Source organism: Pristis pectinata, chromosome 16, assembly GCF_009764475.1.
Source record: "Pristis pectinata isolate sPriPec2 chromosome 16, sPriPec2.1.pri, whole genome shotgun sequence".
NCBI lineage: Eukaryota > Metazoa > Chordata > Chondrichthyes > Rhinopristiformes > Pristidae > Pristis > Pristis pectinata.
The window spans coordinates 40,559,704-40,624,845 of NC_067420.1; the positions used below are offsets into that span (position 1 = coordinate 40,559,704).

The 65,142-nt window shown below is 43.9% G+C and overlaps 2 protein-coding genes across 2 annotated transcripts; both read left to right on the forward strand.

Moving 5' to 3' along the window:
- Window positions 1-12,722: 12,722 nt before the first annotated feature.
- pnp4a (purine nucleoside phosphorylase 4a) lies at window positions 12,723-24,928 on the forward strand (the record flags this gene model as incomplete). Its single annotated transcript, XM_052031404.1, has 5 exons — window positions 12,723-12,888; window positions 14,686-14,789; window positions 16,739-16,914; window positions 21,949-22,139; window positions 24,284-24,928. Coding segments are annotated over 5 exons (882 nt in total), but the record flags the coding sequence as incomplete, so codon positions are not given.
- Window positions 24,929-25,745: 817 nt separating this feature from the next.
- Window positions 25,746-49,811, forward strand: c16h20orf96 (chromosome 16 C20orf96 homolog). The gene is made up of 11 exons (XM_052031519.1): window positions 25,746-25,813; window positions 30,532-30,606; window positions 32,309-32,486; window positions 33,422-33,543; window positions 35,532-35,690; window positions 37,299-37,398; window positions 38,170-38,327; window positions 38,936-39,037; window positions 42,810-42,896; window positions 45,035-45,153; window positions 49,606-49,811. The coding sequence occupies exons 2-11, from the start codon at window positions 30,547-30,549 to the stop codon at window positions 49,664-49,666; spliced, it is 1,146 nt and encodes a 381-aa protein (XP_051887479.1). The 5' UTR covers window positions 25,746-25,813; window positions 30,532-30,546; the 3' UTR covers window positions 49,667-49,811.
- The last annotated feature ends 15,331 nt before the right edge of the window (window positions 49,812-65,142 follow it).

Consider the following 65,142-nt stretch of genomic DNA (forward strand, 5'->3'; position numbering starts at 1 on the left):
TGGGTCATAGAGTCACACAGCACTGAAACATTGGCTCACCCGCTCCATGCCAACCATAAAATGAACCTTCAGTTGAACTTTGTGAGAGATTCTGCCTCTTCTTTCTCCTTTCTGGGCAACCTGGGAGTAATGTATAGAATGAGCAGCCGGTGCCTGAGAACAACACCACCTTCAGGTTCCTGTCCAGGTCACGCACCATCCTGACTTGGAAGTTTATTCTTGCTGGAACTAAATCCTGGAACTCCCTCCCCAAAACCACAGTGGGGGCAACACCAGTGCATAGAATTATCACCACCACCTGCTCTAGGCGAATTTGAGATTGGCAATAAATACACTTCGTCACTGATGCTTCCCCTGAATGAATCATTTTCAAAAACTAAAATTGCGATATAAACAAAAATAATGGAACATTTCACAAAGGGTTAACTGTGTGGTTACCAGTGACCAGTTGCAAAGCCAATTATCAAAAACATTCTTCAAAATCTCAAAGATCACGAGTATGAAGCAAGATGCTACTAATTAACAGATCCAAGACTGTCTTGTGACCAAAGCTCCAGTGATGGTTTTATTAAGTTATTTCAGCTCTAGGCATGGGTCATGTGAGTTTAAGTAACTTCAGCTATGCAGCCCGGTCAATTAGATCAAATGTGAAGTGCCTCAGGCAGAAAACTCTTCAGGAAAGATGTGAGGCTTTGGGAGGACGCATCGGATTTACTAGGATGGCCACTGTGCTGTGTTGCACACAGATTGTTCCAGCTTCCAGTGCTTCAGTGTAGCCCAGTGCGTTACTGGGGCTGACTTAGATCAGGCAACTGGCAGCACCCACAGAACGGCTTTGACAGCCGTCGGGGCCGTGATTCCAGTCACACAGACCGCTAAAGCAGCCAATCAGTTCGGGAATATTGTAGGGATTGGGGCTAGTAAAAATTAACAATCTAAATTATAAATTATTGAACATAGTACAGTATAGGAACAAGCCCCTCGATCCACTATGTCTATGCCGAACATGATGCCAAATTAAACTAATCCCTTCTGTCTGCACACGATCCATATCCTTCCATTCCCTGCCTATTCATGGTGTCTATCTAAAGGACTCTTAAACGCCACTGTTATATCTGCTTCCACCACCACCCCTGGCAGCCAGTTCCAGGCACCCACCTCTCTCTGTGTAAAAAAACTTGCCCCGCACATTTCCTTTAAACTTTCCCCCCTCTCTCTTTAAAGTTATGCCCTCTAGTATTTGACATTTCTACCTTGGCAGAAAGGTTCTGACTGTCTGCTCTACCTATGCCTCTCATAATTTTATAAACTTCTGTCAGGTCTCCCCTCAGCCTCTGTTGCTCCAGAGAGAACAATCCAAGTTTGTCCAACCTCTCCTTGTAACTAATACTCTCTAATCCAGGCAGCATCCTGGTAAGTCTCTTCTGTACCCTCTCCAAAACCTCCACAACCTTCGTGTAATGTGGTGACCAGAACTGCACACAATACTCCAAGTGTGGCCTCACTAAAGCTTTATACAGCTGCAATATGACTTCTTGATACTCAGTGCCCTGACTGAGGAAGGCAAGCATGCCATAGGCCTTCTTTATCACTCTTATCTTCTTGTGTTACCACTTTCAGGGTGCTCTGGCCTTCAACCCTAATATCCCTCTGTACATCAATGCTCTTGTCCTGCCATTAAATGTATGCTTTCCCCTTACATTTGACCTCCCAAAGTGCAGCACCTCACACTTGCTAGGATTTGAATTTTAAAAACACATGCCAGACTAAAAATCAATCTAAAAATATGAAACTAATTTAAATTAAAAATAGTGACCTTTCTCCTGGGAGCCAAGGTGAATAAATATTTGAGATATAGAATAAAATGTTTGTTCTTACAGAATTTATGTGAAAAAAATAAACACAAAATATATACTGAGAACTGAGCTAGTTTGCCAAGGATTATGTTCCACAGGCTGCCAGTTCACAGCTGGAGGCCATTTAAAGGATTTGCTTTGGAAACTGACAAGGCTATCTCTTTATTGAGGTTCACAGTGGTTGGTCACTTAAGGAATGTGCAGAGTGCACTGACAAACCTAGGGGTTAGTGTATGTTCACCTCAGGGGTGCTCAGGGCAATTTCTGTGGTCCAGCACCGATCAGGTCACAAGGGTGATAGACTAGAGAGTTTCAGACTATAATAGCCCAGGGGATGGAAGGGAAATTGGAAAGCTGTATCCAAGATTGGCTCAATGACAGGAACCAATGAATAGTGTCTTTACCTCTCGCTGCCTTGGTGAAGCAGCCAGCATAATCAAAGACCCCACCCACCCGGGACATTCTCTCTTCTCCCCTCTCCCATCAGGCAGAAGATACAGGAGCCTGAAAGCACGTAGCACCAGGCTCAAGGACAGCTTCTATCCCACTGTTTTAAGACTACTAAACAGTTCCCTTATATGATGAGATGGACTCTTGACCTCACAATCTACCTTGTTATGACCTTGCACCTTATTGTCTACCTGCATTGCACTTCCTCTGTAGCTGTGACACTTTACTCTGTATTCTGTTATTGTTTTTACCCTGTACTACCTCAATGCACTGTGTAATGAATTGATTTGTATGAATGGTATGCAGGACAAGCTTTTCGGCACAAGTGACAATAATAAACCAATACCAATACTAACCAATACCAATAGGTTGGGAGTTTTTGCGACTGGAAGCCTATTACTAGTGGGCTCGCTGTGGGTTCAATACTCGGTCTCTTGCTTTTTTAACATAGAACATAAATCAGTACAGCACAGAACAAGTCCTTCAGCCCACGATATTGGCTGAACTAATTAAACTAGCAATTAAATACTTAACTAAATTAATCACTTCTGCTTACACAATATCCACCTCCCTCCATTCTCTGCACATTGATGTGCCTGTCTAAGAGCCTCTTAAACACCTCTATCGTATCTGGCTCCACCACCATTCCAGGCACCCACCACTCTCTGTGTAAAGAACATGTCTCCTTTGGACTTTCCCCCCTCACCTTAAATGCATGCCCTCTAGTATTAGACATTTCGACCCTGGGAGAAAGATACTGGCTGCCTACTCCATCTATGCCTCTCATAATCTTATAAACGGATCAGGTGTCCCCTCAGCCTCTGCCGCTCCATTAAGTGTCGCCTTATATTTGATCTCCCAAAGTACAACACTTTACATTTGGCCAGATTAAACTCCATCTGCCATAAGGTAATGATTTGGACTATAATCGGGAGAAGATCAAGGAGTCAATTCAAAATATATCATTGTGCTTGACAGAAGAGGGGGAAACCTTTAGAGCTGAGGAAGGTACAGATGGTCTGACCAGATGGGGAGAAAAGTGGCGAATCAAAGTCGTCCCTGAGAAATGTGAGGTAATGTGTTTGGGGAAGTGCACAAGGGCAAGGCGAAGCACGATAAAATGGGAGGGTACTGGGTGAGGTGGAGGACCAGAGGGTCCCTGAAGTGTACGTCCAAGGGTCTGTAAACAGGGCAAGTGAGTAAGTTGGTAAAAAGTCAAATGTTTTCCTTTATTTGAATGAAAGAACTGTGTGGTAGTGCTAGAACTGTATTTAGATCTCTATGTACAGTTCCGACCACCATGTTACAGGAAAGATGTGACTGTACTGGAAAGGGTGCAGAGGGGACTTATCAGGATATTTACCAGTTCTGGAGAATGTTAGTAATGAGGAAGGATTGGATCATCTTCTTTGGGGCAGTGGAGGCTGAAGAGATACTTAAGTGGTGTAGAAGATTATGAGGGACCAGACAGAGTAGATCGAAAGGGCCTGTTTCCTTTGGCAGGGGAGATAAAAACCTGGAGGCATGGACTTCTTAGTAGAAAGTTTGAAGGAAGATGAGAAAAAAAACTCTGGGATTGGTGGGAGCCTGGAATATGGGGACTAAAAGGGCAGTAAGGCAGAAACCAGTGTTACGTTCAAACACTAGTTGGATGTGTAATTGAAGGGAGGTGAAGGTGAAGTGTCAGGAGATGGGTTTAGGTTTTCTCATCTGGGTTGGACACAATGACAGAATGCCTCCTTCTGATCTGTAAGCTTACTATGTTTCTATGATCAGTTGCTCCCTGATTTCTACTGAGATCAGATTCACTTGTAATTTTCACAAGGGACTGGATAAATACTTGAAGAAGAAAAAGATTGCAGGACCATGGAGGAGGCTGTGGAGGGAGACTGACTGGATGGCTCTTAGGTGCTGGCATTGACTCAATAAACAGAATGGGTCCTTGTCTTCTGCATAGCTCTACTAAATGGTACAACTGAGAGAGACTGAGTCTGGGACCAATACATCCCATATATGTTACTAGACACATTCCAATTCACACCCTCGAGGCTTCTCTTATTTAGTATTTATAAGCTGTTTTTAAGTATTAGTAATTCTTGTGCTGCAGGAAATGTGGCAAGCAATTTGCATGTAGCAATCTCTGAGAACAGTGAGATATTGACTGGGTAATCTATTCTTAGGGTGCATTACATGAATAGATAATGCATCTTTCACATTCTCTGTTTAAAGCCTCATCCAAAGGACAGTGTAAAACTCCCTCAGCTCCTTACAGGAGTGACTGCCAAGATTTTGCACTCATGTCCCTGGAGAGGATGACATTTTTCTCCATTGGCCAGAGAATGTGTCACTGTTTCTAGGGGAGACAGTTTGCTGTGTAGAAATTGACGGGTACAGTTGCATTTTGGCAATATTGGTTACATCTCAGAAATACTTAATTGGCTACAACCCATTCTGGATGCAAAGTGACAAGTTTTATTTAATAATTCTCCAGTGAAGCACCTTGGGGAATTTTACTGTGCTGAAGACATTCAAGAAATATAAGTTGTTTTTGTTTTCCTCGTCCCTCAGTGGCTCAGACTGAGGTTGAATTCAGTAGCACACAATGATCTGGTGCAGGAGCAGTCTGTAATCAAAGATCATTGGCAGTCAATTAGGTTGTTACACACAGACACAATCCTATCCGTCTGAATGGCCTGTTTCATTTGCTGTAAGACACTTTGGCCCCAAGATCTTTTTTTCTTGGTGGTGTTCAATCACATACTGAAAAGTATTGTACAATACAGACCGTGGTAATGACTGTGACTCATCCCGATATTAATAAGTTGTGATACTTCCTCAGAGGACAAATACAGCTGAAGGTACCACAGACAATTGCAGTGTAAGCAGTCTTGAGGTCTGGCATTGAATGTCAGGTAGAATGAAACAACAACTGTTTAATCCCCCGTATTTGCATTTAAAACGGAATTCTCCCACGAAGTTCCTCTCCACTTTCTCTTCCTTTGCACATTGAATTCAATTTTCAATTAGATGCAGGGAAGATTGGAAAATGGCAAATGCAACTGCTTTATTCCCAATTTCCCTTCTTCTGGATTTAATTGTCCCAGTAATAATAAACAATAACATTCTGTTAGTTTTCCTAATTACTTGCTCTACCTGCAGACTAGCAAATCAAGAAGAAGTTGTCCAAATGTCACCTAATCAAAATCAAGTTGGCCTAACATCTGTCATTGGAAAAATGTTAAAAGCTATAATTAAAGACGTTATAGCAGGACTTCAAGAGAAATTCAAGATAATCAAGATAAGTTATTTATTTATTAGTCACATATACATCAAAACACACAGTGAAATGCATCTTTTTACGTTACTGAGAATGTTCTGGGGGCAGCCCGCAAGTGTTGCCACTCTTCCGGCGCCAACATAGCACGCCCACAACTTCCTAACCCGTATGTCTTTTGGAATGTGGGAGGAAACCGGAGCACCCGGAGGAAACCCACGCAGATATATGGGGAGAATGTACAAACTCCTTACAGACAGCGGCGGGAATTGAACCCAGGTCGCTGGCGCTGTAATAGCGTTGCGCTAACCACTACACTACCGTGCCACCCACAAGCAAAATTAACATGGTTTTGACCAATTTATTGGAGTGCTTTGAACAAGTAACATATTTTGTGGATAAAGGGGAACCGGTCAATGTTCTAAGATTTCCAGAAGGGCTCTGGTAAGGTGCTACAATATTGTAGAAAATAAACACTCATGATGTGGGAGGTAATATACTGGCTTGGATCAAAGATTGGGTGGCTAACAGGAAACGGACAGTAGGTATAAATGGATCTTTATCTTGATTTCAAGATGCAATGAGGGTGTGACCCAGGGACTATTTTTCCTGTTTTCCCAGAGAAAGGAAATCAAAAACTAGAGGGCATAGGATTAAAATGAGAGGGGAAAGATGTAAAAGGAACTTGAGGGGAAACTTCATCACACAGAGGGTGGTGCGTAAAAGGAACAAGTTGCCAGAGGAAGTGGTTGAGGCAGGTACAATAACAACATTTAAAAGACACTTGGACAGAGTACATGGATAGGAAAGGTTTAGAGGGACATGGGCCAAATACAGGCAAATGGGACTAGCTTAGATGGGCATCTTGGTCGGCATGGACGAGTTGGGCTGAAGGGCCTGTTTCTATGCCGTATAACTCTATGGCTTGGGATCTCAGCTTTTTCATTTGTATAAATGACTTGGAGGAAGTCACAGCCTTCGTCAGCCTTCAAGTTAGAATGGTATTGGTATTAGTATTGGTTTATTATTGTCACTTGTACCAAGGTACAGTGAAAAACTTGTCTTGCATACCAATCGTACAGGTCAATTCATTACACAGTGCAGTTACATTGAGTTAGTACAGAGTGCATTGAGGTAGTGCAGGTAAAAACAATAACAGTACAGAGTAAAGTGTCACAGCTACAGAGGAAGTGCAGTGCAAGTAGACAATAAGGTGCAAGGTCACAACAAGGTAGCTCATGAGGTCAGAGTCCATCTCATCGTATAAGGGAACCGTTCAATAGTCTTATCACAGTGGGACAGAAGCCGTCCTTGAGCCTGGTGGTATGTGCCCTCAGGCTCCTGTATCTTCTGCCTGATGGGAGAGGAGAGAAGAGAGAATGGCCCAGGTGGGTGAGGTTTTTGTTTATACTGGAAAGAGATGAAACAAATTTATCCAACTTTCTTTTTGAAGGTTATGCCTTGTTCTATATCCCTAACCCTGACCTTCATCTTGAAGGTTGATGAAGGCTCTGCCTTCATGCAAGTCATTTGAGAGAAAACTGATAAGGGAAGTTGTGAAGAGGCTTCAAAAGGAGATAGATAGTTTAAATCAGGAGGCAAAGTTCTGGCAAATGGAGTAGAATGTGTGGAAATGTGGAATTATTCATTTTGACAGGAAGATTAAAGAGAAACATGTTACCCAAATGGTGAGAGATTGCAGAGCTCTGAGATCCAGAGGGATCTGGGTATCCTAGTTCTTGATTTGCTTGTCTGCAGGTAGAGCAAGTAATTAGGAAAACCAACAGAATGTTATTGTTTTTTTTATTGCTTGGAGATTCAAATACAGAAATAGGGAACTTACGCTTCAGTGGTACCTACTTCTTAGGCAGTGCCCTTGGATTGAGGATTACTTACATCCAGCCTAACTTTGTGGTTTCTGAGTGTCAAAGGGACCATTGTGGAAACCAATGGGCAAGTGGTTGTTGATGGGCTGGTGAGCTCAGTGAGCAGCTTACGAAGTGGTTGCTCTTTCTGACACTTACGCAGGGTCCCTCTGTCTGCTCCCGATGCACGGCCTCAACGGTTGTAATGCCATTACGAAGGCTCTTTCTCCACTTTGAGTGGCTATGGGCCAGAGGCTGCCAGGAGTCGGTAGAGATGTTACATTTCTTCAGGGAGGCTTTGAGCACATCTTTGATTCTGTTCCTCTATCTGCCTGGTGATCCAGTCTCAGGACAGAGCTCCAAATGGATCTTCTCTCTTGGGCATCTGGTATCAAGCATACAAATGATGTGGCCTGCCCGATGTAGCCAAATGAGTGTAACTTGGGCCTCGAGACTGGTGGTTGGCCTGGGAGAGGATGCTGTTGTTGGTTCACATATCCTTCCATTGTATTTGGAGGATCTTGTGGAGACAACGTTGGTGGTATCTCTCCAGTGCCTTGAGACGCCCGGGGTAGGTAGTCCAGGTCTCAGAAGCATAAAAGATGGCAGGGATCACTGCTGCCCAAGGGACCATGAGTGTTGAGCCAGGTTTGAGATCTTGTTCTTCAAATACTCTTGTCTTCAATTGAGCTAAAACTGCGCTGTTGCATTGAAGGCAGGGGGTAAATTCCACCATCAAGGTCTACCAGGATATGGGAAGTGGGTCCTTGCTTTCCAGGATCTCACCGTGAATATTTGCCTGGGAGTGGGGGTGGTCCAGGCTCCAGCACCTGCTGCCTTGCTGAGTGAGGGGAGGGGGCGGTCTAGGATGTTCTCATCACCTATGCCATGACCGCTGGACTCTCCATCAACATGGCCCCAAAGTATCACCATCAAGTGTTGCCACAGGAAGATCAATGTTAAAACTCAAAGACCCCACAAAGGTAGCATCTCACAGACGGCCCGTCAACTTCCAGCCTACAGAAACCACATATGTGGACATACCCAAAAATGAGATGCCAACCTGCTAAACATCAAAAACAACACGGAATACACAGAACAACACACTAAGGTGCTGGAGGAACTCAGTGGGTCAGGCAGCATCTGTGGAGGGGAATGGATAGTCCATATTTCAGGTCGAGACCCTTCATCTGGTCTCAGTCCAGGAGTTCCTCCAGCAGCTTCTTTTATTGTGCTCCAGATTCCAGCATCTGCAGTCTCTTACATCTTCAGACGAAGGGTCTTCGATCTAAAACTTTATCTGTTTCTCTTTCACAGATGCTGTCTGACCCACTGGCTTTTGCCAATATTTTCTGTTTTTACTTCAGTTCTCCAGCGCCTTGTACTGAGTTGACACAACAAACATTGTGCTTAGTTAATGAATTGATTGCGGGAAACATTCCTTTAAGGACCTAAAGGAGACTACCTGAGATTTGAAATGATGCATTCTTCAGATGTAATTTGGTGAGATGTCGTGTTAGTTAATACCTTAGGCTACAGGAAGGTGTAGATGGTTTAGACAGCTCTGCAAAGAAGTGGCAAGTGGAATTTAATCCAAAGAATTATGAAATAATCCTTCTAGGGAGGTGTAATGAGACAAAGCACTAGAAAATAAATGAGAGGAAATTGAGAGGTTTGGAAGAACAGAAAGATCTTGTGGTTTATGTCCAAGTTTTATTGGTTTTCGTCTACACTTCAGAGGGTTAATAATCTTTTCTATTGCTCGTGACTTGAGGCCATTTACTCAATCATCACATGCACTTAATTCATGACCTGACTGAAACTCTGTCTTGCAGGAGGAGAAAGAATTATTGCATTTAACCATTAACATATCCAGCCAAACCATGGTTAATCATATTTCTACATCAGTTTGCTTGAGCCAATCACTTGGTGTCATGCTTGAATGCCGATTGGAACTCAGTGCTTCCCTTAAGTATAAATTGCGAGCCTGTATGAGAGGTAAGTGAGATTGTACATAGTGAACTTGTGCTCAGTTAATGAGCTAACTGAGGGAAACATTCCTTTAAGGAACTGAAGGAGACTACTTAAGATTTGACATGATGCATTCTATGGATGTAATTTGGTAAGATGTCTTTTTAGTTTAACACCTTAAGCTACAAGAAAACATAAATGGTCTGAACAGTTGGGCAGACAAGTGGCAAATGGAATTTAATCCAAAGAATTATCTAATAATTATTTTGCCAAGATACAGCAAGGCAAAGGACTAGAAAACAATTGGGAGGAAACTGAGAAGTTTGGAGGAACAGAAATACCTAGGGGTTTATAGCCATAGATTCTAAAAGGTATTAAGGTAGATTGGTAAGGTGGCTGAAAAGGGGATGTGATGTTTTCCTTTATTACTTGAAACATAAACTCTACGATCAGGGAGGTTATGATAGAACTCTGTACAACACCAGTCAGATCACAGTTTAAGTGCTGTGTACAGCACTGGTTGCCATGTTACAGGAAAGGTGTGATTACACAAGGATGTTGCTAGGATGAACATTTTTATCTCGGAGGGGAGATTGGTGAGGATGGGATCATTTTATCTGGGAAAGGAGAAGGCTGAAGGGAGGTTTAATAGAGCTGTGTGAAATTATGAAAGACCTAGATAGAAAAGACCTCCTTCCTTTAGCAGAGGGGTAAAAAACTAAATAAGTGGTAGAAGAATTAGAAGAGAGATGAGATAAATGTTTTCACCCAGGGGGCAGTAGGCTACTTTGTTTTGGATGTTGGAGGTTGCTTCATGAGAATTGTTAAGGTTGTACTCACCCAGATAGATTAGAGTATTCCATTCTGCTACTTCCATTACATTGCCCTTCCTCTTTCCATTGCCTGTTCCTTTGCAGAAGGTGGAAGGATCTGGAGGTGTCAGGAGGTGGGTCACTTGTTGCAGCATACCTGATCAATGGCCAGTTCTTGTATCTGTGTGGTCTTGTTACATTTCTGGTTAACGGTAACGCGCAGGATATTGATGATGGAGGGCTTACCGATGGTAATGCCACTGAACGTCAGAGGTAGGTGGTTAGATTCTCTCCTCCTGAAGATGGTCCATGCCTGGCACTCCTGTGTTACTGGCCACTTCACATCCCATGCCTCAATGTTGTCTAGATCGTGCTACATGTGGATATGGGCTGCTTCATTTGCTGAGGAATTATGATTGGAATTGAACATTATGCCATCATTGTGAAGTTTATTAGTGAAATACTGTTTGGTGTTCATCTGACCACTGTTCATGGTACCTATCTTTTGTACGCACTGGACAAGAACTTTCGAATCAATGTATAACGAGGAAGAAATAGTTCTGGAGTCACAGCAAAGGAGCATGTGGTTGAGATTATGGATGGCTAATAACTGATCAAGTGGATGATGTATTGCACTTAAACTGGAATTAAAAAAGAATCAAAAATTGAAGGACATAGGTTTAAGGTGAGATGGGAGAGATTTAATAGGAACCTGAGGGGCAACTTATTCACCCAGAGGGTGGTGAGTATATGGAACGAGCTGCCAGAGGAAGTGGTTGAGGCAGGTACAATAATAACATTTAAAAGACCAACACAAAGCACTGGAGGAACTCAGCAGGTCAGGCAGGAGCTATGGAGGGAAATGGACAGTCAACATTTTGGGTCGAGACTCTCCAATCGACTCCCTCCACAGATGCTGCCTGACCCGCTGAGTTCCTCCAGCAGATGGTGTGTTGCTCCAGATTCCAGCATCTTCAGTGTCTTGTGTCAACATTTTAAAAGACATTTGGACAGGTACATGGATAGGGAAGGTCTAGAGGGATAGGGGCCACACGCAGGCAAATGAGACTAGCTTAGATGGGCATCTGGGTTGGCATGCGTGAGTTGGGCGTAAGGCCTGTTTCTGTACTGTATTACTCTATAACTCTAAATTGGATAAATCATCTGGTCTGGATGAGATGCTGAGGGAAGCACAAGAGAGAATATCAGAGGTTCTGGCCACAATCTTTCGAACATCCCTCTACTGTGAGCGGTGCCCAAGGACTAGAAAATTACAAATGTCATGCCTTGGTTCAACACAGGATATAGAGCCCAGTTGGTTTAACCTCAGTGGCATGAGAAGCCCCAGTTCACCATATTAGGTCTGACTCTGTTGTTGAACTAATAAATATAGGAAAGGTGAAGAAAAAGATTACATTACAAAACACTCCAACCACAACTTAATGTATAACGAACATCTCCAACTGCTTCACAGGAATATTATTAAAAGAAATTGGTGGCTCCATTGTATATTAGGGGTGGAGGTATTTGGATCAGCGATGGAAAGATCAAAGAGGTGGGAGGAGGGTGAGAGGCAGAGGTTTAAGGAGGGAACTGCAGAACATTAACCCTTGACAACTGCAAGCGTGAGGACCAATGGTGAAACAATTAAAATCGTAAGTGGTTCAAGACTGTAGGAGCAAAGAGATCTTGTCCTGCTAGAGTCACAACGTAATAGAGCAATACAGAACAGATACAGGCCCTTCGACCCAACCAGTCCATGCCGACCACGGTGCCCACCCAGCTAGTCCCAATTTCCTGCATTCAGCCCATATCCCTCCAAGCCTCGCCCCTCCATGTACCTCTCTAAGTGCTTCTTAAATGATACTGTTGTCCCTGCCTCAACCACTTCCTCTGGCAGCTCTTTCCATATACTCACCACCCTCTGCGTGAAAAAGTTGCCCCTCAGGTCCCTTTTAAATCTTTCCCCTCTCACCCTAAATCTATGCCCCTTAGCTTTGGACTCTCCTACCTTGGGGAAAAGACTGTTACCGTCCACCTGGATGAGGAGGACAAGAGATGTAGAGGCACGAGACAGTGGAGTGATTGGAAAACAAAGATGAGAACTTTAAACTTGACGCACTAGACTAGAAAGCCCAACAGCAGTGGGAAACTGGGCAAACAGAATGTAATATTGTTTTCCAGTTTGGGTCAGGACAGCAGAACTTTGGATGACTGAACATCAGGGAGAGCCATACAAGTGAGGATGGTCAGTGGTCTAGTGTAAAGGGAGTGAAGGCTCTGAATAGGGTGTCGGCAGCAGATGAATGGAGCAGAGTCGGGGATCAAGACTTCACAGATAGGTAGACTAAATCACAATTCACTAGCTGCCTACGGACATTATTGGCTCCACACAAATAAAAATGTGATTGCGCACAGATTTCCTGAGGCTGCTCTTTGGAAAACAATATAACATGCTGTTTGCTGTTGATTTTATACTTGTGTGTATTGTTTCAGTTATGAGACATATCTGGAGACAGCAGAATGGTTGTTATCGAGGACTAAACATCGACCAAAGGTTGCAATAATCTGTGGCTCTGGGCTGGGAATGCTTGCTGAGACATTCACCGATCAGGAGACCTTCAAATACACTGATATTCCCAACTTCCCTAAAAGCACAGGTATGGAACATTGAGGACTCATTCAGATATTTGCGAGAAGTATTTGAAATCCTGAAGGATATTGTTAGAGTAAACACAGAATCTGTGGCAACAGAGTGGATATTGAAGAACCCAGATTTCAAAAGAGCCAGTCGTGAGATGAGGCAAAAGCATTTTCACCACCAGTTGTTATTATAAAGAACATGCTTCCTGAAGGGATGATAAAGACATTTTAACTTTCAAAATGGGATTGGATAAATAGTTGAAAAAAGCAAAACATACACAGGAAGTCCAGGAGAAGTGAGATGGACAAAGTGCTAGCAATGGTTTGATGGGCCAAATGGTCTCTGTGCACTATAATCAGTCAATGATTCATTAGAACATAGAATTGTCCAGCTCAGGGACAGGCCCTTTGGCCCACAATGATGTGCTGAACTAATTAAGCTACTGGTGCCTAATTAAACTAATCCCTTCTACCTGAACGTGGTCCATATCCCTCCCTTCTCTGCACATCATGTGCTTATCTAAGACGCCTCTTAAAGACCTCTATCATATCTGCCTCCACCACCACCCCAGCAGCGCATTCCAGGCACCCACCACTCTCTGTGTATAAAAAAAACTTGCCCTGCACAGCTCCTTTAAGTTTACCCCCCACCCCTCACCTTAAATGCATGCCCTCTAGTATTAGACGTTTCGACCCTGGGATTCTGGCTGTCTACCCTATCCATGCCTCTCATAATTTTATAAACTTCTATCAGGTCTCCCCTCAGCCTCCGACACTCCAGAGAAAACAACCCAAGTTTGTCTGACCTCTCCTTATAACACATGCCCTCTAATCCAGGCAACATCCTGGTGAACCTCTTCTGCACCCTCTCCAAAGCCTCCACATCCTTCCTATAGTGGGGTGATAAGAATTCAATACAACACTCCAGATGCAACCTAACCAGAGCTTTATAAAGCTGCAACGTAACTTCCTAACTCTTGAACTGAATGCCTCAACTAATAAAGGCTGGCATGCCATACGCCTTCTTTACCACCCTATCAACTTGCGCGGCCACCTTCAGGGACCTATGGAGTTGGACCCCAAGGTCCCTCTGTACATCAATGCGGTTAAGTCACTAGCTGTGTACTTTGTGAACAATTTCTATCTTTTATTTAAATATGCTGGCCCAGAATGATGCATAACATTATAATTCCAGCTAAACCAGCCAGGGAGAACCAATTAATATATAATTTTGTATAGTTGTTGGACGTTGACTGACTGCTTTTTCAAGAATGGCAGAAATGGGGAACAGGGCTTGTGTGGAGGATTCAAAGTCTAGTTTGTCATGTCCACAAGTACGTGTGCCCAAGTGCAATGAAAAACTTGCTTGCAGCAGCATCAAAGGCACAGAGCATCAGATACACAACATTCACAAGAAAAAAACTAATTATTCACAATTTTTACAAGAAAGAACACAATTAGAACAAAATTTATTTGATAGTTCAAAGTGGTTATAGTGTTGTTAAACTGTAATGATTCAATCCAGTGAATCCCTTCACATTTTCAGCTGGGACACAAGGCTTTAATTCTCCCCTTGGGTTAAAATCAAGAGAGGGGCATGGATTGTTAAAACACTGGAAGAATTGGCAAGCAAGGATGAGAATTGTTAAATTAAGGTGACATTAACAAGGGGGTGATGCATGAACAGGGCCCTGTATGTTGGGGCCTGGGCAGCATAGTTTTAGATGAGCTCAAGTTTGCAAAGAACAAGGGAAGGTGGTTGGAGTGCACTGGAAATTGTCATGGACACTGATGATTGACCCTTGTTTGTTCAGTGCAAGGACATGCTGGCCAACTTGTATTTGGAGAGCTGAAGGGGAAGACTTGCGTCTGCATGCAAGGGCGTTTCCATATGTATGAAGGATACCCACTCTCAAAGGTAAAAGTAACATTCAATTCCTGCTGTGGATAAAGCACTAGAAAATGATAAGATATCTTTAATAGTCACATGTACATGGAAACACATAGTGAAATGCACCTTTTGCGTAGAGTGTGCTGGGGGCAGCCCGCAAGTGTCACCACGCTTCCGGCACCAACACAGCATGCCCACAGCTTCCTAACCCGTACGTCTTTGGAATCTGGGAGGAAACCGGAGCACCCAGTGGGAACCCTTGCAGACACGGGGAGCACATACACACTCCTTACAGACAGTGGCCAGAATTGAACCCAGGTTGCTGGCGCTGTAATAGTGTTACACTGACCTACACCAGCACATCAGTTTAAGTGGCCACTACAGCACCAGGACACAAAGATATAATTAAAAGAAATCTTGCCTGGTGTTGATGGTCATTTAATCCAATGGTTTCTGTAATTCTATAGTGCCTTCACAATACAGGATGTATCAGGACATCCCAAAGGATTTTATAATGGATGAAATATATTGGGAGGTGAGAGTTTCTCCAGTCTGTATGTGTATAGCAAGATCCTACAAACAGCAGTATGATTATGATTAGATGCTTTGCTATCTGGATGTATCGCAGCTTGATATGGCAACTGCTCTGCCCAAGACCGCAAGAGAGTTGTGAACGCAGCCCAGTCCATCACGTAAACCAGTCTCCCCTCCAGCGAATCTGTCTACACTTCCTGCTGCTTTGGGAAAGCAGCCAACATAATCAAAGACCCCTCACACTCCGGTCATTCTCTATTTGCCCCTCTCCTGGAGGGCAGAAGATTCAAAAGCTTGAAAGCACATACCACCAGGCTCAAGGACAGCTTCTATCCCGCTGTTATTAGATTCTTGAATGGACCTCTCATATGCTAAAAGGTGAATTCTTGATCTCCCAATCTACCTCCTTGTGGTCCTTACACTTTACTTGTCTCCCTGCACTGCACTTTCTCTGTAGCTGCAACACTATATTCTCAAGAACTAGAGGGCACAGCTTTAAGGGAAGGATTTAATAGGAACCTGAGGGGCAACTTTTTCACCCATAGAGTGGTCAGTATATGAAATGAGTTGCCAGAGGAAGTGGTTGAGGCAGGTACATTAACAACATTTATAAGGTATTTGGGCAGGTACGCGGATAAGAAAGCTTTAGAGGGATATGGGCCAAACACAGGCAAATAGGACTAACTTAGATGGGAATCTTGGTCAGCATGGACCAGTTGGGCCAAAGGGCCTGTTTCCGTGCTGTATTTCCTCAAAACCTGTCAAAAGGCCTGTTGGATCTGAGATTTCTCACCTGTGCTCAATGTGAGTGAAAGGCTTTGCCTCCCCAGGCATTGAATGTGCCAGCAGTGACCTCCGCAATACCATGGGCAGGCATGGTAGTGTAGCGGTTAGCATAACACTTTACAGCGCCAGCGACCCGGGTTTGATTCCTGCCGTTGACTGTAAGGAGTTTGTACGTTCTCCCCGTGTCTGCGTGGGTTTCCTCCGGGTGCTCCGGTTTCCTCCCACATTCCAAAGACGTACGGGTTAGGAAGTTGTGGGCATGTTATGTTGGTGCCGGAAGCGTGGCGGCACTTGAGGGCTGCCCCCAGAACACTCTACGCAAAAAAGATACATTTCACTGTGTTTCGATGTACGTGTGACTAATAAAGACATCTTATCTTACTTAAAGTGCAGCAAAAAACAAGCTGCTGGAGGAACTCAGCATGTCAAGCAGCATCTGTGGAGGGAAAGAGATATAAAGAAAAATTAAAAAAAAGAAAAATGTTTCGGGTTGAGACCCTGCTTCAGGATTTGACCCAAAACTTCAAACATCCCTTTGCCTCCACAGATGCTGCTCGACCTGCTGAGTTCCTCCAGCAGTTTTTTGCTCCAGGTCCCAGTATCTGCAGCCTTGTGTGTCATCGTTAATGTGTACCTTTGCTCCTGTTTTCCCCAAGGTGACTTTCCCTATCCGGGTGTTCCGACTGCTGGGTGTGGAAGTCCTGATTGTGACCAATGCCGCTGGATCAATAGCAGATGATTACAACACAGGAGACCTCATGATCATCAAGGATCACATCAATATGCCCGGCATGGCAGGGCAGCATGCTCTCCAAGGACCTAACGATGAACGGTATATAGCCACACAGCTCAACACAACTGAAGCCTTTACACTTTCCCTCCCTCCCTCTCAATTTTAATTATATGACATCTAGACCAAGAAATTATTCAGACTAACTGGTATCGTCAAATTTCATCCCAATCTTAAAACAAAGCACTGGAAATATTCAGAGGTTAGGCAGCATGTGTGAAGACAGAAGCAGAATTAATGCTTCAGGTTGGTGACCCATAATGTTAGCTATGTTTCTCTCTCCACAGATGCTGCCTGGCACAAGTATTTGCAGCATTCTGTTTTTATTTCACACTTCTGGCATCTGCGGTATTTTGTCCCAAACAGTCCTTCCAGGTGAGGCAGCGCTTCACCGGCAAATCTATTGATTTCATTTATTGCATCCACTCCCGGTTCCTCCACATCGGTGAGACCCAATGCAGACTGGGGGACGGGTTCATCAATCACCTTCGCTCTGTCTGCCGCAACAGCCAGGACCTCCTGATGGGCAGCCATTTTAATTCCACTTCCCATTCCCCGACTGACGTGTCTGTCTGTGGCATCCTCTGCTGCCACGTTGAGGCCAGGTGGAGGTTGGAAGAGCAACACCTCGTATTCCGTCTTGGTAGTCTCCAACCTGAAGGCATCAACATCAGTTTCTCTAACTTCTGGTAACCCCGCCCCTCTGTTTTCCTTCCCCCCCCCTTTGTTTTCCCTTTTCCTGTGGCCCCCTCACCCCTTCTCTATCTTCTACCCCACCCTCACAACCTGCCCACCTCCTTCCCTTTATTCCATGGTCCACTGTCCTCTCCTATCAGATTCCTTCTTCTTCAGCCCTCTGCCTCTTCCACCCATCACCTCCCAGCTCCTCACATCATTCCCTTTTACACCCTCCCACACCTACCTACCTTCCCCCCTCACCTGGACTCACCTATCACCCGCCAGCTCGTGCTCCTCCCCCTCCCCTTTCCCCTCACCCTTTTATTCTGGCTTCTACCCTCTTCCTTTCCAGTCCTGATGAAGGGTCTCGGCCCGAAACGTCAACTGTTCATTTCCCTCCATGGATGCTGCCTGTCCTGCTGAGTTCCTCCAGCATTTTGTGTGTGTTTCCTCAGATTTCCAGCATCTGCAGTCTCTCTTGTGTATCTGCAGTATTTTACTTTTAGAGCTCCCAACCTTTTTCAACTCATCCTATCTACAGAGCCTTTCCATTCCTTTCTCCCTTGTGTGCTTTACTAACTCCCCCAAAAACAGCCACTGTGGTAGCAGGTTCCATATCTTAACCATTGGGTGTTTCTCCCTAACTCTCCATTGGATGTAATAGTGACCGTCACATCATATAAAAACACCTTTGTCCAACCTCTCAAATTCTGAAGCCCCAAATCTGGTCACACCTCAAACTTCTCTTTTGAAGAGAAAAGAGCCACAGTCTAGGGGTTATAGGGGGTGGGGTGGGGAGGCAATATTTCTGTTGGTGCACCAGGAATATATTTTGCAACCTGAAATGGGAACACAAAAGGAAGGACATAATAGAAAAGGAAGAATTTGTGGAGAATGAAACAGGGTTAGTGGGTTGATGTATACCCTACTTGATTTCCTTTGCTATTTGAGTTGGAATATCTTCATCAGGGTTTTTAGAAACATAGAACATAGCACAGTACAGGCCCTTTGGCCCACAAAGTTGTACTGAACATGTCCCTACCTTAGAAATTACTAGGCTTACCCATAGCCCTCTATTTTTCTCAGCTCCACGTACCTATCCAAAAGTCTCTTAAAAGACCCTATCATATCCGCCTCCACCACCGTTGCCGGCAGCCCATTCCATGCACTCACCACTCTCTGAGTAAAAAACTTACCCCTGACATCTCCTCTGTACCTACATCTCCTCTGCACCTTAAACCTGTGGCCTCTTGTGGCAACCATTTCATCGCTGGGAAAAAGCCTCTGACTATCCACACAATCAATGCCTCTCATCAAATTATACGCCTCTCATCAAATTATACACCTCTATCAGGTCCCCCCTCATCCTCCGTCGCTCCAAGGAGAAAAGGCCAAGTTCACTCAACCTGGTTTCATAAGGCATGCTCCCTAATCCAGGCAGCATCCTTGTAAATCTTATACTAAGGAAAATAATCCTTTCTCATTTAAAAAATACAAAATGTAAAATCTATTTTTTTTTGAATTGTTATAAAGGTCCCCAATTATTTAATTGGCAAGTGGAAACATTTTCCTTGGTGTAATCCATCAAGGAATTGCATGGAATTAAAAACAGAAAATGCTGTGCGCACTCAGCAGATCAGGCAGCATCTGTGGAAAGAGAAACTGGGTTAAGGTTTCAAGTCAAAAATGCTACCTGTCCTATTAAGTAGGTCGAGAATTTTGTTTTTATTTCAGGTTTCCAGCATCTGCAGTTTTTTTGCTTTTCGGTTGCAGAGGTGATTGGGACTGAAATAACAGGGCTGAAGTCAGCAATGAGGAAAATGTACTTGGTCAAGGATCAAAAAGCAAGCATTTCACCACCATCCCTTGAACTGCTGATGTTCCTATGTGCTTATGCCACTGTCATTAAGGGAAACTCTTGAGGAAAGTAACTAGCTCATAAGGAGGCACCATCAATTCAGAACGAGAGTACCCCTAAACACAGGCACGTAAACAGGATCGATTACACAGCTCCCATTTGCCCATCTTGTCTGATGGATACCAAGCAATATCAGTGGCAGAACTTATTCTTGAGGAGTTTCTTTTATTCCTTCACAGCACATGGATGTTGCTATCAAGGACAGCTTTTATTTCCTGTTCTGAACTGTGCTTGCACTAAGTGGCTTGTTAGACCATTTCAGGTCACTTAGGAGTCAACCTGACTGCAGAAGGTCTGGAACCGCATAGGGCAAGGGTAAGCACAGATAGAAGATTTAAAAAAAGACTTTCTTGGGAATCTGAAGCAAACAGGAAATACTGGAAATAAATATAGGAAATGAAACAGATGCAGGAAAATCTGAAAACGTCCGTAGAGCAGAGACCATGTCGAGGGAAAATGGACGACATCTCTGAAGCACTGGTGTGGTATCATCAGACCAGACAGATGAAGAAATTGGAGAGTAATAGTCTTCATACAGGAGCAGAGTAGGAAGTAGTGAAGCTTTTGATTGCTGAGAGAGTCTGTAGATTTATAAAGGATTTTGGTCACTTACTTGTCCCGAGCTGGAGAGAGAGAACTAGAGGAAGGGATCAGATGAAAGAGGGAAGGGTGGAAGCTGGCAGCAAAAGCAATGAAACTTGAGTTCTGGACAAGAAGCAGCACCTCAGTCAAAGTACAGCAGAGGTGAGGGAGGGAGCCTTGGGAGTGAAACAACTGTACTAGATATTCCCACGGAGATGTGGTATAGCTTGGAGCTATGTGGGTTTCCATAGTTACACCTTTGATGTGGAGGTGGAGGAGGAGTCCAGCCAGCCAGAAGAGGATGAGTTAGGATCCATTTCAAAGTGTCATGGTCCAGAGGGAGGAATGAGGCGAGGTAGAGGTCAATTGGCCAAACATTGCCCCGAGGTCAGCAGATTTGACGGCAATGTTGGGATCAGCCTTAGTGAGCCAAGTGCTGCAAGTTCAGGGGCTGGGACAGATTAGAGTGTGCAAGTGTGGTGGAAAAATTGTGACGGTCAATGTCACACTGGTGGGTAGTGACTAATAAATCCAGAAGGGTCATGAAATGAGAGGAAAGTTCCAAGTGGATCAGGAGAATGGGAGGTGGGAGAAAAGATCGACAGACTGGGGTGAAGTCTCGTGGCCAAAGAAACAGGCACAGAGGCAGAGGCTGCAGAAGAAGAGCTCATCACGTCAGCCTCAGAATGCAGCAGATCTCCGTCTCTAAGAGACGTTAGTGAACCAAATATGTTCTTACAACATTCCAGTGGATTCTATGACTCACTCTTTACTTCCACGGAATTTAAGTTCCCCAGCTGTCGTGGTGGGACTTGAACTCATGACTTTGAATCGTTCATATGTGGGTTAATAGTCTAGTGAAATAACTACAAATCTATTGTATCTCATGCTCCGCCAGTCTCACTGCAGGAGAAGTCAAAGTCGGAGCACTTTGAATCAGTGATGTTGGAGGAGTTCTCAACTTTTACATAGGCCTCTACCTGTTCTCAAACACAAGCTCTCACCTCATTCCAATTATAATCACACATGTTATGAAAGGTGCCAACGTTGCACAGTTCTCTGTGACCTTACCACAGCAAATGATGAATTACCGGAGGTTCCCTTCCCCTCATCTTTACCTAGATTAAGTCCTGTTTGAGAATCAGAATCAGGTTTATTATCACTGACTTATATGTTGTGAAATCTGTTGTTTTGCAGCAGCAGTACAGTGCAAAGACATAAAATTAATATAAATTACAAAATAAGTAAATAGTGTAAAAAAAGGAATAACAAGGTAGTGTTCATGCGTTCATGAACCATTCAGAAATCTGATGGCGGAGGGGAAGAAGCTGTTTCTGAATCATTGAGTGTGGTTCTTCAGGCACCCGTGTTTCCCACATGGCTGAAGCAAAGGTTGGTGTTAAAGCAGATGAGCTGGAGTTTAAAACAGAGTTCTTGTAGAGATAAAAAGACACTTTTACTTAGAACATAGAACATTACAGCACATACAGGCCCTTTGGCCCACAATGTTGTGCTGACATTTTATCCTGCCTTAAGATCTATCTAAACCTTCCCTCCCACATAGCCCCCTATTCTAGTTGTGGTGGAAATCCAAAATCATATACACCTGGTCATCACTAATAAATCCCACAGGGAATTTAGGAAAAACTTCTTTACCCACAGAATGTTGAGAATTCGGAACATGGTACCACAACGAGGTAGCTGGATAAGTTCCTGAAGGAGAAAAGAATACAAGGAGTCAGATGAGATCAGAAGCATAATCACCGGCATAACCTTGTTGGGACCAATGGTCTGTTTCTCTACTCTAAATGCCATTTGATCTAATGACCTCCTTCCAGGGGAATCTGTGGGGAAAGAAGAAGAAGTGAGAAAATAATCAAAGTATTTCTTGTTTGTAGGTTTGGTTCCCGCTTTCCCCCCATGTCTGATGTATATGACAGAGCCCTGGGCAAGCTGGCTCTGGATATAAGCACTGAGCTGGATTGCAGTAACTTAATGCATGAAGGTGTTTACTGCATGGTTGGAGGCCCCAGCTTCGAGACAATTGCTGAAGCACGTCTTCTTCACAAGCTCGGAGCTGATGCTGTGGGTAAGAATGTTCATGCAAATCTGTCTGCAATTCACCATTAGCAGGGTACGGTGTGAAAAAAAGACTTGTGTTTACATAGCACTGTCTGTGCTCTTTGGATGTCTCAAGGTGTCCTTCGACGTTGCAAGGAGACACTCCTGGAGGTACATTAATAAAGGGTAATCCAGGAGCATACTTTAAACTAGGCAGAACCAAGGAGACCACAAAACTGGAGGAGCAACACTTCTGTTCCACCTGGGTAGTCTACAACCCTATGATATTGAATTTTCCAATTTTAGGTAACGCTCCCCTTTTCCTTTCTCTCCCTCTGTTCCTCCACTTCTGATCCTCCGGTACCCCCCCCCCATTTTTGTCCCCTTTCCTCACCCCCTCACCCCAGCCCCCCCACCTATCTTCATCCCCCTCCCCATCCTGGCTCCATCCACCCACTTCACACACAGGTTTCCACCCCCACCCCCAACACCACCCCTCATCTGTTTCCATCTGCCGTACACCTCTCCCTTAATGGTTCCCATTCTCACCTCCTTTACTTAACCGAATCCAGCACTGGGGGCACTTTGTGTTCCTGCCTATCTCCCTCCGGCAGCCGTCTCCACCCTTCACCCTTGCCTCCCCCCACCTTGCTGCATCTGTTTTCCTGCCTTCCTCTCTCTGTCTATCTCCAGCTGTCATTCACCTGCCACTGTCTTCCAACCCCCACTCACCTCCCCTACCTGGCACCACCTGCCTGTCATCTTACACCCCTCCTCAGTCCACCAGTCACCACAGAATCCTTTATCGCCACTCCCCCTCTCCTCTTTATACTGGCCATCTCCCCTCTCCACTCTCAGTCCTGATGCAGGGTTTCGACCCAAAACGTCGACAATTCCTTTCCTCCCACAGATGCTGCTCACACTCACACACGAATACACACACACACACACACACACACACACACACACACACACACACACACACACACACACACACACAGAGTGGTGGGTGCCTGCTGAGTTCCCCCAGCACCACAGAATTGGTGGGAGTGCAATTTGGATGAAGTGTTGTGAATGGATGTCAAAATTCCACAGTGGTTATGGGTTACATAATCTCAGCTGTTAAAGAGTAACAGTGCTTTTAAGGTTGCTGCTTCATTATTTATAGAGTTAGGTTTACAGAGTTGTAACAGTTGTCTGCAAGGTCTGACCAAACCAGCACAGAGCAACCCCTGAAATAAGCAGTCATTCCATGCTAAAGGCTGCACCTGGAACCCAGGCACTACAGCTCAAATCAAAAATAGGTCAGGGCATTCTTGAGCAATATCCATTACAGGAAGGATGTAGAGGCTTTGGAAAGGGTGCGGACGAGGTTTACCAGGATACTGCCTGGATTAGAGGTTATGACCTATAAGGAGAGGTTGGACAAACTTGGAGCCTCGGAGGCTGAGGGGAGACCTGAGAGGTGTATAAAGTTAAGAGAGGCATAGTTAGAATAGACAGTCAGAGTCGTTTCCCCAGGGCAGAAATGTCAAATACTGGAGGGCATGCAGTTAAGGTGAGAGGGGGACAGTTTAAAGGAGATGTGCGGGGCAAGTTTTTAATACACACACACACACACACACACACACACACGGGCAGTGGGGGAAGCAGATACAACAGTGGGGTTTAAAAGACTGTTAGACACATGAATATGTAGGGAATGGAAGGATGTGGATCATGTACAGGCAGAAGATATTTGGTTTATTGAACATTGTGTTCGGCACAGTCACTGTGGGCCGAAGGGCCTGTTCCTGTGCTGTACTGTTCTGTGTTCCGTACATCCTTCCATTCACGTCACTGACACAGACGTTTTATCTTATTACCTGACTGGTGTTTACAAGAGCTTGCTCTGTACACACTAGTTGCCTCATTTCCTACTCTATAGCAATGCCAATACTTCAATAGTAATTGGCAGTGAAGCATTTTCAGACAAAGGCTGTGAAAGAAGCGATATAAATGCAAAAGAAGAAACAGAAAATGTTGGAAATTCTCAGCAGGTCAGGCAGTATTTGAGGAGGGAGTAGCAGAGTTTAAAGTCAATGACTTTTCATTAGGATTATTATTTAAATGCTGCTTTTCGTGTCGTGTCCCTCTGACCTTGTGTAAATGACACTGTCCACCATCTCACAGGAATGAGCACCGTTCCCGAGGTCACCGTTGCTAGACACTGCGGCCTGCGAGTGTTTGGACTCTCCCTGATCACCAACAAAGTGACGAAGGAGTATGACAGCACTGAAGCGGTGGAGCACAAAGCTGTTCTGAGTATTGGCAAAATGAGGGCCGGGGTGGTGCAAAACCTGGTACTGGAGTTGGTGGGTCGCGTGGATCTGACACCCACGAGGCTGCAAGACATCCAAGAAAAGCAAATACAATAGAACTCCGATAATACAGTATCAGACCATTGGGAAATCCCAATGGTTCAATGTCTAGCTCATCAGATAACGTTTGCCGCGTCCCCATTGCCATGCTCCCTTCAAACCGACCAATGCTCCATTTCCTGCACTCCTCTTAAATTTACCAGGTTCACCGGGAAATTATAACACAATGTAACCTCGAAAAAAAAAGTTAATGAAAACGTGTTGGTAGATAGTTTGAACAACATCCATAAAATCTGCCTGTCTGGCACTAAAGTCCCGAGCGTGCTGGATTATCTGAGTTTCACTGTACATTGTAGTTTTTGCAACAAGATTTGCTCACATGTAACTGAAAATTGAATGTTAGATTGTTTCACTTTGGTGGCTGTCTTGCACAGCTCTTTAAAACTACGAATGAAATTTAAAAAATACTATACACCGATTATTTGTGCACTTGTTGGTTTGTCCTTAACGCATTTCGGTTATTGACGTGGTGGTGTGAATGAGTGACGATGAGTTTATTGAAGTGAGACACAAGAGACTGTTGATGCAGGAACCTGGAACTACACACAAAATGCGGGAGGAACTCAGCGGGTCAGGCAGTATCAATGGAGGGAAATAAACAGTCGACCTTTCGAGTCGAGACCCTTCACTTGGACTACAAGACAGAGGGGAAGGAAAGAGACATGAGGGGTCTCGACCTGATACGTCGACTGTCCATTTTCCTCTACAGACGCTGCCTGACCCGCTGAGTTACTCCAGCGGTTTGCGTGTTCCTCCAGATCTCCAGCATCTTATGTCTTCACTTAGGGACTCTGCAGGTCAGGCAGCAACTGTTCTCGGCATTTCCCTCTAGCTTTCAGTCCAGATGAAGGGTCTCAATCCGAAACGTCGACTGTCCATTTCTCTCCATCGATGCTGCCTGTATCACTGAGTTCCTCCAGCGTTTGATGTGTAGTTCTATTGGGAATGTGGGGTCTCAGCAAAACTTTCGGATTGACTCTGGATGAAAGCATGGTCACACGAGATTGAGAGTGGACACAGCGTCAATGAAATCCTGGAGAAATCAGCTGTTTCCTCAAGGCGCCGGGCGTCGTTGAAACAGTCGAGGGAAATTGATACAAGGAATGGAGAATGCGCATGCGCGCCATGCCGGCGCAGTGCCGTTGACGCACATGCGCACTGGCATGGGGGCCGGCACCCATGCGCGGGCGTCACAATCGGCTCCGGCGCCGACGGCTGAGCATGCGCAGTGGCCGGGCCGCTGGGAGGCGTCTCCCGGGTGCGGAGCGGCGGCTGGGGGCCGGTGAGTGGTCCGGGGCGGGAGTTGGCGGCGCTCCGGGGCTGGTTCCCCCCCCCCCCTACCTCGCCGTGGGGCGCGGCAGGTGCTGGGGTGGAAACACGAACAGGCGGAGCGTAGCTGGAGGAGGGGGGACGGGCCGACTGGGGTCACCATGGCAACGGACAACAGCGGCGTCAGGCGGGAAGGGAGCGGGGCCGGTCCGGTGTGTGTGTGTGTGTGTACACTGTGTGTGTGTGTGTACACGCTGTGTGTGTGTGTGTACACGCTGTGTGTGTGTGTACACGCTGTGTGTGTGTGTGTACACGCTGTGTGTGTGTGTGTACACGCTGTGTGTGTGTGCACGTGTGTGTGCATGTGTGTACACGCTGTGTGTGTGTGTGTACACTGTGTGTGTACACGCTGTGTGTGTGTGTGTACACTGTGTGTGTGTGTGTACACGCTGTGTGTGTGTGCACGTGTGTGTGTGTACACTGTGTGTGTGCATGTGTGTACACGCTGTGTGTGTGTGTGTACACTGTGTGTGTACACGCTGTGTGTGTGTGTGTACACTGTGTGTGTGTGTACACGCTGTGTGTGTGTGTGTACACTGTGTGTGTGTGTACACGCTGTGTGTGTGTGCACGTGTGTGTGTGTACACTGTGTGTGTGCATGTGTGTACACGCTGTGTGTGTGCGCGCGTGTGTGTGTGTGCACGCTGTGTGTGTGTATGTGTGTACACGCTGTGTGTGCCGTGTGTGAGTGAGTGTGTACATACTGTGCGTGTGTACACGCTGTGTATGTGCCGTGCGTGTGTACACGCTGTGTGTGTACACTGAGTGTGCCGTGTAAGTGTGTACATACTGTGTTTGTGTACACGCTGTGTATGTGCTGTGTGTGTGTACACTGTGTGTGTACAAACACTATCTGTGTGCTGTGTGTGTACCCTTTACGTGTACTCACTGCATATGCCCTCTGTGTGCACCAATTGCAAGTTGCCCTGTGCATATACCCCCTGTGAATAGCCACTGCTTGACTCACTGCATGTACCCAGTTCATGTACACATGGCACGTACCTAGTGCATTGCCACTGCTCTGGGTGGCAGCCGTCCCCTACACAATGGTTATAGCTGCAGACCATCTTAAAGGCACAGAAAAGCAAACTGCTGGAGGAACCCAGCGCATCGAGCATCATTTGTGGAGGCAAAGGGTGGGGACCCTGCATCAAAGTGGTAAGGTATTCCAAGGCGGCCACAAAGAACAAGACCATCGCTCTGCCTCCACAAGGATGCTGCTCGATCTGCTGACTTCCTCCAGCAGGAGACAGAAGACAATGCAGATGCTGGAATCTGGAGCATAAACAAACTGCTGGAGAAACTCAGCAGGTCATGCAGCATCTGCTGAGGCAGAGGGATGTTTGATGTTTCAGGTCAAGACCCTACATCAGGACAGTTCCTCCAGCAGATTGCGTTTTGCTCCAGATTACAGCATCTGCAGTCTCTTGTGTTGCCATTCTTACAGGCACCTGCTGGCCACCTTCCAAATTTCCACCCTCAGTTCATCCAGAACCATAACCGAGCGCTCAAACTCTCACTGGGTGTCCTTTGCCCAATATCCCTGTGCTCAGCACAAGAAAATAGGAGCAGGAGTAGGGCACTAGGCCCCTCCATTCAATATGATCATGGCTGTTCTGTGCTGGCCTCAACACCTCTTCTGTGCCAGTTCCCCATAACCCTCAGTTCAAATTCAGTCAAAAGTTGGGTTTATTGTCATGTGCACAAGTACATGTGCAACAAAAAACTTACTTGCAGCAGCATCACAGGCACATAGCACTAGAGACACAACATTCACAAGAAAAAACATAAATTATACACAATTATACATTAAAAAAACACAATTAGAACAAAAAACAAAGCCCATTGTAGTGCATTCCTCAATCTGTCAAATATTTATCTATCTCTGCCTAATTGTATCTAATGATCTGGCCTCCAGAGATTCACAAGCCTTCAGGAGAAGAAATTTCTATGCACCTCAGTTTTACACAATTGTCCCCTTATTTTGTAACTGTGTCCCTTTGTTCATTTCTCTTCCACTGGCGCAGATATCTCGATATCTACCCTGTCAAGCCTCCTTAGGATATTATGTTTGAATAAGTTCACCCCTCATTCTTCTGATCTCCAAGGAACACAGAGGCAAACTGTCTAACCTTTCTTGACAGGATAACCTTCTCAGTTATAATGGCTCAATTTTTCAATTTCCTGAGCACATTTTTGTTGACCCAGTCCTTGGATGGATTCCTTCCTGTCACAGTCTTCCAATTTTTTTTTACCCCTGTAATGTATAATTTAATCTAAAGCAGCTGGCATTTGTAGAAAACAAAATAGGAATCAGCTATTTGCTTCCTTGCTCTTGCTCCACATTCAACAAGATCATGATTGATCTTTTAACTCAGCACCACTTAGAACAGTACAGTGCTGGACAGGCCATTTGGCCCACGATGTTGTGCCGATCTTGATGCCAATTTATACTAAATGTCCTCTTCCTGTGTATCATCCATACCCTTCCATTCCCTTCATATTCATCTAAAAGCCTCTTTAACTCCACCAAACTGCCTGCTTCCACTACTACCCCTGGTAACCCATTCCAGGCACCTACCACTCTCTGCATTTAAAACTTGCCCCTCTCATCGCCTTTAAACTTCTCCACCCCTCTCCCCCAACTTTAAAAGCACGTCCTCTGGTGTTTGACATTTCTTACCCCGGGGGAAAAGATTCTGACTATCTGCCCTATCTATGCCTCTCATAATTATAAAAACCTCTTATCAGGTCTCCCCTCAGCCTCCAACACTCTAGGGAGAACAACTTCAGTTTGTCCAACCTTTCCTTATAGCTCATATTCCCTATTCTACGCAGCATCCTGGTAAACCTCTTCTGCACCCTTTCCACAGTCTCCATATCCTTCCTATAATAGGGAGACCAGAACTGCACACAATACTCCAAGTGCGATCTGAGTAAAGTTTTATACAGCTGCAGCATGACTTCCTTACTCTTATACTCAACACACACTTTGTTGCACAAAACTTGCTTCTCTTACCATCCAAAATTACAGCCATCTCTGTCTTGAATGTATTCAGCAACTGATCCTTCATGGCCCTCTTAGGTAGACAATTCCAAGGATCCTTCAAAGAAATTTCTATTCATCCCCAACATGAATGGCCAACACTATATTCAGACTGACCCTGGTTCCAGACACCCCATCATAGAGAACATCAGCTTCTCATCTACCACGTCAAAGTCTAAGAATTTTCTGCAGTTGAATGAAATCACATATTGTTCTACTTTCCCTTTCCTTACTACTTTCTTCTCCCCTTTGATCTTCTACCACTTATAACTTCTCTCTGTACTTACAGTGGGACCACTTTTCCTGTTGTGTGTGTTTTTGCCTTACGTATTACTTTTAAACTATGGGTGAATTCTTTAAAAGTTAGTCATTACTTGTTTGCTGTCGAACCTTTAATGCAGTGTCCCAGTCTACCATAGCCAGCTCATGCCTTGTGCTTCATAGTTTGTTTTATTCAGAATTATAATGCCAGTTGCATATTGAACTGAATCACTTTCAGTCTTTACATAAAATTCTATCTTGTGATGACCAGTGTTACTTAAAGGGCCCTTGACAGCCAGATCATCAATTAACCTTTTCCTAGTACACAATACCAGATCTAAAACAGCTTCTTACCCTGTTGTTTCTCCAATATACTGCTCTGTGAAACTATTTGTTATATACTTCACAAATTGATCCTCCATAGAATTGCTGCTAATTTGGTTTCTCCAGTCTACATATAGATTAAAGTTCTCCATGATTATTGTGGTAACCATCTTACATGAACTTCCAATTTCCTGATTTGTAATCTCTCAATTTTGCCATCTTAAAATGACAAAATGTCCTACAGGAAGTCTGAGCCACAAGAAGAATGTGATAACTCTGGGATACAGGAGTGATTCACAAGTATGTGCCCAACTAGAAGGTTTATAACTTTAAGGAGTGACTGGGAAGATGACAAATCCAGGGCTGACAGTCCAACACAAGTAAGGGAGAGAGAAATCAGTGTGGTTTCCCTGTTTCCTTGCATCCCCACCTTCACCCTCTCCTGCAACTTTCTGAACTCCTTGTGATCAGTAAATGAGACAGAGGTATTAGAAACACAGAAGCCATCTGCATCTATCATAAGTTAGAAAATTCCTGTGAGAAAAATGAACATAAAAATGCATTTAATGGGAATCTGGATGATTTCATGAGAGATAAAGGGAACAGAAGGATATGCTGATAGTGTGAGAAGGTACAGGATTGGTCAGGTTGGTGTGTTGCATAAACATTAGAATGGACCTGTAAGTGTCTGCTTCAGAATTCGTAAAATATGTACCGTTATGATTGTCCAGTCTGGCAAAGTACTGCTCTCTTGCAGAGCAAACCAAATCTAAAAGATCAGCAGTTTATTTCCTTTTGTACCCAGAGTTCTTAATTCATATCTGAGGCTAAAAAGAAATAGGCAGAGAGCATTAGAGCAAAGCTTTGCCTCCAATATGCAGCCGCAGAATTTCCTGTATCTTGCTATAGTTATGTCAATGGGACTGTAAGTGACCCAGAAGCACAAACTTGATGATAATGAAAGGTGAGCTAGCTCTTCTTTGGAATCTCTGCTTGAATGTTTTGTATTATAATGTTATTATTTGCTGTGTTACCCACAGGACCTTTGAAAGGTGATGGCGGCAATCACAGACTGCAGTATTGTGAAGTCCTTAGAAAAGGAATTTGATACGATAGTAAGTACTAGGGCAAGTGTATTGACCTATTTTAAATTACAGAATCATGGGTTACAGGACCAAAAAGCAATCTAGCTAGTCCGGCACTCTCCTATCACTCTCTGTGTCCAATATTAGTTTAAAAATTTGCATCATCAAGATCTTGAAACCTGTTTCTAGCAGTACCCCAGCTAGTACTAGATCAGGGAAATTAATTGCAAATTTCAGATAAATGTTTCAGAAGCTTATTCCTGTTTTTACTACCAGTTGGATGGCCAAAAACATAAGTAATGACAGCTGATAGCATCTGAGACTTCCCACTGACTGTGTCTTGCATAAAGCTGCATTGCAAGTCAGAGTTTCTTGTGGCTATTTGCAAACCCTGCAGTGTTGACTTTCATAGAACTCTGATAACCCAGCACCCATGGGAGTTTCTGAACTACTCCATGTTTCTTGTATTACTCCAGCGTAGTTGTACATCATTTTGTTTTAAACATGTAACATAGTAACACAATAAATATTCCAGTCAACCTGATGAAGGGAGCGGGAAAAAAGTAAGCCCCAGTGAGTTTAAAGGGACCATGGCACACTGAAACTGCTAAGTTTCAAACCAGCAAAAACATACAAGCACTTCAGGATAATGAGGAATTAGAGCACAAATTACAAAATAAACTGCAGAGAGTTGTGGACACAGCTCAGCACATCACAGAAACCAGCTTCCCCTCCATGGACTCTGTCTGTATTTCTCACTGCCTCAGTAAAGCAGCCAACTCAAAGACCCCACTCACCCCGGACGTTCTCTCTTCTCCCCCCTCCCATCCTCCCATAGGGCAGGAGATGCAAAAGCCTGAAAGCACATACCACCAGGCTCAAGGACAGCTTCTATCCTGCTGTTGTAAGACTATTGAACAGTTCCCTAGTACGATAAGATGGAATCTTGACCTCACAATTTTCCTTGTTGTGACCTTGCACCTTATTGTCTGCCTGCACTGCACTTTCTCTGTAACTGTAATTATTTATTCTGCATTCTGTTATTGTTTTACCTTGTACTACCTCAATGCACTATTGTAATGAATTGATCTGTATGAACGATATGCAAGACAAGTTTTTCACTGTACCTCGGTACATGTGACAATAATAAGCCAATAAAATGAGTGATCCAGATCCCAAACAATCAGATACTGGATTTTCAGGGTTTTACTGTAGTTGAGCTCAGATTATTGAAGCAGGAATTGAAACCATCCATTCAGACTTTCAAATCTAAATCTGAAATTTAGATAGCTAATCTGTCATCAATTCCCTATCTCAAAAGTTTTTTTGCTGTCATGGTATTAGTGCAGTTTAGATTATGTATATTTTTTAAAAAGTAGCAACATTGGAGCTACGTAAACTACTACTTGTTATGCTATGAAATTATAAGTGACATGCTCAATATTCCTTCATGGGATACTAGTTTAAAGCCATCCGTGAGCAAATCCACTAATTGATCTACAGAGGCAACATGCATTTCACTTTCACAACAAGCTGAACATTTAAACTGGTCCTGAAACTATTTGGGACATCCTGTCCAGTAATGCAGCCATCCGCTCCATTGGCATTGCATTCATGTGCCTGCCCGTCATGTTCTGGAGTGTGGTTTGAACCTTCTGACTTGGATGTGTGCCAAGCTGATAGTTAATTGCTGAAGGATATCTGTCAGTGCTTTGATTTATGCCTCCTCTAGGATTATAGTCGGTGGGAGAGGACAGACAGGCATAGAGTAAAACACAGTGAGCAAACTCCTTCACTTCCACCTATCAAGTGGTTACCAGAAGCGCTAGGAAATCGCTGGAAGTTTGTGAAGGAGGACAAGGCAAAAACAACAGCACGTCATGCAACCCAAGAGCAAAAAAAGTCAGAAGGTATTTTGAATCCTTAGACTGAAAGCAGTCTAGGGCAATTTCATTCTCCCTATCACAGCAGGCAGGCACGATAGTGTAGCGGTTAGTGTAATGCTTTACAGCGCCAGCGACCCGGGTTCAAATCTGGCCACTGTCTGTAAGGAGTTTGTACGTTCTCCCTGTGTCTGTGTGGGTTTCCACCAGGTGCTCTGGCTTCCTCCCAAATTCCAAAGACGTAGGGGTTAGGAAGTTGTGGGTATGCTACGTTGGCGCCGGAAGCACGGCGACACTTGTGGGCTGCCCCCAGAACACTCTACGCAAAAGATGCTTTTCACTGTGTGTTTCGACTAATAAAGGTATCTCATCATCTTTCATCATCTTATCTATCCCGGCCACTTTGACCACCTATTCCACCCTCCCAGAGAATTTCTTGGATAGGCCCACTGATTTATTCTGGAGTGGCTCTTTTGAAAACTGTACAGCTCACAACTTCAGCTTGGGGGCAGTCTGTAACTATATGATCCCATAAAATAACTGTCACTAACCAGTGACATGGTGATTCAAGGTTGAGTGGATGCAATAAAACATTTTGGGGCCAGAAAAAAAATAATTTTAAAAACAAGTTATTGATGTGATGCTGCCATTATAATAGATTCCTGGTTAGCTACTGCTCTCTGGGTTAAGTGGTTGTGTAAGCACATGAAGACATTCAAGTTGTTTCATATTTCTAACTGAATTGGATTTTCATTACTTTTTGAACATCGTAGACACATGTCCACTTTCATTCATTTTACACACTTTTATCTTGACCCTCGTTCTTGTCCTCTCCTACCTTGTGGTGTTGATGAGGGATGTGTTTAAAACTCAGTCATTTAAAAGGAAATATTAGCATGTTTATACTTGCATTAAAATAGCACACCTGATGTCTGTAACTGCAAAGCTTTGATCTCTTTTAGCTCGGCTATGTGCAGAGAAGTTTTGTTCCAAGAAATGCAATCATCCCTGGCACAAAAGAAAAGTTTTAAGGGCAGATGATGCCTGCTACATGGAAATGAAGGAAAAAATCAATATACTTAAGGTAATTATTAATCTTGATTTTATTGTTGTACTTCTGTATACACTGGAAGTGAAAGACAGTATTGTAGAATACTTTTGGTTTCATATACTTATTGAATATGTATACAGTATCTGCATTTCTAACACTGATGTGAGCAGTCAGTAAAAGGTGTGCCTGTTGAAAAAGGGGTGCCCTCATAAGATGTATTCACTCTTGAGCACCCTCCAGTAGGTTGCCCACACAGCCCTTATATGATCATGTGTGTTGGAGGGATCCTGCACCATGGAGCACAACAGGCTCTATTACAGTACACATTGAGATTCATGCATGCACAGCCCCACCTAGGGCAGGGCTGCAGTTCTGACTAACCTTGCTTCTAACCAAGCACACTGATGCCAGTCACCATCAAATAATGTGATGAAACCCAATATTTTCCTACATTGTGTGGCTTAACTACTCAATAGATAAACACATTTCATTATTAAAACAAATGGTAAACCAAGCCATTTTTGGTATGCATTCATGGTTTATATTCCTTTAAGCCTAACTTGCACTTGAACAGAAGTACTGATGTAAAGTTAAGTTGCTCCAATGTACAATTCCTGATATTAATTAGACACTTCCTCTGGCAGCTCATCCCACGTGCGCACCATCCTCTATATGGAAAAAGTTGCCCCTCAAGTTCCTTTTAAATCTCTCCCCTCTCACCTTAAACCTACGCCCTCTAGCTCTTGATTCCCCAACCCTGGGAACAAGACTGTGTGCATCCACCCTATCTATGCCCCTCATGATTTTATATACCTGTATAAGACCTCTTCTTGGTCACCTACAGTCCAAGGAATAAAGTCCTAGCCTGCCCAACCCTTTCATCAGGATTGTGACTCGTGTTCTACCTCAATGCCATTTTCCAGCACTATCTCCCTTTATTCCCTTAACATTCAGCAGTATGTCGACGTCTGTTTAATGAAACATAGTGACTGACCCTCCACAGTCCTCCAGGGCAGAAAATTCCAAAGGTGATCCACCACCCTCTGAGTTGAGAAGATTTTCCTCACCTCAGACCTAAACAGGCCTCGTTTAAATTTATTCTCAAGCTGTGCCTCCTGGTCCTAGACTCTTCAGTCAAGGAAACATCTGCCAGTATCTATCCTGTCAAGTTCCTCAATGATTTTAAGATAATAAGATAAGATATCTTTATTAGTTACAGATATCCATTAGATCTCCTCTCATTCAAGTAAACTTTGAGTGGCTTGGGACCATATTCTTTAATTTCTCCCCATGAAGCAAACATGTCATCCCGGGACCAGACTAGTAAATCTAGTCCTGTTCCACAAAGTAAGGATAAAGCATCTGCCCACTTCCAAGAATCTGATTATAGAGCAGCACTGGCAGAGTCCTGCAAGCACACTGCCTGCCCATATTCATGGCTGGCAATGTAACATTGCTTGGATCAAACACTGGGCTTAGAACCAAAATTATTTAAGAATATGTCAAGTGTTTTAAAGGGCACATTTACAGTTTTTCTTGGAGTTCACAAGGTGTAAGTCTTAGTAGAACCATAGAACACTACAGCACAGAAAACAGGCCATTCGGCCCTCCTAGTCTGTGCTGAAACTTTATTCCGCAAATTCCATTGACCTGCACCCAGTCCATAACCCTCCAGACCTCTCCCGTCCATGTATCTATCCAATTTATTCTTAAAACTTAAGAGTGAGCCTGCATTTATCACATCAGATGACAGCTCGTTCCACACTCCCACCACTCTCTGAGTGAAGAAGTTCCCCCTGAATGTTCCCCCTAAACCTTTCTACTTTCACCCTAAAGCCATGTCCTCTTGTACTTATCTCTCCTAATCGAGGTGGAAAGAGCCATTACTCTGTCTATACCCCTCGTGTTAAAGAATTAAAGGGGAGCCTCATAGCTGATTGTCTCTCTAAGATTCTACTTCATCCCCAGAGCATCCAGTTGCTAGTGCAAAGTCTCTTATGTTTAACCATGCTGTTTATTAGTACTTAATAACAACAAAGAAGAAACAGATGGATGAGTACAAGAAATATAGCAAGAACCTCCTGGATATTAACATGAAGCTGTCGGAGGAATTGAAAGAGTTGGATGAAAACACCATGAAGGAATCAAGAGCCCTGCTGATTCAGTACGGCAAGTTTAGGGTACGTGATTGGCTATGTGTCTACTTTGCTAAAAGTCTAGAAATTCTCATGACCAGTTGAAAATAGATGACCTGGTACTTCCTCCTAACTGAATTCCCACCTGCCATAATTTTATCTACTCGTATATAAGTCATGTCCCTTTGTAAATTGTTTCCAAGAGTTGGAAAAGGGAAACCAAAAAAGTAAGTTTATGCAATCCACAGAATACTTGTGACAATAAAAGTGTATCAGGGAGATATTAAGGGAATCAGGACGTGGGTTAGTGCAGAACAGAGATGAAAAAAAAAATCAGCCATGTCCTTATTGAATGGTGAAGCAGGCATCAGGATCTGAATGGCCTACCCTGCTTCTATTTATTATTTATAAAAATATTTCCAGGAATGGAGAAGTTTAGTTACATGGATGGATTGACTAACCTGGGTTTTGTTCTTTAGTGAATAATGTTTAAATTGAATAAGAAAAGCCTTTTCTGATTAGAGAGGCCAATAACCATGGGGCATAGATTTAAGGTAAAAGGTGGAAAGTTTAGAAGGGAGTTGAAAAAGAAGAACTTTCACCCATGAAGTGTTGAAAGTCTGGAACTCACTACCTGAAAGGTTGGTAGGAGACAGATGCTCATTTTATGTTAGATGTATCGAGATGAACACCTGATGTTCTGTAGTCCGCAGCTTATGACTTGGGGCTGGCTGACGTGGATATTCTGTCCAGTTCTGGTCGCTGCATTACAGGAAGCATGTGGAGGCTTCGGAGAGGGTGCGGCAGGGGTTCACCAGGATGTTGCCTGGATTAGAGAGTATCAGCTGTAAGGAAAAGTGGAAAAACTTGGTTTCCTCTGGATCATTGGAAGCTGAGGGGGGTGACTTGATAGAAGTTTATAAAACTTATGAGAAGCATAGACACAGGGTAGATGGTTAGAATCTGTGTCCCAGGGTGGAAATGTCATGTACCTGAGGGCATAGCTTTAAGATGATGAGGGAAAGTTTAAATGTGATTTACATGGCAAAGGAAGTGGTGGAAGCAGCTGTGATAGCAATGTTTAAGAGGCGTTTAGACAGGCAGGGAATGGAGGTTTATAGACCACGTGCAGGCGGATGTGCAGTTTAAATTGGCATCATGGTCAGCACAGACATCGTGGGCCGAAGGGCCTGTTCTTGTGCTGTACTGTTCTATGTTCAGAAGGCCACGTGCTGTAAATATCAATGATTTGTAAATCCTTGGAGTTTGTTTCCTTCTAGTACCTAAATGAGATTATAGGCACCTGATCAGGAATCAGAGGGAGCCAAGGAACAGGAGTAGGTCCGTGCATAAGATTTGCAGCAACACATCACATTAAAGACGTCTGAAGGCAAGATAAGAGCCTTGGAAACCACAATACAAAAGTGATGTGAAAATGTGAAAGTAATTAAACAGTTGTCACCTGAGTAAGGGTGCTGTCAGCAGGTGTGATCCTCAAAGCAGAAGAATCGTCTGACTTGGGAGGGTACAGTAAGAAATGCACTGTGGCCACAGTGGTTATTTTTATGTTCAGAACCATAATGTTGATGATGGATTTGTTCACTTGTGATGTCACCCTGCCAACTTCCTCCCTCTTTTTTTTTTGTACGTAAGAAAGGAATTTCCGGTGTAGGTGAATGGAAACGACAGGAGATTGAAGCAGCAAAAGCTGACCTCAAAGACACTGAAAAAACAGTGAAACAAAAATCTGAAGGTCAGTCACAAACCTTTTGCTTATTCATTTGTGGCTCTGAAATCTGTTCCATTGACTCTAATGGTAGCTACAGCTATTTAGTGTGTTTAGCAATAACAACAAGGGATGAATTTCTAGGCAATTAACTTTGACCCTAGGCAGCAGTAGTGTATTATTTAAATCCTGTTGATACTTAGCATTTAATAATTGTCGCATTTTGAGATTCTTGGAAAGTTTATCTAAAGGAAAGGATTTTTTGTTTAATTTTATTTTAATGTTGCAATCAAGTTATAGCAAACGCATAGGGGTTGATTCCCAAATTCAAATGTGCATTAAGGTATCTGTGAGGAACCTGACACAGTATTTCTTGGAGAGACAAAAAATTCTGCAGATGCTGGAATCTGGAGCAATACACAAAAAGTGCTGAAGGAACTCAGCAGGTCAGGCAGCATCCATGGAGGGAAATAAACAGTATGCCAGATAAACCTGAAGGTCATAACCATGAAACTGGTATAAAAACCCACTTGGTTCACTAACGTCCTTTAAGGGAGGAAATCTGCCATCCTTCCTTGGTCTGTGACACCACACTTTCCAGTGTGGTTGATTCTAAACTGACTCTGTAGTTCAGGGCCAGTGAGGACGGACGTTTAATGCTGGCATTGCTGGTGACATCTCCATTCTGTGAATGAAATAAATTTTTAAAAAAACACCAGCATGGATAAGTTGGGGTGAATGACTAGGTGCTAAACCTACATTGAGCAAATCAATTCTAAATCTTCTTATTTTCCAAAGAGTTGTATCGTCAAGTGGAAGAAGTTAACACAAGGGTTCGGAATGCACAGTCAGAACTTCATATGTTGAAGGAATTTAGAGACAAGGAGCTCCCTACGTTTGCATTAAAGATTACACAGCTGGAGAAAGAGATCAAACAGCTCACACAAGAGCACCAGGTAGGAGGAGTCATTCCCGATATTGCCAATCCTGCAACCTCTATGTTATGTGGTGGTGGAAGCTCCAATTCTCATGTTGGATGAGGATGCCTGCAGGCCAGAGGAGAAGATGGCAGGGGGTATTGGTGGCGAGGTGGTGTTACGATGCATGGTTGCATGTGAGAGGTGGGGCCTGGTAGCTTGAACATAATTTTGCATAAAAGTTTCCAGGAGCATTGAAACTGCCAGTCAGGTGGTGTGGTTATATTGCTAGACTAGGTCTGAACTAACTGGAGACATGTTGGACTTGGGGAATTTACATTCAGTTAGTTAAATAAATTAGGAATTTATTTTAAAGATCTGTTATCAGTAATGCTGACTATTGAACCACTGGGTTTGTAAAACATATAGTTTATTTATGCCTGATAGGGAAGGAAGTCTGCTACCCATATCTGATCTGGCATGGAGGCAAATCCTGACCCACAGCACCATGGTGGATTTGTCCTCTGAAATGTTCAAGGCCAATTAAAGATAGATAATAAATACTGGTCTCAACATTGACATCCTTGTTAACCTCTTAAAAATAACGGATCTTCATTATAACATAATATTTCTTTGATATCAAACAGGATGAATTGGCTGATGTGGAGGCGGTTACACTGGAACAAAGGAAAAGAATGGAAAATACATTGAAAGAGAAGGAGCAGGAAGTATTTCAGAAGATCGCTAAGGTTAGTGACTACTAGTAGTAACAGTAGATATCTTCCCACTGCCCTCCCCTTAAAATCAAATAAAGTGTTCAGGCTCAGGGTCAGTGGACAAAATATACAGAAAACATTAGTTTGTTTTTTTTTGTCAGGGAAAGATGATTGGAGTACCTCTTCCCTCCATCCTGGATATCTATAACACACAATGCACCGCAAGGTCTACAGAATACATAGATGACCTTCTCATCCCTCCCACGACTATTTGTCCCACTGCCGTCTGGCAAGCGGTACCGGAGCATCCGGGCCAGAACTACTAGTCTGTACAACAGGTTTCTCCCCAAGGCTGTCAGGCTCCTGAATACCCTGGAGGCAGTTTCGGACAAATGCCGCGTCAAAAGCCCTGGTTTACACAACGGCGTATAAGAACTTTGGCTGCCTCTGAACATGTTTATACATTTAGTGCAACACACTGAGTCTGTATTTCTGCGTCTCAACTGGGTTTGGCACTAACCCTGCACTAATTTTATGTATATACCGTTTTTTGCACTACTTGTACTTGCACAAGTTTTTTGTCTGCATTTATTGTATGTCCTCTGTTGTGTGAGTCTGGGGGAAACGATATTTCGTTCCCCCATGTGTTTTTATAGCATGGATGAATGACAATAAAGTATAACTTGAACTTGGAATGCATTTAAGCATGAAACCCATGGCAGCCCAATGATGTAAAGGTGGGTGGGATCAAATTGAATGGTTGAATAGATAAAGAAGTTGGACTGTCTGCTCTTCATCATTTGTTCTTGTGTGGTGAATATATGCTTCTGCTTCCCCACTCTCACAGGTTTATTTGAAAACCTTGCAGTTTAACAGAAAAATAAACTGCAGCTGGAATTTAGAATAAATCATTAGATAGTAATTTTATAACACTTAAAGGGTGCTGGCCTAGATCGTAACACTTGTTGGTTCTGCTCATTTTCTGGCTCATTGTCAATCTTTGTTTGACAGTCATTCCTGATAAATGCCTTCAGATGTTTTACAAGTTTTGCTGTTGCTTTTCAATTTCTTCTCTGTTGACACCTCTCGGGCAACTTCATCAGTATTTTCATTTTAACTGAAATCTAACCCCAGCTTGATGGCGCTGTAGCGAAGGATCCCATTGCCTGACCAGTCTTTCTTGTAGCTACCAGGTTTAATCCGGCACAGTGGAGATATGGTCAGGCTCGGCAAGTTTTGTCCCCCAAATTCTCTGAACTTACCTCCTTTCAACACATCATCCAGTTCTATTATTGTCGCCTGTTTCTTTGTTGTGCTCCCCTTCAGCTACCCTCGTTCCTTCTTCCCTCACCATTAACGTTCCTCCTTTCCCATGGCAACTTCCCAGGCAACTGAGGGAGGTGCAATACCTACCCTTTTATCTCCTCCCTTCCACCATCCAGGGCCACAAATGCTCTTCCAAGTGAAACTGTGATTTATTTGGCATAATGTATTGTCTACTCATATCGTAGTATCTCCAGTGCTGAGGAAGCTCATGTCAGGTTGGATGACTGGTTTGCTGAATGCCTCAATTCAGTCTGCAAGAGTGATTCTAAATTTCCAGTTGCATGTGGGTTCTCTTTCTTGATTTCCCCTTCATCCTTTCCCATCCTATCAAAGAATTTCAATGCAAGTTCAAGGAATAGCACCTTAGCTAGACTCAACTGAATTTGACAATTTCAGGTAGTGATTCTGCAAATTCTTTTTATAACTTATCGTTTCTTTATTTGTACCATTAAAAACCTCTTTTGCCTTGTATCATCAACCTTTTAGTTATTTAATCCCTCCTAAATTCTGCCCTATCACAAATCTCCCCTTTTGTTGTCTCCGCCCTCTCAATTTTACCTGTATTTCATTAACTTTTGCCAGGTCCAATGAAAGATTATTAATCTGAAGCTTTAAGTTATTTTGTCCATGGATGCTCCCAGACCGACTGAGCGTTTCCAGTATTTTCTCTTTTCCCGTTCAGATTTCCAGCATCCAAAATACTTCGTGCTTGTTCTTTTTTTAAGATTTTTGTTTTCCACCAAATCCCAAGAGGTATGTCCACAAGATAATTGCCCTTGGCTTGCGACTGACCTTCTTAGTGATGTAATGGACAAAATGCTTTTTTTAAACAAAATTTTCTTTGTTCTGGAAAAGAGTTATAGTGCTCAAATTGAGCTGCCAATTTTCTATGGAAGGGTTTATATTTAAAGGGTCCAATTTTGATCAACTGCCACCAGATGTCAGTGGCGCTTCAAATTCAGTCCTACCAAGGAAGGTAAAGAAGGAACTGTCATACTGTCGACTGTCCTCTCCTGTCACATTCCTGCTTCAGCCCTTTGCCTCTTCTACCTATCACCTCCCATCACTTCCTTTCATCCCTCCCACCCACCTACCTTCCCCCCCTCACCTATCACCCGCCAGCTCGTGCTCCTCCCCCTCCCCCTACCTTTTTATTCTGACTTCTGTCCTCTTCCTTTCCGGCCCTGATGAAGGGTCTCAACCTGAAACATCAACTGTTCATTTCCCTCCTTAAATGCTGCCTGACCTGCTGAGTTCCTCCAGCATTTTGTGTGTGTTGTTTCATATTGTTTTGACTTCCTTGATTTCCACTCCTGATAATCCAGTGATACTTGAATTGGAGGCAACACAGAGCTGTGGGCAGGGAGTGGGAAAGTTTTCCTTTGGTGCCACATGAAGGTGTGAGTAGCTCAATGGGGAAGATTTCTGATGGTTTTCTGAAGGTCCTGTGGAACCAGTCATGGAAGTAATCCCAGCTTCACAATTATAAGCAACTATAAAGACCATCTTCAGAAGCCTATTGTAGGATCTGTCAACTTAATTCCATTGCTGTTACAAAGGACAGACACTTTGCATCAGGAGAGGTGCCAGAGACTGGAGGAGAGTTAATGTTCCTTTACTTAAGGGTAACAGGGATGAGCCAGGTATCCAGAAAATGTTTTCTGGTTCTATATAAGATAAGATATCTTTATTAGTCACATGTACATCGAAGCACACAGTGAAATGCATCTTTTTGCTTAGTGTTCTGGGGGCAGCCCGCAAGTGTCGCCACGCTTCTGACGCCAATGTAATATGCCCACAACTTCCTGACCCGTACGTCTTTTGGAATGTGGGAGGAAACCGGAGCACCCAGAGGAAACCCACTCAGACACAGGGAGAACGTACATACCCCTTAAAGACAGTGGCTGGAGTTGAACCCAGGCCGCTGGCACTGGTGCTCATTGTCCATTCTTGGTCATCCTGAAAAGTTGTGTAGAGGTTTTGATGACTGAAAACTTTTTTTTTATATACTGTGCACTTTATGAAGTAAAACACAGACCCTTAAAAGAAATATTATTATCATTATTATTATGTGGAATTTGACAATGCGGCTTGCTGGGCTTTATGAGGCCAGATCAGGATCAACTATGCCAGTATGAAATTTGAGTCACTTATTAACTGGGCTGGTTAAGAACAGTAGCTTTTTTTTCCTCATGGACATCAGTGAATCAGTTCAGTTTTTTTATGACCATCCAACACTTAGATGTCATTTTGCCTGCATTTTTATTCTCATTTATATTTGTAACAAAGAATTTGAATTCTCCAGTCACCACTATGGGATTTGAACCACCATTCTCTGCTTTACTAGCCAAGTCTCCCAGTGACATGAGATCACCACTGCAACAGGGTACCTTTCCAACTTCAGCCACAGTGCAGTTTTGCTGCAATATTGCCAAGTAGTGAATAATTTTTTTAAATGTTTATTGCTTTATTGTGACAGGAACAAATCCATTTCATGTCCCCGGGATTTCAGGAGCTAATACTTCACAATACAATGATGAAGAAGGAAATAGAGATTCACATAGAGGTCAGTGCTGAGGGATTGCAATACTTGAATAATCTCTGTCCTGTCAAAATGCATCTGAACAGGATTGATTCTGACTTCAGTGCATTCGTGTGATCTAGCCCTAGTCCACTGGAAGGGACAAAATGAGCCTGCCTCGTGTGCATGGTACTGCGGTGCTGGCGCAGATGTGCTTTGGAAACTGTTCTATAGAAAGCAGTCTGTGTGCCATAGTGCAAGGTCAACAGCACATGAGAGACCTCCCAGGATCAGGAATAATGCAGAGTGAGGTAACATCACAGATATCTCCCGATGTTGCTCAAAATGATCCCATTGCCATAAAAGTCTGAAGTCATGATGCCACCAATTGCAATCAACAGAGTCATCTCTATTGCAAAAGACTGTCATTATGGCGGCGGCTGCTTGCAGAGACCAGGAGAAAATTTTGACCTAACGTGTACATTAGCATACTGAAGGGATTAGGTGCAATGCTAATGTAACATTCCAACCAGTTTCCCCCTCTATTGGTCGAGGACAGCAATATGGACAGCTGATCCCTTGGGTTTCCCACCTGCCTAGTTAGGTTAAAATTACTCTCTCGCCCCTAGAGTCTTCGCATAGGGCTTAATTTAAATTAAACTACAGATCCTGAGCAAGGGGGGCACAGGTTCTGACTACAGAAGAACGCATTTCGACCATTGTCACAAAATTCTTCATCACTTAAGGGTGATCAAGAGGGAATAAACTTTGAGTTAGAGCAGTGAAGGGAACAAAGTCCAAATTCTCGGAAGAATGAATTGAATTTTGCCCTGTAACGATGTTAGGATCACTGTGAGTAAGTGAATTAAGATGGGGCAAATGGCCAAACATATAGCAAATAGATTGTCCTTAGAATAGCAGGATTATTTCTCCAGCAAAATACAGTAGATAATGCAAATTTTTATGTTTGCACTTATAAAGCGCATGCCCCAAAGCTCTTTATAGGTAATAGACATGCAATCTCTTGTACAATGTAGGAAACACGGCTGACAGTTTATGTACAGCCAGAATCTGCAGGCTGAAATAAAATAAATGACCAAATCATTTGTTCTGATGTAGGTTAAAGGATAAATTTTGCCTCGAACTCCAGTGAGATTTCCACTCTTCTGGGATCTTTTGAGTGTGTATAAGTGAGCAGATGGCTTGTCATCTTCTCTGACAGAATGCATCTCTAATGATGCAGCATTCTCTCAGTGTCATACTAGTGTCAGCCTGGATTATCTGCATGGGCCTCAAGTGGAACTTGAACCCATAACCTCTAGACTCTGAGACAAGGGAGATGCCCCGTAAACAAAGCATGATGAGCAGACCAGGTTGGAGGACTGAAGGGTCCACTGGGGTAGGGGCAAAGCCATGGAAGAGAGAATTGAAAGCAAAGATGAGGATCCTAAAGTCAATTCTCTGTACAGATGTCGGAATGGTAAATTGGTTTATTATTGTCACATGTACCGAGGTACAGTGAAAAACTTTGCTTTGCATGCCATCCATACAGATCATTTCATTACAGCAGTGTATTGAGGTAGTACAAGGGAAAACAATAACAGAATGTAGAATAAAGTGTTACAGTTACAGGGAAAGTGCAGTGCAGGCAGACGATAAAGTGCAAGGCCATAACGAGGTAGATTGTGAGGTCAAGAGTCCATCTTATTGTACTAGGGAACCGTTCAAGAATCTTATAACAGCGGGATAGAAGCTGTCCTTGAGCCTGGTGGTACGTGTTTTCAGGCTTTTGTATCTTCTGCCTGATGGGAGAGGGGAGAAGAGAGAATGTCCAGGGTGGGTGGTGTCTTTGATTATGTTGGCTGCTTTACTGAGACAGCTGGAAGCGTAGACAGAGTCCACGGAGGGGAGGCTGGTTTCCGTGATATGCTGAGCTGTGTCCACAACTCTCTGCAGCATGATAAGAGTATTGGTAAAGTCTCCTGTCTCTAAAAGTAATTTGATGGCCATGCTCAAAAACCCACCCTGAGAAGAGCCAAGGGGATAAAGCTATGGTTCAGATGCAGGCTGAACATATTTAGCTGTTACTTTTGCAGGACATGACTTGAAATTTGCTGCCTCTGATTTGATTGAGCTTTATTATTTAAACCCGTTTTAACATTGTAACATTCTTTAATGTACAGCTGAACAAAAATATGGAAAGGAATAACTTGGACTTGCAGCGAAATATATTGCACCTACTGAAATCAAAGAAGGACTGCAGAGAGGAAATCTTCACAGATGTTTTCAAAAGACAGTCAAAGTAGGTATCTTCAGTGGGTGGGAGTCTGTTGACCGAAAATGATGCAGGGGTGTTATTAGAGTATAAACCGCAGGCTTGCTTTGTCACAAAGCAAAAAGCAATAGGTGCGGGAAATCTCAAATGAGACCAAAAATCCTGGAAATACTCAACAGACCAGGCTGCATCTGTGGAAAGGAAAGCAAAGTTAACATTTCAGACTGATGAGTCAGTTCCGATGAAGGGTCTTTGACCTGAAACATTAACTCTGCTTTTCTTTGCACAGATGCTTCCTGACCTACTGGGTATTTCCGGCATTTTCTGTTTTAGTTCCTGTTTTCCAGCATCTACAGTTTTGGAGATGTTTTATTCTAACTGATGACAAGCTTATTTAGTTTGTCTTTTGGAGTTGCATTCATCCAAGCAAACATCTACGTGGTATTAAGTTTTTTTTTGTATTTTTACTGCTGATATTAATCGAGAGCTGGTGCACGTGAAGTCACATGGAAACAGAATTACTTGCCCTTTACGTTTTTGTGGGTTATGCTAGTCAGTTGTTTCTGCCTTGTGTTTGGGTGGTTATCTCAAGAGGTCCAGTAGAATCAGGCATTTATGATTCTTGAACTAGGATGAGTGCATGATGCCTTAATATGTACTTTACTCCTTTATTTTAAATACTGGGGCTAAAGGAGTTATTGTGGGATGGCAGATTGTAAAGGCTAGATGTATTCCCTGGAGTATAATGGACAATTAATTGAGGTGTTTAGTGTGATTAAAGGATCTTATAGATCATCTGGAGAGAAATTATTTCATCTGGTGCAGAAGTGTGTAACAAGTGCATAAACCTTAAAGTTAGAGCTAGGCCACTTAGTGGCTACATTCAGAAGCACCTTAACCTAAAAGATAGTTGGAATATGGAAAGTTGCTGATGTTGGGAGTCAGTTGGCATTGTTAAAACTGAGAATGGTTTTGTCAGATAAAGGTATTAAAAGACATGCAACCAAAGTTGGTAAATGGAGTTGGAAAACGGATCACCAATGATCTCATTGAATGGAAGAACGTGTTTGAAGGGCTGAATGGCCTCTTTGTATCCCAGTGCCACACTTTAAAAGTTCTGCTGTACTTTCTATACTTCTACGTAGGAGCCATTGTTCATCAGTGTGTTCCTCCAAGTTTATTGTTAAATCTTCTCTGATTGTAAGTTGACAAATATTCTATATCCAGTTACGAAGGTTTGCATTGGTTGGTATCTCAACTTAAATAGAAAAATTGAATTTATAAAGTACCTTTCACATCCATTTCAGAACTTCCCAAAACGCTTTATAACTAATGGAGTGTCTTAAACTGTTGGCATTGTTTTGATGTATGAAACAAAGCAGCAAACTTCCCACAGCCAAACCCCACAATCAGCAATCTGTTTGTATTTACTAACAGTGAGGAGATCCATTCTTTGAAATGGCACCACTGGAAATTTTACGTCACTTGAGAAAACGGGTGAGGCTTCAGTTTAATGTCTCATCCATATGATGTGCAGCGTCCCTCAGTACTGCCCCAGAGTATCAGCCGAGATTTTTGTGCACAAGCCTCTGGATTAGGGACTAGAATCAACAGTCTCCTGTCACAACTAGTGTATCCATTGACAAACAACTGAGCTGAAGTATAAACACAATGAAAACCTAATGATGCTGGTGTGTGTAGTGAGTTAGGATTGCTTAACTTCTGCTCTGAGATCAGTGGTGGACACAACTTGCCACTGAATTTCTGCTCTTCTTTTGCCCAACGTCAAACCAGCAAAGTCATACGGCAATGTGTACTGAGCTGTTGTATTGTTCAGCACCAACTTAACGTACTGAGACTGAATCTTCCTGCAACATTCATCTATGCCTCACCAACAAAAGGAAATGAATATGTCCTCCATAGCATGTTCAGAGGGCAACACCCGATAAAAGTGCATGTTCATTATGGCTTCTTGCTGGCAGACAAACCATATAAAGTAACCTCATGGCTAAAAGAAAATTGTGCACTACTTGCATTTTTCTGCTAAATTTAGTAGTTCTTCTAAATATAGCATACAGATAGCAGCTGCCACATAACACAGCCCATCTTCTGCTGCCTTCCTTTAGCGATCGGTCTCCTATAAGAATTGCATACATTTTTAAAAATGGAAGTTGCACCTTGTGTAATAAGCAAGCTATGTTTTTATTTCATTCATTCAAAAAAGGCTTTCGTTTATCCAACCACCGGTCCTTCTAAAGTGCTTCACAAACTTTTCAAATGTAGCTAATATTGTAATGGGGGAATCGAGACAGCCTATTTGCACACAGTAAGCTCCCACATATCACAACAAGCTAATTGACAAGATAACTGCTCTAGCAGTTGGTTGAGGAATAGCTGTTGGCCAGGGCTCTGGGGAGAATTCCCTGCACCCCTGCTAATTATACTCATTTCAATAGAAAGCAGCTCTGACAGTGGAGAACCCTCTGCTCAGCACTGGAGTGAGAGCTGAGATTAGATCAAGTATTCATAATAATTATTAGCAAAATACATTTTTTAAAAATTGCAAATGTTTGCATCTCTGGCACGCTCCAAATCTCACCACCCCATTTACTTTGAGTGAATGTTATGGCTGTGATCCGTTCCTCCTGTGGGAAATGTGGTGGAGTTAGTTGGCCAAGTATTTATAAAGCACCTTTAGGAAACATCTTGGGGAACATCACGGGTGGTACTCAAACAGAATTGGTCACTGATCTCCACAAAACGACATTTGCTAGGTAACCAAATGCTTGCTCAAAGAAGTGAGCTTTGTCAAGGTTTGGGGAGGGATTTCTAGAACTTGCGGTCTTGGCACCGACAAATGCTGCTCCAAACTGTGGAGGGATGTAAATCAGGGACATAAGGGAGTACAAAGAATTTCAAAGGTTCATCACCCTTTCAACCCAAAATGGCCTAGCTCTTATTTTGAGACTGTAACTCCCTAGTTGTAGATTCCTCAGCCGGGGAAATATCCTGATGACATCTACCCTATCGAGCCCAACATAAGAAAATAGAACAGCCAATTTGGGCGCAGTAAGCTCCCCACTTAGAGAAGTGGGGAGATGTCAGGTGAGAGAATGGAGGCCATATGGAGAGAGACAGAAGGGCTAGGTCTGGGAGAGATCTGAAGACAACGAAGAGAATTTTAAAATAATTTTGCAGGACCAGGGGCTTCAATGGAGTCACAAGAGACTGCAGATGCTGGAATCTGGAGCAACACACAAAATGCTGGAGGAACTCAGCAGGTCAGGCAGCATCTATGGAGGAAAATGGACAGTCGATGTTTCGGGTCAAGACCCTTCGTCTGTACTGGAGTCCAATCACCAATCCAGATGGACTGGTCCAATTCACCAGTCCTGATGAAGGGTCTCGACCCGAAACGTCGACTGTCCATTTCCCTCCACAGATGCTGCCTGACCCGCTGAGTTCCTCCAGCATTTTGTGTGTTACTTTAGCGTGTGTTTGAGACCTGTGGCACTGTCAGGCTACAGTCATTCAGATGTGAAGTTAAAGCCTTGTTTGGCCTGTCAAGTGGACATAAAAGATCTTGTGGCACAATTCAAAGCAGAGGGGAGCTGTCCCTGGAGTCAATATTTACCCTTCAACCCACAAGGAGTAACTAGTCGGCCATGATAGTGGGAGCTTGCTGCGCCCAAATTGGCTGTTCTATTTTCTTACGTTGGGCTGGATAGGTAGATAATCTCAGGATATTTCCCCAGCTGAGGAATCTACAACTAGGAGTTACAGTCTCAAAATAAGGTATGTGGAGGCTCAGTAAATGTTGGTGTTCAGAACAAAGATAGATAGATTTCTCAATATTAGGGGCATCAAGAGAGAAGGGAATAGGAGAGGAAGATTGAGGTAATTTATTTTTGCAACTTGTAGTCATTTTTATGTCTTGGACTGTACTGCTGCTGCAAAACAACAGATTTCACAACACCTCAGTGATACTAAACCTGATTCTAAAAGACCTGCCAGGAGCTTGTTGAAAAGTAGAGGGGCCAAATGGCCTTCTCCTATTCCTTGTGTCCTTCATATTTATTGTTCACTTTTCAATGTGCACATTGTCAGCTATATTTTGCTTAGGCACATTTCAAAATCGCAAAAGGCTCAATATAAATAAGGTCCCTCCATCGCTGCTCTCTCTGCAAACCTCTGCTCCCACCACTAGAGGCCAGCAGTGAGAGGCGGTGGCTCAGGAGTTAAAATAGCTTTAACCAGTCTGTAGAAGTGTTGGTCACATCACGACCTACTCCCTTCCATCGTGACCTGTTCCTATTAAATTCGTTGTATTTTTGCAGCAGTCACTTCATTTTTAAGGCTTTTGAAGTGGGTGCGGTTTGAATTTGGTTCATCGGGTAATCTCTGCGATAGTAAGAAGGGTACTGTCATGGGTCTGGTGTCTCACTCACAATGCCAAGTCCCCTTTCCTTTGCCTTGCAGGTGCACACCAGACATGGAAGTTGTGTTGGATATCCCAAGAGAAGAGTGTCTTCCCATTTAACACCAGATCCTCGTGCTTTGATGGGAAATGGCTGGGATGGATGCAGCCTTTTTGTTTACTCACATGTTATAAAATGAAGCTCTGTTAATAAACATCATCTAGACTTACAAAAAGTACGGAGATTTCCGATAAAGGCTAAGCAACACTTGTGCAGAAATAAAACATATTCTTAATCTAAATTTGTATTGTCTGAATTTCAGTTGGCACACTTGGTATTCACTGTAAAAATCCATTCACTGCTCACACTTTCTTTCCTCTCAGTCTGTTCTTCCTTGGAAACATTTTCCCATCAGAGATTCGTGTCTTTCTCATAACTCCCCGGGTATTAAATTGGGAGGGCTCTCACAAACAGGCTGAGGGTACATACCTTCATAAAACTAGACAACAGGGAACGAAGTGATCTACCCACAGTGAACCCGGGCACAATGTCAGAGGAAGGGAGTTCCATTTGAAACCCTGGTGGAAGCCGGAAGAGAAGGGATGTCTGTCGGAGGAGAGCTGATGGCCCTGCAGAGATCTTCGTCAAAAGGTAGTGAAAGCAGATAGTTGTGGAGGGAAATCAAGTCCTGGAGTTTGGATGTGATGTTAGACGCTTGGTTATGATCAGTGCACATATGTTTAAATGTGATATTCCACCCACTCCTTAGTTCTTCCTCAATCTGAAACTCGACTGTCACCAACGATCTCAGGACTCAGCCCAAAGGTTCAGATGGAGACACAAGCGACTGCACAGGTTGGATTCTGAAGCTGGATTTTTTTGATCCAAAGGTTCATATGTTACTTAGAACATTGAACAGTACAACACAGGAACAGGCCCTTCAGCCCACGATGTTGTCCATAACTAATTAAGCTAATGATACCCAATTCCTTCTGCCTGCACATGGTCCATTCCCTGCACATTCATGTGCCTAAGAGCCTCTTAAATGCCTCTAATGTATCTGCCTCCACCACCACCCCCGGCAGTGAATTCCAGGCACCCACCACCTTCTGTGCAAGAAAATCTTGCCCGCACATCTCCTCTGAACGTTCCCCCTCTCACCTTAAATGCATGCCCTCTAGTATTAGATATTTCAACTCTGGAAAAAGATACTGGCTCTCTATCCATGCCTCCCATAATTTTATAGACTTCGATCAGGTCTCCCCTCAGCCTGCACCACTCCAGAGACTATGACTACTTGCACACACTGCCAGCTATTCAACCAACATTTGGGAATGCACAACAAGTACTGAGCTACTTTCCTCTCTCTTGCAGGACAAGGTAACCAGAGAGGGCTAGGTGAGCCTGGTTGTCCTACCCCAGTGAAGGACTTGGAGCTGGCCATTATTGGAACAGCCTTTAGCCTACTTTCCCCTCGTTTCACAATCTCCTCTTGTGGATTATGTAAACGTGCTCCTGTTGCTTCACAAACCACATGGGCAAAACATTCTGTTCCTTTCAGGAACCCGAAGTGCGAAGCAAAAAGAGAAAATGCAGCAGGTCAGGCAGCGTCTGTGGAGAGAGAAACTTTTGCTTTTGTGCCTAAGAGTGCACACTGTGCAGCAGGTAGAGGAACACCAAGATTTTATTTTGGTCTCACTGTCACTGGTTCAGATATGGGCATGTTTGGGGTGGCATGGTAGCTGTCTGTAAGGAGTTTGTACGTTCTCCCGTGTCTGCATAGGTTTCCTCCCACATTCCAAAGATGTACGAGTTAGGAGCTGTGGGCATGCTATGTTGGTGCCTCTCAGCTTGAGTTCTGGATCACTAAACCATGGTTCTGCGCTCTCTCTGGGGCGATGGGGTACGGTAGTGTGGTGGTTAGCATAACACTATTACAGCGCCAGAGACCCGGGTTCAATTCCCGTCACGGTCTGTAAGGAGTTTGTACGTTCTCCCACGTCTGCGTGGGTTTCCTCCCACATTGCAAAAGATGTATGGGTAGGTTAATTTGGGTTTAAAATGGGTGGCGCGGACTCGTTGGGCTGGAAGGGCCTGTTACCACACTGTAAATAAAATTTAATGCATGCACTCTAGATAAGAGGCTGGATTATCATACGAGAAGCACTGGCATAAGCATTACAGCCAGGGCAGGAGGCAAGGACAGTGCAGGTACCAGCTCACCAGGGGGTGGGATGACACAGGTTGCACTGCAGAGAATTCAGAAGAGGCTGTTAGTTGTTCTAATTGTGTTGATGGGTGTGAACAATGACGTCCTTGGTGCATTGAAAGGCGACGCACAATATCAAGGAACATGGAGAAGTCCCACAAACAATTAGCCAGCATTTTGTGCAGAACCTGCAGCCTCAGCATTTCCACCAGCGAAGCAAGGACAAACTCCACACATGCTGCAGAACCAACGTTGATGCCCAAAAGATACTGCAGATGCTAAATTGATAAATAGGTTTATTATTGTCACATATACTGAGGTACAGTGAAAAACTTTGTTTTGAATGCCGTCCATACAGGTCATTTCATCACATCAGTACATTGAGGTAGTACAAGGGAAAAGCAATAACAGAATGCAGAATAAAGTGTTAGTTACAGAGAAAGTGCAGTGTAGGCAGACAATAAAGTGCAAGGCAGTGATGAGGCCTATAGGGTCTTTCAAGAGACCGTTAGATAGGTACATGGAGCTCAATAAAATAGAGGGCTATGGGTAAGCCTAGTAATTTCTAGGGTAGGGACATGTTCGGCACATCTTTGTGGGCCGAAGGGCCTGAATTGTGCTGCAGTTTTTCTATGTTTCTATGTAGATTGTGAGGTCAAGAGCCTATCTTACTGTACAAGAGATCTGTTCAATAGTCTTATAACAGCAGGATAGAAGCTGTCCTTGAGCCTGGTGGTACGTGCTTTTGTATCTTCTGCATGATGGAAGGAGGAAGATGCAAGAATGTCTGGGGTGGGAGGGGTCTTTGATTACATTGGCTGCTTTACCGAGGCAGCAGGAAGTGTAGACAGAGTCCGTGGAGGGGAGGCTGGTTTCCGTGATGTGCTGGGCTGTGTCCACAACTCTCTGCAGTTTCTCGCGGTCTCGGGCAGAGCAGTTGCCGTACCAAGCCGTGATGCATCCAGATAGGATGCTTTCTATCGTGCAACTGTAAATATTGGTGACAGTCAATGGGAACATACTGAATTTCTTTAGCCTCCTGAGGAAGTAGGGGCACCGGTGCACTTACCTGACTATGGCGTCTATGTGATTGGACTAGGACAGACTATTAGTAATGTTTACTGCTAGGAATTGCTGGAATCTGCTGGAATGGAGCAAAAAATCCAGCTCTAAAGTTCAAACGTTACAACTCCATACACCACAGCCCGCACACACTGCCTGCTATTCAACCACCGATTAGAATTGCACAACACTTACTGAGCTATTTTCCAAGGCACCTTCAACTGCAGCGGTGGCAGTAACTGGCCAACAACAGTGGAAACTCGGACTAATGCCAATATTCAAAGGGAGCAGCAGTGTGACACAGGGCTTGTGCAACCTGTTTGTCTTCAGATCATCTGTGGATATGGCCTAACGCTGAGAAAGGACCGTTCTTCCCTTCACCCTCCCAATTCACCCATTCCAGCTTCTTGTGCTCTGCGTAATCTCTGCCCGTTCTCCCTGCCATGCTGTTCTCTTAGGGAGTGTATACCCATGTATCCACATCTGAGAGCAATTAAATAGTCGAGAAGACCTTGAAATCAGCAATAGGTCCTTCAGCACCCACTCCCTGTAAACTTTTAGAAGTTAAGACGACAATTAAAAGCACTAAACCTTTGTAGGACCACAGAAGCAGCCAAAAGGCTATCAAACAGGAACAAATCTGTGAGTGGTTAATGATCACCTTAAGTAGCACAGGTAAGGGTCAGCATTACTTCCTACTGTTTACCATGTGTTCAACTGTACGAGGTTGAGAGAGATAGTTGACCAGATTGCAGATCTCCAAAATTTCACCACTGGCACCAAATCAGTGCTACACGCTAACTGGCATCACAAGCTGTCTGCCCTGTGTACTTTCTGCATGCGTTAGCTGTGGTAATTCACGGCACAGGTCTGAACTCACGCAACAGAAGTCATTTCAGCCCCTGAACGCCACTTCAGAATCAAGTTTATTGTCCCTGACTTACATGACGTGAAATTTGTTGTTTTGCGGCAACAGTACAGTGCAAAGACATAAAATTACAAAAATAAAAAAATATTTATTTATTTAAAAGGAATAACGAGGTGGTGTTCATGGGCTGTTCAGAAATCTGATGACGGAGGGGAAGAAGCTGTTCCTGAATCATTGAATGTCGTTGAGCATCACTTAGATAAGAGGCAGGATCAGTGGAGAAACAGTGGTACACACATCACAGCCAGAGCAAGAGGCAAGTGCCAGCACACTGCAGGGAGAGATCACATAAGGATTGCACTAGAATTGGATAAGCGACCGAATTTTGCTTCCAAGCAGGATTATTCCCATTAAAGGAATGAAATATAGAAGGAGGTTCAATGTAGGGATTATAAATTGCGAGTGTATTTTTTATAAACTAGAGAATGTGAAATTCCGCTGGCTAACCAGAAAACTTGGATTGAAGACAATTCGCAAAAAAATCAGAGGTGGATGAGGGTTAACACCTTTAGTCGAAAAAATGCGATGCACTGTCCTGGAAAGGAAGCAGACTCAATGATTACTTTCAAAAAGAAATTGGATAAATTAGAAAGGAAAGATTTTTGTGGGCAATAAGGAAAAAGCAGAGCTGTGGGAATAATTAGACAGATCTTTAAGATAATTGGCAAGAGTACAGTGATCCAACTGACCTCTTGTGCCCTGTGTCAATTTGATTATTTCAAAGGTAGGTGATCAGGGAATAAAGCTCACACACTGAATTTGTCCGTGAACTCTCAGGGAACTGTAGATGTGCGAAAATCACCCAGCCTGCAATATTTATGCAATCTTTATTAGGAGCTAATTGACCATCGTCTAAAGCTCCTTATATGTCTGGGCTCCAGACCCACAACCCTGTAGTGGAAAAAACAACTCCAGTGTCGAACAGTGTTAATGTTAAACCCGTGTCCTCTAGTTTTACAGCTGCAGGAGCCTGAATAGCTGTTGTTCAGAAGAGAACTCAAGAAGACAACCTTTGCCAACCAACCTGTTGAATTTTTAACAATGCTTTGGAATCAGACACCGTCACTGTGGTAACGTTATTTGGTTACAAGGGTCAGTGGAAATTCCAATGGAAATTGATAATTCTGATGGAAAGTCTCGATTGTGTCACACACATTTCGCTTTTGTCAGAGGAGAAATTGACACCCTATACAGCATGGGCAGGGACACGTTGACTTCTCAGCGAATAATGCTTCAAATAAATGCTGATGTTTTAATCTTGCAATAGACGTGCCTTGAGGGGATGGCCTTGCCCGAACCCTCCGAGCAAATTGGACTCTCCATAATGCTAGCTTTTGTCTTCGAGGAAAGAAAAATGTAGTCGTTGACGTGAAAGTGTAAAGGAAGGTGCCATCCTCTACATTGGAGAAGCCAGGCGTAGACTAGGTGGAGCACCTGTGGTCAGTCCGCAGATAACATAGAATATTGAACAGTACAGCACAGGAACAGGCCCTTCAGCCCACAATGTTGTGCTGAACTAATTAAACAAATAATTAAATACCTAACTGAACTAATCCCTTCTGCCTACACAACGTCCATATCCCTCCATTCTCTGCACGTTCATGTGCCTATCTCAGAGCCTCTTAAACGCCTCTAGCAGATTGGAATTGGAATTGGTTTATTATTATCACTTATACCGAGGTACAATGAAAAACTTGTCTTGCATACTGTTCATACAGATCAATTCATTACACAGTGCATTGAAGGAGTACAGGGTAAAACACTACAGAATGCAGAGTAAAGTGTCACAGTGACAGAGAAAGTGCAGTGCAGGCAGACAATCAGTTGCAAGGTCATAATGAGATAGATTGTGAGGTCAAGAGTCCATTTTATCATACTAGGGGACCGTTCAATAGTCTTAGCAGGATAGCAGCTGTCTATGAGCCCGGTGGTACGTGCTTTCAGGCTTCTGCCTGATGGGAGAGGGGAGAAGAGAGAACGTCCAGGGTGGGTGGAGTCTTTGCTTATGCTGTCTGCTTTACTGAGGCAGAGAGGAGTATAGACAGAGTCTATCTGTCTCCACCACCACCACTGGCAGCGCATTCCAGGCACTCACCTCTGTGTAAAAAAACTTGCCCCACATATCTCCTTTGAACTTATCCCCTCTCACCTTAAAAGAATGCCCTCTAGTATTGGACATTTCGAGGAAAAGATACTAGCTGTCTATCTATGCCTCTCATAATCTTATAAGCTTCTATCAGGTCTCCCCTCTGCCTCCACCGCTCCAGAGAAAACAACCCAAGTTCATCCAATCTCTCCTTATAGCTCATATCCTCCAATCCAGGCAGCATCCTGGTAAACCTCTCCTGCACCGTCTCCAAAGCCTCCACATCCTTCCTGTAATGGGGCGACCAGAACTGAATGCAATACTCCAGATGCAGCCTAACCAGAGTTTGAAAAATTGCAACCTAATTTCCTGACTCTTGAACCCAATGCCTCAACTAATAAAAGCAAACATGCTATAAGTTTCCTTTACCAGCCTATCAACCTATGCAGCAACTTTCAGGGACTTACACCTTCTACACCCTTTGCCTGCATAGATGCTGCTTGATCCACTGAGTTGTTCCATTCTGTGTTTTGTTCAAGATTCCAGCATCTGCAATCTCTCTTTTCTTCTGTAAAGGAAGAGAATTCTATTCTGCACTTGCATCAGTGGGTAGTTCTCCCATCAGTGACTTACACAGTTCAGCATTCAAGCCTCTTTCCAGAGAATGGTAGTTCAGTGCAGTTCTGTGGGAGTGCTGCACTGTCATGGATACTACATTTTGGGCAAAGTGACTGCTCTCTAACATGGATGTGAAGATGACACAGCATTATTTTGAAGTGAGCTCGATGGTCCTGACTAGCATTTATCCTTTGATCAAAATTATTATGAAAGGAAAATTCTATAGATGCCAGAAAAGTAAAAGTAGAAAATACTGGAAACACTTATTATTTGCCCTTTGGTATTGGTTTATTATTGTCACGTGTACTGAGGTACAGTGAAAAACTTGTCTTGCATACCGATCGTACGGGTCAATTCATTACACAGTGCAGTTACATTGAGTTAGTACAGAGTGCATTGAGGTAGTACAGGGTAAAAACAATAACAGTACAGAGTAAAGTGTCACAGCTACAGAGAAAGTGCAGTGCAATAAGGTGCAAGGTCACAACAAGGTAGATCGTGAGGTCAGAGTCCATCTCATCGTATAAGGGAACCATTCAATAGTCTTATCACAGTGGGATAGAAGCTGTCCTTAAGCCTGGTGGTATGTGCCCTCAGGCTCCTGTAACTTCTACCTGATGGGAGAGAAGAGAAGAGAGAATGAACTGGGTGGGTGGGGTCTTTGATTACGCTGGCTGCTTCACCAAAGAGGGGAGGCTGATTTCCGTGACGCACTGGGCTGTATCCACAACTCTCTGCAGCTTCTTGCGGTCCTGGGCAGAGCAGTTGCCGTACCAAGCCGGGATGCTTTCTATGGTGGGAGCTTGTTGTTTGCTGATTGACTGCCACTATTTATTAATTTACTCACTTTTGGGATCTGCCTTCTTGAACCAGTGACGTATTTCCAAGTCGGGAGGGTGTGTAACTTGGAGGGAACTGCAGGTGAAGGTGGCTTCCTTGTTCCTCCTTGCGGTAGTGGTCCTGCACTTGGACGGTGCTGTTGGAGTAGCTGAGATAGGTTACTACAACCTTGGTGTGTTAGTAGTGGAGGGATTGACTGTTCAGGGTGGTAGATGATGTATCCGTCAAGTTAGCTGCTTTGTCCTGGATGAGGCCAAGCTTCTTTAGAGTCATTGGAGCCTGATAGTGATAGAAATGTTATTGAATGTGGAGGTATGTGGTTAGCCTGTTGTTAGAGATGATCGATGCCTCATCTTGTGGAATGAATGTTAGTTGCCACTTATCCGCCTGTGCCGGAGTATTGCTTCAGTCTTGTTCCGTGCCAGGATGGACTGCTTCAGTTGCTGAGGAGCTGTGAATGGAGTTGAACCTTGTGCAATCATCAGCGAACATCCTCACTTATGATGGAAGGAAGATCATTGACGCAGCAGTTGGTGGTTGAGCCGAGGACACTGCCATGGGAGCACCTACTTCAGTGTCCTGGGGCTGGGATGATTAACCTCCACAATCATTTCTGTGTTTTCCCTTTGATGCCCATGAACTTCATTTGTTCCAGGCCTCCTCGATACCATCTTCAATCAAATGCTGCCTTGATGTCACTCCCACTGCACCTCTGGAATCCATGTCGGACCAAGGCTGTGCTGAAGTCCGGAACCGAGCAGAACAGATCAAACCTTATCTAGGCATCGGTGAGCAGATTATTGATTAGTAAGCAGTACACAAAATGCTGGAGGAACTCAGCGGGTCAGGCTGCATCTGTGGAGAGGAATGGACAGTCGATGTTTCGGGTTGAGACCCTTCACCTGGACTGGAGTCCAACCACCAATCAAGATGGACTGCTCCAATTCACCAGTCCTGATGAAGGGGTCTCAACCTAAAACATGGACTGTCCATTTCCCTCCACAGATGCTGCCTGACCTGCTGAGTTCCTCCAGCATTTTGTGTGTTGCTCCAGATTCCAGCATCTGTGATCTCTTGTGTCTCCTTACTGGTGAGTAAGAACCATTTTGAAGCACCGTTGATGACACCTGCCATCACTTTGCTGGTGACTGAGACTGATTAGATGGGAATGGATTTCTCCTGCTTTTTGTAGGACATATCTGGGCAATTGCAGAGGAGATGCCACCATTCTAACTGTACTGGAACAGCTTGACAACAGGTACAGCTAGTTCCAGAGTTCAGGTCTTAAGTACGACAGCCAGGCTTTGTCTGATCATAAAGTGTTTGCTGTATTCATCGCACTCTACTGTTCCTTCAAATCACATGGAACAAATTGGCAGAGGACTCTCTTCCATGACGGTGGGGATTTCAGGAGGAAGATGAGGCAAGTCATCCACGGAACACTTTACGCTGAACATGGTTACAAATGCGTCAGCCTTGTCTCTGGAACTCACGGGCCCACCATCACTGAGGATGGGGATGTTCTTGGACCCTCCTCTGTCCAGCAGCTGCTTAATTATCCATCACCATTCGGAGCTGGATGTGGCAGTACCGCAGAGCTTCCATCCGTTGATTGTGACGTTGTTTTAAGATCTCTCCAATCAGATTCCATCACCTTCAGCCCTTTGTACTTCCGCCTATCACGTCCCAGCTTCTGACATCACTCCCACTCTCCCGTCCCTCATCCCCCCTCAACCATTCGGTTCTTGAACCAACCGGCAAAACCCTAATCACCACAACAGTTTTGCAACACTATGACCACTCTGATCGCTTTGCACTAAAATGGATGTCTTTTTTTGTTCTAGTTGTGTTTTTTTTGTAAAAGTTTTGTATAGTTTATGTTTAATTTATGTTTTTCTTGTGAATGCTGCTTATCTGATGCTCTGTGCCTGTGATGCTGCTGCAAGTAAGTTTTTCATTGCACCTGTGCACACTTGTGCATATGACAATAAACTCAACGTTGACTTTGATCTGCCTATCACCCCCCTCACCTGGATCCACCCATCACCTGCCAGATCTTGCTCCACCCCTTCCTTCCACCTCTTTATACTGACTATCTCCCTTCTTCCTTTCAGTCCCGATGAGGGGTCTCGACCCGAAACATCGACTGTCCATTTCCCTCCACAGATGCTTCCTGACCTGCTGAGTTCCTCCAGCGCCTTTGTGTGTTGTTCTGTGTATTCAGTGTTGTTTTTGCTATTTAGCAGCTTCACCAGGTCGGCACCTCATTTTCGGGTATGTCCGCATGACAACAGTGGGAAAATTTCATAAACTACTTCATTGGTATCAAAGTGCTTTGGGAAGCTCTACAAATGCAGGCATTTTCACTAAGAGAGCAATCGGTAGATCATGCACCTGTTATCTCAAAATGCTCAGCAGAGGGCACCACCAGCCCTCCAGTTATTTAAGCAGGATTCTCATGCTGAGAAATTCACTAGTCTATGTTTTGTTCCTCTCTGATCATCTTGGACTGCAGTTATACTGCCACCTTTATACTGTCTGGCTGGTCAGATTCCACAAGATCCCTTCCACGAGGCCATTAAAATTTGTAACATTGGATCAACAAATAATCATCACTAAGCACTAAGCATCCATTGCTAAACATCCCTCACCACCCGAGACATGCTCTCTTCTCGTTACTACCATCGGGGAGGAGGTACAGGAACCTGAAGACCCACACTCAACAATTCAGGGACAGCTCCTTCCCCTCCGCCATCAGATTTCTGAACGGCCCATGAACCCATGAACACTACCTCATTATTTCTTTTTGCTTTGCACTATTTATTTATTTTTGTAATTTACAGTAATTTTATGTCTTTGCACTGTACTGCTGCCGCAAAACAACACATTTCGCGTCATATAAGTCAGTGATAATAAATCTGATTCTGAAACTCTGATTCTGAAGCCTGCTGGAGAAACTCAGTGAGTCGAGCAGCGTCTGTGGGGGGGAGAGGAATTGTCAACGTTTTGGGTCGAAACCCAAGTGCTGATGCAGGGAATCGACCCGAGACTTCAACAGTTCCTTTCCCGCCGCAGATGCTGCTCGACTCGCTGAGTTCCTCCAGCAGATTGTCTGTTGCTCCAGATTCCAACATCTGCAGTCTCTGGTGTCTCCTTGTAACACTGGATATTGGGATCAGTATATTCTTATTTAATCACTCTCAAGGTAAGGGTTTCCCTGGACTCTGGCCAGCATTCATTACCTCTCCCTATTGTCCATTAAGAGTCAAACACATTACTGTGAAACTGAGTCACAGTTAGGTAGGAACAGAGGATTTTTTTTCAAAAAGGTGTTGGTGGACCAGTTGGGTTATTAGATTTTTAGATATCTTTATTAGTCACATGTATATCGAAACACACAGTGAAATACACCTTTTGCGTAGAGTGTTCTGGGGGCAGCCCGCAAGGGTCGCCACACTTCCGGCGCCAACATAGCATGCCCACAACTTCCTAACCCGTACATCTTTGGAATGTGGGAGGAAACCGGAGCACCCGGAGGAAACCCATGCAGACACGGGGAGAATGTACAAACTCCTTACAGACAGTGGCCGAAATTGAACCCAGATCGCTGGCGCTGTAATAGTGTTACGCTAATCACTACACTACAGTTCCTGCCCTACACTGTGCCTGCCCTACACTACAGTGCCTGCCCTACACTACAGTGCCTGACGCTTTGACGATGGGAAGTTGTTGGATAAACTTGGATTGCTTTCTTAGATTGGCTGAGGGACAACCTGATAGAAGTATGTAAAATTATGGAGGCATAGAAAGGGTGGACAGACAGTCTTTTTCTCAGGATAGAAATTTCAAATACTAGAGGGCAGAGCTTTAAGGTGAGGGGGGAATGTTTAAAGGAGATTTACGGGGAAATTTTTTACACAGAGAGTGGTGAGTGCCTGGAATGGGAGGGAGGGACAGGGTGCCAGGGAAGGTGGTGGGAGCAGATAAAATAGCAACGTTTAAGAGGCATTTAGACAGACCCATGAACATGCAGGGAATGAAGGGGTACAGACCACGTGCAGGCAACTGGGAGGAGTTTAATTTGACATCAAGGTTGGCACAGTCAAATTGGGCCAGAGGGCCTGTTCCTGTGCTGTGCTGTTTTATGTTCTATGTCGTGTCAAGGTATGGTGGCCCCCAATCTTCTGTAATATTCTCCCTCACTGGCTAAAACATCGAGTTTGGCAAGTTTGTGTTAAGACCTATGACTTAACTTGAGTTCCACTGCCTGTGTTTTACAGGCAATTATTCCATGTCTCAGCACTGTACGGCAGATGTAACACCATCAGTGTAGGCCCCACTGCTATTTCTCAATGTCGATCCAACTGTGACAACCTTTTGACCACCTGATATAATCTCATCTCAGGGCCAGGTCAGTGAAATGCAACCATACGTTCTGTAAATGAGGCAAACGTTGGCTTAACCTAAGAGACTCTTAGACACATGAATGATAGAGAAATGGGGGGCTATGTGGGAGGGAAAGGTTAGATAGGTCTTAGAGCAGGATAAAATGTCGGCACAACATTGTGGGCCAAAGAGCCTGTACTGTGCTGTAATGTTCTATGTTCTATGCTCTAAGTTTAACCCAGTGAAAAGGGTTACTATGATTGGTCGGCACTAATTTTACACCATTGCCAATACTGCTTCCCTTCAATGCAGAGTAAAATTTGTCAGAGTATAAAACCTACAGTCTCCATAACGACCACTTCCCAGTCGGTGGGGAATACTTTACAATCACTCTATCTACTGCATTTTGATTTTAATCTCTGCAGCTTTTCTTTGCAATTGCAACAACTGCAAACACAGAAGCTTGCATTTACTGCACGCTCCTTAGCATGTATTTAAAAACATGCCAAAGGAAGGGGAAGAAAAACTTGCATTTATATAGCACCTTTCACTGCTCCAGTTGAGCTTTTAGTCACCTGAGATGTTAAAATGAGACGCCATCTGCTCCCAGGTGGACGTAAAAGATCCCACAGCAATGTTTTGAAAAAGAACAGGAAACTGTCCACAATATCCTACTAGATATTGATTAGAATCATAGAGGCAAACAGCATGGAAACAGGCCCTTCGGCCCACCAAGTCCATGCCAACCATCAACCACCCCTTAATAGCCCAATCCTACACTAATCCCATTATTTTTATTCTCCCCACATTCCCACCAACTCCCCCCAGCTTCTACCACTCACCTACTAGGGGCAATTTACAGTGGCCAAATAACCTACCAACCCACACATCTTTGGGAGAGGGTCACACAGACACAAAGCCATGCCGCACGGAAACAGGCCCTTCGGCCCAACTGGTCCATGCTGACCAAGTCCCCATCCAAGCTAGCCCTATCTGCCCACGTTTGGCCCATATCCCTCTAAACCTTTCCTATCCGTATACCTGTCCAAGTTCCTTTTAAAGTGTTGTTAAATGATGCCGGAGGAAACCAGAGCACCAGGAGGAAAAGCATGCGGTCACAGAGAGGACATGCAAACTCCACACAGACAGCAGCAGAGGTCAGGATTGAACCTGGGTCTCTGGTACTGCTAGACGGTGGCTCTACCCACTGTACCACAGTGCTGACCATTGATTGATTCGTCAATCCACATGACTAAAGCAGGTTATCTGGTCAGTGCTCATTTCTGCTCTGGGAGCTTACTGTGTGAAAATTGACGAATACACTTTAAAAATACTTTTATTTTGGCTGGAACGCACTATGGTGCAAAAGGATGACGGGTGTATAAAATCACAAGGTTTGTATCTTATTTATGACTCAGAGTCAATGTTTCTTTTATAATTGCTTCTGTAGAGTGTCTACAAATGTTTCATTACATTCATTATGTTAATAGTGCAAGAAAATGCAACATATCATTGTCCACAGGGCATCCCGAAGACCTTGGAGACGCACGAGATTGCAGATGCTGGAATCTGGAATCTGGAGCAAGAAACAATCTGCTGGAGGGACTCAGTGGGTCGAGCAGCATCTGTGGGGGGGGGAAAGGAATTGTAAATGTTTCGGGTTCAAGAGGTTTGGCATGTCACTGAACGTTCCAACAAACTTCTGCAGATGTACCATTGAAAGTATCCTGACTGGTTGCATCACGGTCTGGTACGGCAATTGGAATGCACGGGAATGTATGAAGCCGCAGAGAGTAGTGGACTCAGCCCAATACGTCGCAGACACATCCCTCCCCACCATCGGTAGTATGTACAGGAGGTGCTGCCTCAGGAAGACAACATCTATCATCAAAGATCCCCACCACCCAGGCCATGCCATCTTCTCGCAGCTACCATCGGGCAGGAGGTACAGAAGCTTGAAGTCCCCACACCACCAGGTTCAAGAACAGCTATTTCCCTTCAACCATTCGGTTCTTGAACCAACCGGCAAAACCCTAATCACTACCTCAGTATAGCAACGCTATGACCACTTTGACCACCTTGCACTACAATAGATTTTGTTTTTTTTTGTTCTATTTGTATTCTTTCTTGAATAATTTTGTATAATTCATGTTTTTCTTGTAAATGTTGTATATCTGATGCTCTGTGCCTGTGATGCTGCTGCAAATAAGTTTTTCATTGCCCCTATGCACACATGGACTTGTGCAGATGACAATAAACTCAATTTCATCTTCGAAACCCTGCATCAGCGCATGACAATTCCCCTACCCCTACAAACGCTGCTCGACCCACTGAGTTCCTCCAGTAGATTGTTTGTTGATCCTGAAAACCTTTATTGCTGATGAAGTATTTTTAGAAATACAGTCACTCTTGTAAGCTGTGCATAGCTAGGTTTAGAGAGAGTGAGCAAAGGGAGAAACCAGGAGGGAAAGTTGCCAGCTAAGTTGAGGAGGTGGGTTTTGAGGAGGTGTTTCGAAGTAGGGTGTGAGGTGTTGATGCAGAACAATTTAGGGAAAGTTTTGAGATGGACCAATAGGGCTTAGACTCAGGCACCAGTGTGGACTGAGGAACAATAGGTACTGTGCAACACACATTTCAGATAACAGTGGGAAGCTTGTCAAAATTCAGAGTTCAAAGTCAATTATATTATTAATTAGTCAATGTTAGCTATGACTCAGTGAGCTGTACTCTTGTGAGTTAGAAGCCCATTGGTTCAAGTCCCACTCCGGAGACTTGGTGACAAAGTTCAGGGTGAAGTTGCCAATGCAGAACTGAGGGAGTACTGCTCACTCAGATACACTAACCATTGCATGACTTGAGGTCCTGTTTACCTTCTCCAGAGGATATAAAAACCTCTCTTAAAATTGAGACACAAGAGACTGCAGAGGCTGGAATCTGGAGCACTGAACAATCTGCTGGAGGAACTCAGCGGGTCAAGCAGCATCTGTGGGGGGAGAGGAATTGTTGACACTTTGTGTCAAGACCCTGCGTCAGTCCTGATGCAGGGTTTCGACCCAAAACATTGACATCTGCTGCTCGACCTGCTGAGTTCCTCCAGCAGATTGTTTGGTGCTCCCTTAAAATTGGCATGGGGGTGTGGGGTGAAACCCACTTCAGGACCCAATTCTAACCTGTTCACTCACAGAACAGAATTATCATTAGGAAGCCCACTATTTGTTATCCATCCACAACTGCACTCTGAACTGAGGGTCAGAGACTCATACAGCACGGAAACAGGCCCTCCAGCCCAACTGGTCCATGCCAACCAAGATTCCCATCTAAGTTGGTCCCATTTGCCCACATTTGGCCCATAGAGTTGGACCATTTCAGAGTCACATATCGTCAGGCTAAGTAAGGACAACAAATTTCCATTACTGATGCACAGTAGTGAACCAGATAGACTTTTACAACAATCCTGTAGCTTCATCTC

Excerpts from the sequence above, each read along its gene's own strand:
- c16h20orf96 (XM_052031519.1), top strand. The coding sequence starts at position 30,547 with ATGGCGGCAATCACAGACTGCAGTATTGTGAAGTCCTTAGAAAAGGAA. Across the intron at positions 30,607-32,308 it reads AAAAGGAATTTGATACGATA|GATTATAGTCGGTGGGAGAG; the intron begins GTAAGTACTAGG and ends TGCCTCCTCTAG. Across the intron at positions 32,487-33,421 it reads AGAGCAAAAAAAGTCAGAAG|CTCGGCTATGTGCAGAGAAG; the intron begins GTATTTTGAATC and ends GATCTCTTTTAG.